This window comes from Rhinolophus sinicus, chromosome 1 (assembly GCF_057876585.1).
Source record: "Rhinolophus sinicus isolate RSI-liver-muscle chromosome 1, RSI-T2T, whole genome shotgun sequence".
NCBI classification, from domain to species: domain Eukaryota; kingdom Metazoa; phylum Chordata; class Mammalia; order Chiroptera; family Rhinolophidae; genus Rhinolophus; species Rhinolophus sinicus.
This window is the reverse complement of record NC_142501.1, coordinates 11254437-11324907: the sequence shown is the minus strand read 5'-3', so window position 1 is coordinate 11324907 and position 70471 is coordinate 11254437. Positions and strand designations below refer to the sequence as shown.

At 56.1% G+C, this 70471-nt stretch overlaps 1 protein-coding gene and 1 long non-coding RNA gene across 10 annotated transcripts; one reads left to right on the top strand and one right to left on the bottom strand.

Annotated features, from left to right (window-relative positions):
* Positions 1–13524: 13524 nt before the first annotated feature.
* On the bottom strand, positions 13525–69286 carry ELFN2 (extracellular leucine rich repeat and fibronectin type III domain containing 2). 9 transcript variants are annotated; one of them, XM_088796588.1, is made up of 4 exons: positions 69153–69268; positions 68608–68666; positions 59762–59929; positions 13525–21429 (listed from the first exon to the last, which is right to left on the bottom strand). In XM_088796588.1, the coding sequence occupies exon 4, from the start codon at positions 21007–21009 to the stop codon at positions 18550–18552; it is 2460 nt and encodes an 819-aa protein (XP_088652714.1). In that variant the 5' UTR covers positions 21010–21429; positions 59762–59929; positions 68608–68666; positions 69153–69268; the 3' UTR covers positions 13525–18549. The 9 variants fall into 9 exon arrangements, with proteins under 9 accessions (XP_088652714.1, XP_088652720.1, XP_074182466.1 ...); XM_088796594.1 differs by having other exon boundaries at positions 59762–59926; XM_074326365.2 differs by lacking the exon at positions 69153–69268 and adding an exon at positions 43549–43695 and having other exon boundaries at positions 68608–69010.
* On the top strand, positions 58790–63148 carry LOC141570172 (uncharacterized). Its single transcript, XR_012494124.2, has 2 exons — positions 58790–59249; positions 62045–63148. It is a non-coding gene; the product is annotated as an uncharacterized LOC141570172 (long non-coding RNA).
* Positions 69287–70471: the final 1185 nt, after the last annotated feature.

The following is a 70471-nucleotide window of genomic DNA, read 5'->3' as shown; positions in this document are numbered from 1 at the left end:
GTGTGTTCACTTTGTGAAAAATCCACCCTTTTGTTCTGTGTATTTTGCGTATGTGTGTGTGTGTGTGTGTGTGTGTGTGTGTGTGTGTGTAGCTATATAGTAACTTAAAAATATAATAAAACATTGCAGAAGTATTTAGAGTAAGAAGGATATCCACTCCCCATCCCACGTGACTTTAGAGTGTGACTTTCTTCTATGCAATTGCACAGCTAATTGGATTTTCTTTTTAATACAAATAGGATTCTGCCATATCTTACCGGGTTGTTGTCTTTCATCTAATACAGAGATTCTCAACTTTGGCACTATTGACATTTTAGGCTGGATCAATCTTTGTGGGGGGACTGTCTTCTGCACTGCACGGTGTTTAGCAGCATCCCTGCCTCTACCTACTAGGGTCATTCCCCCCAGTAGTGACAACCGGAAATATTTCCAGACATTGCTAGATAAAATACAGGACATCTGGTTAATATGCACTATCTGGGGCATTTTTTACTTTAAAAATTGTCTGCTGTTTATCTGAAATTCATTTACCCAGGTGTCCTGCATTTTTATTTGCTTAATCTGGCAATCTACCTGGGTGACAAAATCATCCCGAGTTGAGAACCAACAGTATCTCTTGCAGCTGGTTCCCACTCAGGGCACAAGGCCACTCGCTCTTTATTCTGTGCAATGGCTCTGGGCAATTCCATAGTATGGCCGTGCTCTGACTTGTCACGACTTCCCTTCTGATGGCCATTTTGCTTGTTGTCCCCCTGGCGGTTTTATGCTGCAAGTGACTGAAACCCCTGCTCAGTCTGGAGTGGACCACAAGCACCTTCCCAGTTCTGCGCGGCAGGAGGCGTGGCACGAGCTTTGGGTTCCAGACTCTTCCCTCCTTCTGCTCAGCCCTCATCTCAGGTGTCAGCCCCGTGCCAGCTGTGTCCAAGGACTCCCAACAGAGCCCCCTCTCCCCGACTTTCCCTGATATTTCATTGGCCAGGACTGTCACATGCTTACTCCCGACCTATCACTGGCAGGGGCGTGGTTACCCTTAGACCAATCAGGAGCTCTCATTCCCTGGAGCACCTGTTATGTGGGGGCATGGATACCGTTGGGGCTGGCATGGGTGCTGGGTGGGCAGCAAACACCACTCCGCTGATTCTGAATTTTCCCTGTTGCCACTAATGCTCACATCCACTTCCTTATGGACAAGCAGATGGTGGAAACCACAGCCCCACTCCTTGAAGCTCATCAGTAAACCCCTCTGTCCTTAGAAACTAGAAACCCTTATTAACCTAGTCCTGGCTCCCATCTCCCTGCCAGACCTTGTGCCTCCCCCTGTGGCCTCCTCACCCCTCCTGAAACAGGTCAAACTTCACAACTTCACCCAGCCTGAGGGCCTTTGCATCTGCTGTTCCCTGTGCCTGGATCAGTGTCCTGGGATCCTTCTAGTTAGTCAGGTCCCTGCTCAGACATTGCTACCACAGATGGGCCACCCCCCAAGCACCCCATGGAATGCGGCCTTATCTCCCCCCACCCTGGGATCTCACCCCCCCCCCCAGTGTTGCCAGAGGCCAAATCACCTTATATACCTATGTTTATCAACTGTCTCTTCCCACTTGGATGTCAGCTCCTTGAAGGCAGGGCCTCAATGTCCTGGTCACTGCTGTGGCCTTGGGGACTTCCGGGAACAGTCTGTGGCAGCAGGATATTCTCCAGTCACACTGACTGAACCAAGCATGAGAAAGTGCACCTCTGTGCACCGGGTGAGTACAGGCCAGTCCCTTATCCACAGCCATGAAATCCAAATGCTCGGAACACCAAACCCCTTTTCTTTACCTGTTTGACAGCAAACCTGACCCAAACTGATGTGAGGCTATTTAGAGTCTCTGTTTATCTCACTTATTGTGAATATGTATGCTGCTTGCGAGAGAAACGTTAATGTGTTTCATTAGGATGTTGTCTTGGGCTGAGCTCCCCAAAAGCAGAGCCAGAGACAGGATTTGGGTGCTGGTGGTTTATTCGGAAGGTGATGGCAGGAAGGAGGAGGCGGGGACTGGCAAAAGCGAGACAGGAATAGTTTGGAAAAACCAAAACCAGAGTTACTGTCAAGGTCACAGCAAAGGATGATGGGGCAATGAGGGGGAACGTCAGCTCCTCTGGGACCGTGTGAGAAGCCTGTAGTGCTCTCCTGGAGGACTCGGGGCTGCTGAACATCTACCCAGCTGCCCCTGGGCCCTACAAGTTAAGGGTTACCCTGAGGGCAACTTGCCAGCTGCAGCTGACGTGGGACATTGTCTACATGAGGCTGAAATCAGAGGTGGGCTGAAGACCCCAAAGAGCCTGCAGCATGAGGTACCCCCAGGCTCTATGGGAGAAGAGCACAGAATGTGGCATATGTACCAAATTACCTTCGTAACGTCTGGAACACATCTGGCCTCAAGGGCTTCAGATTCCTTCTCTTGTTACTTTGAGGTGTGTGATCTCTGTGCCTAAGATCTCCTCATAGTGCAACATGGCTGCTGGAGCCCCAACAATCAAGTCTTGTATCCCGGTCACAGGAGGGAAGAAGGGATAAAGGAAAAGGAGACAAAGGACACCTACCAGCCATCTTTTCATGATGGTTCCTGGAATCTGCTACTTCTCATTGGCCAAAACTTGGGCACATAGCCTCACCTAGATGGGAGGCTGGGGAATGTTTTTCCTCTGGATTACCATGCGCCCAGCCAAAACTCAAGGGTTCTGCTCCTATGAAAAAAGGGAAGGTGGATATTGGAGACCGCTTATGATCTCTGCCACACTGAAGAAGTCCCTTTGCGTAGGTTTCTTGGCCATTTTTATTTCTTCCCCTAAGAATTGTCTTTCATATTCTCCTTTTTCCATTGCATTGATTATCCCTTTCTTTTTTTTAGTGATGCTTCTTATTGGGGAACTTCCCAAAACCATCTGTAACAACAATACTTGACGCTAAGGATTTGTGTCCAAATGGAATGTGAGACACGGAGGTGGGCCCAGCTCGGCACCCGGCCCATCTGAGGAGCCCCACGTTGACTTCCTTCCACGGTACCAGGGGTTGCCCAGTGCTGGCGTGCTTCCGAGTCCCCTGGAGTGCTAAGAACTCAGAGATCCCAGCTCACGGAAAGAGAGGGCCTGGGCCCATGTGGTTTCCCCAAGTTACCCAGGTGAGAGCAATACCCACTAAAGTTAAAGTTTGCCCTAAATTGTTTTATTGTCACTCACTTCCTCTTCGTCGTCTGGAGCAGCACAAACATGGCTGGTCTCTCTTCCATTCATCAGCCCCACACGCATCTTGACGTAACTCATGCTACCTCCCCTGAGCTTTCTCTGTGCCAGGATACAAAGCCCCATTTTCTCACCTGTCCCTTATGTGACAGGCTTTCCAGACTCTTCCATATGGTGTTCTTCTCAGCAGGTGGACCCCAGTGGGTCAGCCAGCGTCCAGGAATGATCACCCTGAATTGACCATAGCCTCTCCAGGTGGGTCTGGGCAGCACAGAAGAACCCACCTCACCTCCCCCAGCCTGGATCCCGATGCTCTATCAGTGTGGCCCATGCTGCCATCAGCTCCAGAAGCAGCTTTGTCACTCTGTGAACCGACAGCGAGCCCACATCTACCACAATTTCCCGGAGTCACATGTTGATGGAGTCTATCTGCATACGATTGTAAGTAACACAAAACTCCTACTCAAGTTCAAGCAAAAGAGACATCATCTCACAGGGGAAGGCAGAGGCAGCCAGGTCCATGCCCAGTGCAATCCACAGCTCCACTGGTCCTTCAGATACAGGCTTTGTTTTCTTCCACTTGGTCTTCCCAGTGTGTCAACTTTGCTCAGCGAGGGCCCTCATGGCCACAAGGCTGCAGGTATCTGTATCTCGATTAAACACAACGAGGGCATCCAGAGGAAAACTGAGACCGTTTCCCGAAGCCCACTAACAAGTTTCCCCTCCTTGGTTGGAACTGGGTCACATGTCCATTCCTAAACCAATCACTGGCAAGGGAGGGAGAACCACCATGATTTGTTCAACCCAATCCAGATTTGCCCCGGGGCCTTGGGGTGGGGGCAACATCCAGTTCTGCGTGTTGCTGGGAAGGGCTCTCCTAAACAAAATGAGGGTTCTTTTAGGGAAGGTAAAGGGGAGAAACGGAAACCCCCAGCAGAGAGAACATCAGGTGCAAAGGCCCAGAGACATAACTGGGTGACGGGCCGGCTCAGCCTGGCTGAAGAAGGCAGTGAAATTATTTCAACAGATGAGAGCACAACCAGCTGCATGCCCACCAAGGTCCCTCTGGCTGCTGCAGGGAGAGTGACGGGCTCACAACAGAGGCAGGGAGGCCAGTTAGGAGGCTGCTGCAGTGGGGGGGCGGGTGACGCAGCTTAGACCACAGGGGGAGTGGTATACATGGAGAGGATCAGTCAGATTCGAGCAGGGTTTCAAGGTGAAGTCAGTAGGACAAACGTGATGCAGCATCAAATGTGGGAGTGAGGCGAGCTCAGGAAAGACGACCTGAGGTGTTGGCTGGAGCAGCTGAGCATGCCACTCACATAGGAAGCAGGAGGCTTGGGGGGAGCAGGGGGTGTCTGGGCTGGATATGTAGCTGAGAGTCATCAACATATGGATGGTATTTGGAGCCCAGGGACTTTGGAGAGTGCCTCCAACAGAGAAGCAATGAATGGACATTTCTGTGCAACCGCGCCTATCGCTAGCTATTGCAGGAACCGTAGAGAGGTGAGGCCTCGATGAAAGCTGCACAGGAGAGGATCAACTTCAGAACCACTGAAGATGAAATCTGGACGACATCACGACCTCAGACATTGCAGCTGGGAGGGAGAGGAAGGAGTTGAGGGAACTCCCAGATTTGGGCCTCAGAGAGGACTGGACAATGCACATCTGACACTGACCTTCAGCACACCAGGCTCTGCCCTGCCTGGGCCTGAGCCTTCCTGGGTGCTCACACTTGGCCTCCTTGGCCAGCAGCTGCCAGCTCCCACCTTACCTTGCCCCTGCTACCCTCCCCTTTCCTTTTATGCCCACTCCAAGTTTCTTTGCCTCCCCTGCCCCATTCGTAGCTGCCCCAACACACCCTCTCTGGGAGTCTGTTTCTTTTGGACAAAGTATATGCTTCCATTGCTGAGTTCGCAACTGTCATACCCTCCTTTATTCAGCAAACATTCTTGGGCAGCCTCCTTAGGCCAGGCCCTGGTAGGAGTGCCCCTCAACTCTCAGGTATTCAATGCCTCCCTCCAGCTAATTAAGGTAAGTGTAGCTCCATTTCACAGAGGTGGAAACTGAGGCTCAAGTTCAGATGAGCACTCCAAGGCCCAGCACCTGGCCTTCCCTTTGCAGTCAGCCCTGAAAGTCAGGCCAGCCCTTGGCACATAGCCTGGCCTGGGACATACCATCTATTGATGGGTATTAGGGGGATCCAGGCATGGGGCAAGGGCATGAGCTGTGGGAGTCTGGCCTTGTCTATGTTAATCAACAGTTGTTGAGCCTCAGTTCCCTGGTCTGCACACTGGGGATCAAAATATCTGAAATTATCTCACTGGCACACTGCAAAGACCTAATGGCCTAATGCCTACCTCATTGCGTTGTCGTGAGGTTTAAATGTCTAGCACGGGATGCGCCTACAGCGCTGACATACAGTAGGTGACTTGTCCCTAAGTGAGGTTCTCCAGGGCAGGAGCCATGGACCTCTCACCTCCTCCCCCTACCCCCACTCCCAGAGCAGCCCTCATCAGGCCTGTCACAGTGACACCTCAGGGATTGACTGTGGGAAGATGATTGGCCATGGTCAAAGGGGCACTGGTAGGGAGACTTCTACCCTCAGGTCCTCAAGCCAGGATGGTCCTTAGGCCAGAAGGAGTTAAGCAAGGGGGATACCGTGGACCAAAAATGGGAGATGTGGGGCCCAGCCCGGTGGCTCAGGTGGTTAGAGCTCCATGCTCCTAACGCCGAAGGCTGCCGGTTCGATTCCCACATGGGCCAGTGGGCTCTCAACCACAAGGTTGCCAGTTCAATTCCTCGAGTCCCACAAGGGATGGTGGGCAGCGCCCCCTGCAACTAAGATTGAACATGGTACCTTGAGCTGAGCTGCCGCTGAGCCCCCAGATGGCTCAGTTGGTTGGAATACGTCCTCTCAACTACAAGGTTGCCGGTTCGACTCCCACAAGGGATGGTGGGCTGCGCCCCCTGCAACTAGCAATGGCAACTGGACCTGGAGCTGAGCTGTGCCCTCCACAACTAAGACTGAAAGGACAACAACTTGAAGCTGAATGGCACCCTCCACAACTAAGATTGAAAGGACAACAACTTGACTTGGAAAAAAGACACTGTTCCCCAATAAAGTCCTGTACCCCTTCCCCAATAAAAAATCTTTAAAAAAAAAAAAAAGGAGATGCTGGGATCAGAGCTGCTGACCGCAGCAACACCAGAGAAGTGGAGGGCTGGGGATGCTTGAACAGGCTCTGGGCACGAGACAAATAAGCAGAATAAAGAAGGGGCTTATATAAGAGCAGGATTGTTGTGAATGCTAAATACAGTCAAGGTGTTCAAGGTGTTCCTCGGGAGAGCTAAGTAAAGGCGGCCTCCTCTTTCACGGCTCTTTGCTGGTTGGTCTGTGCTTCTGGAATTGCATCTACCGCAGAGACTGACCACACAAGGCCCCACTGTGCACTAGGTTACACTGCAGCATTGAATCCTCACCTGAGGAATGCAAAAGGAACTTTATAGTTAAGGGAGGGCTGGCCACATCTTGGCAGCAACCCACACCTGGCCCTCACCTGTGTGCAGCGCCCAAGGACCCCCGTTTTGCCTCAGCATCTCTTGGTTCCCAAGAGACAGAGACGGTGCTTCCTTTAGGCTTCTCTTCTGCAGATGCCAGCCAGCTCTGGTGTCCCAGGTGGCACACAGAGCAGGGCTCATGGGTTGACCCTCAGAATGAGAAACTAGGAAAAGCACCTGGGCTGTGGAATCCTGCTGAGCAGCAGAAGAGAAGAAAAACAGGCTTTTTATTTAGCTGGAAAAGGCAACGGGAAGGTACACCTCAAATGCAAACTGATTTGGGGACATCCCTCCCCTTCCTGCCCTTTCACCCTCTCTCAGAAGCCAGTTTCATCATCCCCTCCCTCCCCCAGGAGGCAAAAGTCCAGCCCGCACCCCTACCTCTATCTCCTGCTCCCATTTCTGCCCCTCTTTGCCGTGTCACGCCCTCCTCCGTGACCAGCTGCAAGCCCACCCTGCTCTTGCCCAGACATAAAAAAGCAAAACTATGTCCTCATCCAACACCATTTGTAGAGGCTTTTCCTCTCGCCAGCGGGCCCACCGCCCACCATCTGACTTGTTAATCCTGAGCCCCAGCCCACCCCTAGCACTTGCAGGGCCTGAGCAAGAGTACAAAAGGGAAACTCAGATACTGTAGGGCTAGAAAAAGTTCTAAATCGAGCTAATGAACCATGACAACATCCTCCTGCCCTGACAAATACACCTTCATAATGACCTACTACAGATCTGAATTTTAAATTCTTGGACTTTTGAATGTGGTGGCCCAGTGAAAGCAAGCCCCCGTTTCCTAGCCTGCAGCGTACCCCCTTCTCACCCTCTTCACTATCCCACAATTTAAGGGGTCTCACGTGCATGCATATAGCTCCCTAACCCACACATCCAAAGCTCTGTCCACACCTTCCCTCCACAGCTACTCCTTGGCCATTCTCTTGCTAGGAGTGCCCACACGGGGGGCACAGTCTGCCCTTTGGAGAATAGACCCTGAAAGCAGGCTTAGAGCCACCTGGGCAGACAGTACTGGGATCCCAGGGATTTCCAGCAGGGTCTAGAAGCGGGGGTGCCCCAGGCACACAGTGTCTGTGCTGTAGACTCATCATTCTGTGGGGAGGAGCTGGGGGGCTGGAGGGGCGAGAGCAGACCCTCTGATGTGCACGGCCCAGGGCAGCGCCCCTCTTGACCCTGGTCCCATCTGCCTCCTCCCCTCCTGTCTCTGGGGCCTAATCAAAATATTGCAAGACCTGACCTCCGTCCTCCCAGGTCGTCCATGCTCCCATAAGATCTGAGAAGGCTCCCCCCATCCCGTATTTTCTGGACTTCATCATTAAATGAAAACCCTGTAACAGATAGCTCAGAAGTGACCAGGATTTTAACAGCAGGAATTAGAATGCAGGGTCTGATGGGCTTGGGCCATCTTCACATATGTCAAAGGCTCAGGACGATCACAGGCCCTGGGCCTCTTTCAAAGCTGGTCTCTCTGCTAGCCTACACATGGGATGTCCTAAAGTGCCCTGCCTGGGCCCAGGCCTTTGGACCTTGGCCTGAGGGGATGTCTGAAAGAAGTTATCTAGGAGAACAAGCCAAGTTTGGGAGCCAAGTGGGCTGGGGTTCCATCCCAGCCTGCTGTTGATGAGCTGTGCGAGCTCACAAAAATTCCTATTTCTGATCCTGTTCCCCAAAACATAAAACAACTAAAGCACCTACTTCACAGTGTTGCTACGGGAATTCAATGCAACTCTGGGCGATAGATGGGAGGGATTAGCCCACCCTCCTGCATGGGGCCTGATGACACAATGGGGGCCAGAAAGCTATAAACCACCGGCCCAGGACCTCTTCAAGCTGAGGGTCAGTGGTTTTGGTTCCGCAGATCACTCTTTGGAGAGATGTGGAAAGAGGCAATGAGGCGGAGGATATGCTTCTGCTTCTGCGACAATTCTCCCTGTCCTAGTAAAGGGACACTCAGCCCGTCACCAACTTCCGTGGCATCCATTCAGCTGCTGTGGTCCTGGTACGAGCAGCCCGGGACCTCCTAGTGGACCAAGGGACAGTAGACTCCTAGGTGGCCCAGGTTTGCACTGTTACTTTGAAAGTCAGTCTGGAAAGAACGAGTTCGAATCTGGGTCTACCGCCCTCCCAATAATTCTGTATACCTCTGGATTTCCTCTCGTGAGTCCTTTCCCTGCTGAAATGATCTACAGAGAATTTTATTCTCTGCAACAGAGCCTAGGCCCAAGTTTATAAATTCACAGCTATTGTGCCTAGCAAATACAGGGCAGGACAGAAATATTGTTCGCAAGAGCAAGAAGAGGAAGAGGTAGATGGGTGAGTTTTCTCTCCTGGGCCATTACAGATTCTGGTGGCTTTCTAAACAGTGGGGGAGAGGAGGTTACTGGAGGATTAGGTCAGAAAAAGGACAGGCAAGAATACTGAGAACAAGGATGTTGAGAGGCCTCAATTTCCCATGTCTCCACCCCATCGCTGTAAGCTCCCTCACACATGATCTTGCTTCGTTTGGCAGGAACCAGGAGGACCCAAGACAGACTGTCAGAGATGAGGTAACGGCTATTTTAGCCCAAGAAAGGAGATTTAGGACAGGGCTTCCAGTTTAGAGGGGAGCTGGGCGGGAATGGGTGTGGCAGACTTGGCATTAAGGAGAGAGAAAAACAGACAGCAGGCTGGGGCCCCAGGCTAGGGAAGGAGAAGGGGGGCCTAGCCCCGGCCAGAGAGGCAGCCCCCGACCTCCCCTGGAGGTTCAACCCTGGAGATCAAGTCACAAAACCCTCCAGGCAGGAATAGAGGACACAGATGAGCCCTGAGCAAACCGCTGCTAAGGGCTCCAATGCCAGAGACCCTGTTGTCTGGGGGACACACATCAGAACATTCTGGAACCCAAAACAAGCATGAAGGGGAGGACGGTCCAAGAGCCAGGGGCCTAAGGAGATGACAGCTTAGTTCCCAGGATGGCAAGGCTAGAGAGCGGGCGGGGACAGAGACCAGGGGAGACCCACAGGAGGAGGGATGGCAACAAAATGAACGAGGGAGCCCAGAACCTTCACCTCTGACTCACATCTGGCACCCGGTCTTTCTTGCAGGTAAAGAGCCCTCTGAAGGGCGTTCATGAGGGCTGAGCCCTGAGCCATGTGGGAGACTGCAAACGGAAGGCCAAAAAGCTATAGATTGCGACCTGTAGTCCAGGGAAATGGGATACATTGGGGCGAAGAGGAAGTCCAGACCCAGAACTGAATTCTCCATCCCCACAGCCTAAAAAAATTGGAGGAAAGCCCCGCAGCTGCTGTGAAATCACCTTAAAGACCTTACGGCCAAGAAGCAGGATTTGAGGGCTTTCCCAGAAAAAAAGGGCTCCATCTCCACAACCACAGATGGGGAGGCCTCAAATAGGGCGAGAGGGAAGGCAGCTGGGCAGGGTGGCCCTGAGCCGGAGCCGGAGCCTGAGCCTGAGCCAGGCTGGGGGACCCTGAGACAACTCCAGCCATAGGCCTGAGATGACAGGGCTTGTGAGATTCTAGTACCTGCTTTTCTGTCCCCTCCCACAAACCTGTTGTGCTCAATGGGCCTTTCCAAAGGTTCCCCCCAGGCCACACAAACTCCCAGGAAGGTGAAAGAGATCAGAAAATACCTACAGGCCAAGAGCCACCGGGACACAGGGTCAGAGCTGCAGAATCCCTCCCTGGGACACCACTCATAGGGGACGCGCTCAGTGCCCCGGAGCCCACCCCAAGGACCCCTGTAGAGATCCAGGCTGAATCCAGGGGCTTCCCTGAGGAGGGGCTTGTGGCAGTTGGGGAGCAAGGGTCTGAGAAAAGGGTGGGGAGGGGCTCTGCCTGTTGTGGAGACAGGAGACTGGAGCTTGAGCAAAGGTTTGGCAATTCAGCCCGAGGTCACTGGATGGAGACCCAAGCTCCGTGCCTGACCAGAGAGATAAGTTGCATTGCTTGATTCCTAAGAAGGAGAAGGGGGGGTATTTATAGCTGTGGAGAAAAGGGCAGCAGACCGGTGTAAGGGGAGCACTGGGAAGAGGCAGGCATGGGGACCCAGGTCAGAGGTCAGGCCAGGCCTGGAGGCTGCCCTGGCCCTGGCTTAGAAGAGAAGGTGATTGGGTCCCACAGAAACCTTCACCCTCTGAGGAAGAGGCAGAAGGGGGCAGGCCTGGGGAAAGCAGGGCCAGGGGTCACAGCCCAGGGACTAGGTTGGCCATGACCATGCTTTCAGGGACTTGCCTCTGAGAACCAGCTGAGACCCAGTGAAGTCCGCAGTGCCCCTTCAGGCACAAGGGCTGGATTTTGAGGGCATCTCTGGAGGAAGCGATTTTGCTGTTGCTAAGGCAAGGTGAAAGCTTGGAGAGGAGAATTGAGCTAAGCCACAACTTAGAAGAAGACGTTCCCTGGCCAGCAGCTAGGAGGGTCACAGAATAACCTCGCAACTGTGAACACCTTCAAACCAAGCCCCTGCTGAGCCCAGGCAGGTGTCCTGGGAGCGCCCAGCAAAGTGGGACCCCCCTTACCCGGAGGGGTTTTCATGAATCTGAAGGAGAGGGGAGTGGGCTGCAGCTGGACAGTCTCAAGGCTGGGAGCACATGGGTGAGGCTGCAGACTTCCTGGAGAAAACAGAGGAAACAGGTCACCTGCCGTTTGGCCCCACGGGCACTGATTTGAAAGAGACCCCATTTAGAAGGTAAAACACAGGACGTATAAGAGCAGGGTCTCCCCTGTACTGGGCCCAGACCCCTGTCCCAGCCAAATCTCCGAGTCTATGGGAGCCACAGTCAGCAAGAAGGTCTTATCCCAAATTGCCCAGAAGGCAAACCTATTGGGTGATATTTGTTTCTTACCAATGAATATCTCCTCACCCCAGAGAGAATTAGGAGGAGGCACAAAACACACACACACACACACACACACACACACACACACGGAAGGTTTGTGTATTTAACATTTGTGTTAAGATATCTGGGCATATCTGTGTTTAGGTATGTTTGATGTTTGCTCTTTAAAGCACCAGGGTCCTTGAAATTCAAACTAATTATCTGTAAATACGGAATGAATTCAGAATTGTGATTTTCCTTGAGAAGTCACTCCTGTGATAAGGAGATTGGGGCATGACGAGAAGCCACAGTTACTCTAGACTCCTAGAAAGTTATCAGGACACAAGGCATCATTCTTCAAAGAAATGAAGCATTTACAAAGGAAATCAGATACATTAAACTTCGGGACAAAGTTTGGGATAGTTAAGAAGATTGAATTAATGACATTCGTAAATGGGACCTAAATTAACCATAAGTCCCCTTAAATGTGAATGTTAAAATTTACTTGATTTATAAATAATGGTTTTGCGTTGAAATGAAAAGATATGGGTCTCTGAATTTGTAATTTTAGTGAATAAAGTTCATTTTTGAAACCTGAGTAATAACAGAATAAGCCTTTCTGTACACGAAAGCAAAGCCTTTCCTTAAGGACACTTCCAAATTCCCAGTGACTTCTGGTTACCACCTGACCCAAGGGAAGGGGCAGTTGGGGGGTTGGGGGCAGCCACATGGGAAGAACCTGGGCTGGCCAAGACCACCCAGCTCATATCCACCTTTGGTCACATCTTTGTTTCCTCGGAAATACTGGGAACCGCCCGTGTAGAGGAAGAGCCACGGCCACCCTGAGCCTGAGCCAGGCTGGGGCCCCTGGGACAGCCCCAGACACAGGCCTGAGATGACAGGGCTTGTGCGATTCCAGTATCCGTTCCTCTGTCCCCTCCCACACACCTGCCCATCTCAGTGGGCCTTTCCAGAAGGTTCCCCCCAGTCCATGCAAACTCCCAGGAAAGTGAAAGGGATCAGAAAATACCCATGGGCCGAGAGCCACCGGGACACAGGGTCAGAGCTGCAGAATCCCTCCCTGGGACACCACTCATAGGGGACGTGCTCAGTGCCCCGGAGCCCACCCCAAGTACCCCTGTAGAGATCCAGGCTGAATCCAGGGGCTTCCCTGAGGAGGGGCTTGTGGCAGTTGGGGAGCAAGGGTGTGAGAAAAGGGTGGGAAGGGGCTCTGCCTGTTATGGAGACAAGGAAGCTGGAGCTGGAGCAAAGGTTTGGCAATTCAGCCCGAGGTCACTGGATGAAGACCCAAGCTCCATGCCTGACCAGAGAGTTGCATTGTTTGATCCATGAGAAGCAGAGGGCAGGAGTGTTCATAGCTGTGGAGAATGTGGAGAAAAGGGCAGTAGACTGGTGGTAGCCACCATGGGAAGAGACAGGCAGCCTGGAAGGAGACCCACTGGGTCGGCTGACAATGGCAGGAGACCCACTGGGTCCCACTTCACCCCAACCCTCCCAGGGCATAATTACTGGGATTCAGCTGAGACAGTAATGTCCTAATGCCCTTCCATCTCTAATGCCTGAATACAGTGATGAAGGAGGCCAGGCCGCCCAGAAGGGGAGCAAGGGCAGTTGGCAGAGGGGCTTTTCAGGACAAACCATTAGGAGCCCAGCCTGCCAGGCTTGGGGGTGGGAGCAAGTGACCCTCTGGTTTCCTGATGGCCTACCCTGTGTGGCAGACAGACTTCTTTTTTTCCTTGCCCATGGCGGGGGCTGCCCATTCAAATCGCCCCATTCCTTAACTCTGTGTGTGAGGCTCTGGTGAGAAAGAGAATTCAGGGCACCGAGCCCCAGAAACTGGACGCAATGGGACTCCCACTTCAAGGGGTGGGGGGCTTGACATTCAACACAGACCTTGTCCCTGTTGTTTTAAATAAGAAATTTATTGCAAATATAGAAATTGATTCTCTCCATACAGGAATCTTCGAGTTGAGGAAAACAATTTCGTGCCATTCAGTTTAAAACAGGAATTTGGAATGGGAGGGAGAGGCAGATATAGGGAAGAGAAAATAAATGAAATTACCCCCCAAAAAGAAGAAAAGGAGAAGGTTCAGGCCCCCCGAGGGAGGAAGGTCCACACACAGCTAGGTTTCACAGGTTCGGGGCCCAGGACCGGAGGCCCAACTCTGCAGGACCCAAACCAGGTGCCAAGCCGCAGGGTTAGGAGGGAGGGAGCGAGGGCATGAGAATGGACCCCTCACCCCTGGCCAGCCCTGTGCTTGTTTGGTGAGGGACGGGGGAAGTAAAAAGAGGCCCAGACCCTCGCACCCCACCCCATTCCACAACCCCCTTCTGCTCCCTTCTGCTCCGCAGGGATGAGCGAGGGACCTTTAACGGGGAACTTCTGAGGCAGGCATGAGAGGCAAGGAGTGTAAATACTGGTTTTGTCTTAAAGGTGGGAGGCTACAGGGGCAAGATAGATGAGGAGCATGGCAGCTTCTGGAACTGAGGTGGCTGTAGAGCAGAAGTCTCGGCAGAGAGGAGAACAGCGCTGGGGTCAGGCGAGCCCCAACCTTCACACTGGCCTCGTGGGCAATCTTCAGCCCCACCTCAGAAGCCCCCATGGGGGTCAGACAGCCCCAGGGCTTCCCCATGCTTTGCCCACCCATCCGCCACCCCAGAGAGGGCCCCGTTTTGCCAGGAATGGGGTATGATCTGCTACATGGTAAGTTCCCTCAGAGGGTGGGGGTTACCTGAGGAGGTACTTCCAGCCTCTCCTAACCCCACTCTCCCTCCAAATCTCATTTTCACATGGCCGGTGGCTATTCCTCTGGCTCATATCACCCAGGTCACTTCCTCCCTGAGGGGTGCCCCCAGCCCCTCCCTCCTCCATCACCCTAGTTTAATTCTCTGCACAGTGTCCATCACTAGGGAACATTTTGTGGCTGTCCCTTCAGTGCATGTAAGCCCCTTAATAAGCTGGGACTTGTCACTCTTGACCACCATGCTTGGTCCCCTTCCTGGCCTCAGCCTGCCCTTCACTGATTTCAAGACCCCAGAACATTTCCTTCCTTTCCTTTCCTCCACTTCGGTTTCCCTCTCTTAAATTTCCAGGAGGGGGAACAGGCAAGTGACTTCCAGTTGGGGACTGGGGACCCTTAGCCAGGCCCAGACTCTCGTCTGCCTCTTTAGGGCCATTCAGGTCTACTCTTCCTAACTGGCTTTTTCTACCCCCACCAACCCACAGACACCCTTTCTTCAGCCTGAACACAGTTCTTCTGCACTGTCCCTTAGCAGGGGAGCAGAAGCGAGGGGCCTTCTGTGGGCAGAGAAAGGCCCCTCCTACAGAGGGGAGAAGCAAGCCCAGGACCCCTGAGGAGGTATCTGCACCAGACTAAGCTTTCCTCTAATTTTTGCTTCTGGAAGGCCATTGGCTCCAACAGAGGGTTGGTGACACCCGCCATACCCTCCAGGAGAGAGTGGACCCATCGGTGCCACTTCCCAGGAACAGGCACCCAGGAATTTCCTCTGGAGATTCTCTGACAGGGACATCAAGCCCAGGCGTGAGCCAAAGCAGGGAGGCCTGTGACAGGAGGTCCAGGGTGCAGCACACATCTCCTCCAGTCAGCTCCTCCCCCAACTCCCCCCGGTTCCCCTTCCCTTCTCTCCTGGCTGCCTGCCCTTCCAGCTGGCCCAGGCCATGGCCCAGGTTCACTATGACCATCACCATTATAAATGTGGGGCCCCGGGCTGGCCAGACTCCTTGACATAAGTATCCATTTGTCTTTCATGAACATTTTGCTCTTCCCTGGAGGAAGAAAAGGACCCAGGACACAGATGCAGGAAAGCCTCCAAAGCGGGCTGCAATGCACCCTTCCCCAGAGTGAGGGGCCTGGCCTGGGCAGCTGAGGGATTTGGCCTGGCTGGGAATTCCAGAGGGCTGAGTTTTAGAAACTAGATATGCTGCCCCAAAGATTGGTGTGATCTGGGTCATGAAGGTTGATTCACTTTCTGGAGTGGTAAGACCCTCACTGTTAAGATGGGGACCTATCCTTAAAGACTTCCTGAAATGAGACAGTCTGAGGTTTTTATAGGTCATCTCCAACCAGGAATGATGAGGGAACGGCAAGGTGGGGTTCCCGCTCCTGCTGCCAGAACCCTCCCTGCGGGCAGCACTATCTCCTATGAGGCCAGGCCAACCTCGGGCCCCCATTCCTTTCATGGGTTCCTCCCTCAGAGCCCCAAGCCTCCCCATAAAGCTCTCCAGGAAGCCCCAAGCTCCTGGCTTCCTGTACTCAGCAATGCGACTGACCCTCTACCCCACCTGGCAGCCAAATCACCACGCCCCACCCTCTTTGGGGGCCCTGATTTCTTCATCAGCAAAATGGGAGCAAGTAGGACAGGGGCGAGGCCTTCCCATGTTCCCTTTCCCAGCGCTGCCCTTCCCTAGCAGGGAGGAAGGGAAGAGGCAAGGATGAGGACGGATGGGAGGGGACTGGGGACATGAGAGACAGAGGGAAGAGGAGAGGTGGCACGTGTGGGCCCAAAGTCCAGAAAGACAGGATGCAGGTGTGGGCAGAGGCTGTGTTTGGGTGGCACCTGTTTTGGGTCTTTTGCAGAGCTGGCCCTTCCCCGAGTGTCAAGAGCTGCTTGTCAGATCACAACAGAGGGAATGTAGGAAAAGGGGGGCGGTGGGGAGGGGGGGCAAGGGAGTCTGGACAAACCGGCACATACACGACAGATGTTTGCTCAGAAAAATACAGGAAAATTGTCATGCAAATATAACAGGGAGAGTCTGCTTTCTCACACCGCTGGCTTCTCCGCCTGCTTGCTTTCCTCAGTTTTGCCAGTCGGTGTGAGGAGGGCTGGGGGCAGGGTTGGGGGATGTTGGGAGAGGTCTGCTCTGCATATCCATGCTGGCCCCCTCCCCTCCGCTCCCCAGGAGAACAGTCCTTTCTTTGTAAATGTCACCCCCAAAGTTGAGCCCCAGGCTTGGTCCGTCCCCCACGTGGGTGTGAGAGAGGTGCTCAGTGGAGCCCTGAGGCCCCCTGGCCCTCGACTGTCTTCCCCCAGGCCCTCCCTCTGGCAGGAAGGTCACTGGAGCCCCCCACCAGGGGGTGGCAATGGCTTTCCTGGTCAGAGCCCCACACACAGTACAGGTCTTAGTCCTACCCCAGCGCCCATCCTTACCCCGCAGTCACACTCCCCAAATCTCAAGAAACCCAACTGGGTAACAGGCCAGAGGTTGGGGGTCTCTGGCAGAGGTGTGGGAAGAGCTGAGTAGGCTGCTGCCCATCCTGAGGTGTGTGCGGAGCCCAGGGGCATACTGGCAAGTGGGCAAAGCCAGAGTTGTCCCACCCCCACTGGCCCACCTCCCAACCAAAGGTGAAGGAATGACTGCCTCCAGCCCCAGCACTCGCACAGTGTTCAAGACCCCCAGTCTCAGGACTCCAAACCTGCCCCCAAGCTCTGCCCAGGAAGCCCCTAGCTCATGAGCAAGGCAGCCGCCATCTGGCCCTGACCTCCCTTACCACCCTCAGTCACCCACACTGGGAGAACCCCCAGGAGCCCAACGGTCCCAACTGCCAGGCTCTGGGTTGCCATGGTGACAGAGGCTGGCCAGGGACAGGGAGGGGCCAGAGGAACCCAGCCTGCTCCCCACCAGCGGGGGTGGGGGTGCTCACTGTTTGTGCTTTGTTCGATGTTGGGTGGAGGTCAGCAAGAGGGGACTGGACATCTCCGTATTTCCATGGAAATACGGGAGCCCCTCGGGCCTGGCGTGAATTAGGGATGGGCAGCAAAGAGGGGCTGGGTGGGAAAGCCCGGCACAGCCCTCCTTCCTCTGGGCAGGCTGAGATGCTGCCCTGAGATCCCATGATGGGGGTCAGGCAGCTGGGAGGCCAGGAAGTGGGGGCACAGGAAGGAAGGCCCCCATTACACCCCACCTCCCCGCTGCTCCCAGGCATCACAGTTCACTGCTGACCTTCTGGGATGAGTAGGGGTCCTGGAGGCCCAGATAGCTAGGGGGCCTGCATCTGAAAGGTGGCCCACCCTTGCTCCTCGGACCGCATAGGCAGCTCCCAGGCTACTTGGAAGACACTTGAAGGGGCTGGTGGAACGTCCCCATACCTCTGCTCCTTTCCTGTCAGCAAGACTTCCCATCTCTCCTGGGTGCTGGCATGGGGCATGAAGGACCCCCCTAGCATGATCAATCACAGCTCCACACTCTGGGGGCATGGCCATGGGGCTTTCGAGAAAGGAAAAGTACCCGCCTGATTCTCAAGTCCCTCAGCCTAAGGACACCACAGCTGGAAGGGGGTGGTGGGTGGACAGAGGATGGGGGCCCCAGGGGAGCCACTGGGGGTAGGGGACAGCACTGGGCTAGGAAGTTGGGAGACTGACTCTAACTTGCCGGCAGACCCTGGGGTTACCATTTCCTTTCCCTGGGCCCCAGTTTCCCCATCCATAAAGGAAGGAAACAATGCCCAGTGTCCACCTGGTGCTAAATCTCCAAGTGACCTGTCCCTCAAAGGGGAACCTCTCCATGCCCCAGAGTGGCTGCAGTCCATCTCTGCCCCAAGCTCCTTTGCTCCCAAACCTGTCCTAGGGCCCCAGGCCCCACCCTCCTTTGGCTCATTCTCTGCCTCCCGCCCCACCCAGCCCCGCGCACCCCAGCAGAGTCCCTGGGCAGCACAGTAATGACGCCTGGTTTCAGTATCAGTGTGTAAACTTTAAGGAGAACGTGTCTTTGTTTTCCTGTCCGTTATTGTCGGGTGGTGGTGGTTCACAGTCAGGTGGTGGTCAGGTGTGTGCGTGGGTGCGTGCGTGCGGGTGTGCGTGTGCGTCCACTCCTCAGCCTCGGCCCCCGCCGCGCGCCCCCGCCCGGCCCTGGGCCTTCCCCACGTGCCCCCTGCCCTCCCGCTCCGACCTCACCGGGGAGGAGAGGGTCACAGCTTCTGCTGGGCCGAGACCCCCTTCCAGTAATCGAGGATATCGTGCAGGTCCTCGTCCTTGGCGAACTGGACCTTCTTGCGCAGGGCGTGGCCGGCGGCCATGTACACCTCCTCCCGGTGGTGCTTCTTGTAGGGCCGGAAGCGCTCCCAGATCTTGTGCGTGCTCTCCGAGGAGTACTCAGGGCTGGACGAGTACCCTGAATAGTAGTGTCTGGGGGAGAGCTGCGAGTAGGTGGAGTCCCGCTTGGAGCGGGTCAGCGGCTTCAGGAAGGACACGCGCTGGCTCAGGCTGTCCGCGCCCTCCTCGTAGTACAGGGCCGGGAAGCTGTGCCGGTGCTCGCTGCAGTGGTAGGCGGGCTTCACCTCCAGGTGGTGGACCCCGCCCCCGCCACCCGCGCCGCTGCCTGCGGGCACCAGCGGGAGCCGGTCCAGCGGGCTGTTGAGAGGGCTGCTCTTCTCGATGTACTTGGAGTCGCCTTTGGCCAGCCCCGCCGACGCCGGGTGGTCAGGCACGTCCAGGCTGAAGACCTTGGCACTCTTGATGGAGCCGCTGGATGAGACGCTGCAGGTCTTGCGGGCCACCGCGGCATCGGCGCTCAGCTGGCGCTGTAGCGGGTGGTGGGAGCTCTCCTTGTAGGGGGGTGACAGGAAGCTGGGCCGCTCCAGTGCCCCAGAGGCGGTGGCTGAGGAGGCGGTGGTGACCGCAGGGAGGGACTGGCACTCGAAGGCCAGCTCTGTGTCCCCGCCTGCACCGCCACCCCCCAGGAAAGAGGCCGAGTCCAGCTTGAGGGCATCGATGCAGTTGTTAATGATCTGGTTCACCTTATCCACCTCCTTGGCGATGGTCGAGATCTCGGCGGCTGAGCCCTGACCGTTCTCCAGGTCCGGGAGGTCGTCCTCAGGCCGGGCCGTGCCATCCCCGCCCGAGCCCGTGCGCACCTCCATGTAGTTGCCCTTGGTGGTTACCTTGGGCGTGTCCAGCCCCGCCTCCAGCCCCTTGGAGGCGGGCAGCTTGTCCCCGATCATGGATGGGATGGAGGACATGCGGGACACAGGCAGCACGGGGGGCTCGCCCAGCTTCTGGGCAGCATGGACCACAGACCCTGCCTCCACGTCAGCTCCGTAACGCATCTCCAGGATGGTCTTCTTGACCTTGACGGACTTCTGCTTTTCCTCCTGCGTGCGTCGCTTGCGCAGGCAGTAGTACACGGCTCCCAGCACGATGACCATGCCGAACAGGCAGCCCAGGATGGTCATGATGTAGTGGGTGGTGGTGGAGGTGCTGGGCGCCAGGTCGCCCGGGACTGGGTCCCGCGTGGTGAAGGCGAGGCAGGTGTGGTTGAAACGGCGGCTATTGCGCAGGGAAGTGACACAGAAGGTATACTCAGTGTGCGCCCGCAGCTTGTCCAGCGTGACGATCTCTTTCTTGTTCTTGAGCGTCATGACATCGGAGAAGTAGCTGTTGTTGTACTGGACCAGGACGTACATCTTGCTGTAGGGGTGGGGGATGATGACCACCAGGGTGGCCGACGTGAAGGTGACGTGGTGCAGCTTGATGGCCGGCCCCGCGGACGCATCCGTGGTGGACGAGGCCGGGGGCTCAGCCGAAAGGATGTCGTCGGGGCTGAAGCCCGAGTTCTCATCAGGCTCCCGCTGGGCGTAGGTGGCGTAGGGCGTGGTAGGGTGGCTGGCAGGCCTGGCGGGCAGCGAGCCATTGCGGCACTTGGCCTGGAGCACGGTGATGGCATTGAGGCTGTGGTAGGGCCGGGGCACCAGCAGCGGGTAGCCGGCAAACTCCCGCGGGGACTCGCACTGCAGGCGGTCATAGTTCTTGGTGACATTGTTGAAGACCACGAGCCAGGCCAGGAAGCCAAAGAGGTCGCACTCACAGTTGAAGGGGTTGCCGGCCAGCTCGCATACCATGAGGCTGGCCAGGCCTGCAAAGGTGGCGCCGTCCAGGCGGCTGAGGCGGTTGGAGGACAGGTCGATGCTGATGAGGCTAGGGCACTCGGAGAAGGCGGCAGGCGTCACCAGCTCGATGAGGTTGTGCTGCAGGAAGAGGAACTGCAGGCGGCCCATGCCGCGGAGCATGCCCTCTGTCAGGTTGCTGAGTTTGTTGTAGCCCAGCTGCAGCACCTGCAGGCTCGCCTGGCCCAGGAAGGCGCCATCCTCGATGTAGGAGATCTCGTTCTTGGTGAGGTTGAGGTCGGTGAGGTTCCCGAAGCGGTTGAGGGAGGAGTAGAGCACGGCCCTGAGCTTGTTCTCGTTGAGCCGCAGGTCGTGCACGGTGCTGTTGATGTGCTGCGGGATGGTCTCGTAGGGCGGCTGGTTCTGGCTGCAGATGGCCAGCCACACGTACCCCTTGTCGCCCTCGATGAGCCAGCAGTCGGCACGCACAGCGCCCGGCCGGCACACACACAGCAGTGCGGCCGCACACAGCCCCAGGCGCAGCATGGCTGGGCTTGGGGTGAGGGGCACAGGGGGCCTAGAGGTGGGAGGCTGGGGCTGGCAGCACAGTCCTCCCTGGGGCCGCCACCATCTTGGGGGCGACCCCCAGCACAGAGGCCCCAGGTGAGGCAGGCACAACCAGGGGACCTTCCGGGGAGCTACCAGCAGGCGCTGGGCACTGGGGCCAGGCTGGGGCCAAGAGGATTTTGGGCCCCACAGCCTGCTTCCCACGTTGCTCTTCTGCTGGGAAGGTGCACGGGCTCTCAGGGCTTGACTTCCTCTCCCTCCTCCTCCTCCTCTCCTTCCTCCTTGGGTTCTGGGCTCAGAACTTCAGACGATTCCCACGGAAGGCTGGAGAGTGGGGCTCTGAGGGAGGAGCAAGTAAGACGGGGGCAGGAAGGAAGAGACCCATCTGTCACTTGGTTCCTGAAAGGCAGCACCGAGAGGGGGTGACATATCAATGTGAAGGCTCAGAGCAGCCCCTCGAAGTCCAGCATAGGCCCTCAGTCCCTTCTCCAACCCCTCCCATGGTGGGGGGCAGGTTCTCTGTGCCAGCAGCACTCTGGGGTCCCTCTTACATAAAAGAAGGGAGGGTGGTGGGTGGCAAGAGAGGGAGGAAGGAGCTGGGGGCCTGGAAGCGGGGAGGAGGGGCAGAGTCTGAGGACAGTGGGCACAGAAGGGACACTGGCCAGTTAACGGGTCATGTGCACATATACACTCACACGCATGCCCCAGCACACTCGTGTCCATGCTTGCCCAAGTGCCTGCACAAAGACCCACATACCCTATGTGATCCAGATTCCACAGCATGCACACACAGACAGGTACGTGTACACACACACACACACACACACACACACACACACACACACAGTCTTGTGTAGGACAAAGGGGCCATACACACATGGCCACGTACCGGGCAGGCACCTCCAATCCAGAGAAAGAATTAAGAAGCCCAGCAAAATGACTCTTCTCCTCCATGCCCAGAAATAAATAATTCATTTGTTGTGTAATCGCTCTTGTTCCAAAAATAATTCCCTTGTCTCGGCTTCCATGGGGGAGGGGTAGCAGAGCAGCATGGCTATGGGCCCCCCAAGAGGGGGATGCAGAGGCTGGGGTCTCTGGGAAGGGGAGGACATGGGACGAACTCATCCTACAGGTGGGAGCAGAGCCAAGGGAAAGAGGGAAGCCAGCCACACCTCCAATCCCACCTCCTCAAAGTACTTTCCAACAGAGGGCCGGGATCCTGGGGGTTGAGGGGAAAGGCTCAGGCAGGTGATAAAGCCAGAGGTCTCTGGAATAAGGTGATCAAAGGCCCACATCCCCTCTATGGCTGGAGAGTCAGAAGCCCTGAGACGGGCAGTGATTTGCCACGAGTCACACAGCACAGCCTGGGCCAGGATCAAGGCTCCCAAGGCAGCAGAAATCAAGGGGCCTGGAGCGCCATCCCCCGAGCCCAAGCAGGTGAATCAAGCACACCTCTGAGTCTGTCTCCACATGGATAAAGTGGGGACCAGGTCCCTGCCTGGTCATCTGAGGGGGGAAGAAGTAGGGTGAGCCAGGCTTCCCATGCCCAAGATGCAGAGGGACAGGGGAGCCAGCACAGGGCTGAGAGCCTACAGACCCTCATTTTCCAAGTGGGGAAACTGAGCCCCAGACCAGGGGAGACTTGTTCCGGTGGCCGGGAAAGCCAGACCAGGCCCCTCAACCCAATGGGGCTCCAGCTCCCACCCAGTGCTCTCTGTACTGCAGGAAGAGCCCGGTGCTCCCTCCTGCCCTGGGCAGTGGCCAGGGATGTGAAAATTAGGCAAGAGAAATTCATGTTTGGAGAAAGAAAGCCAAAGACTGTTCACAAGAGCCACCTCTGCTTCCTGCTCCCCCTCCTGGGAAACACCAGGAAGGAGAGAGCTTTGAGAAAAAAATGTTAAAACCTTGCCTTTAAAGCAAAACCAATTTACAGCCCTGAGCCCCAGAGGGCTGCTGGAACAGAGGAAAGGGAAGCGGGCGGGGAAAAGTGCCGGAAGACGTCCAGGCAGGCAGTTTTTGTTGAGGAGGTGACCAGGGCGTCCAGATGAACCCTCAGGTTAAAGGCTGACTAAAGGAGTCAGAGGCTGTGAGATCAGAACGTCCAGGAGAGGTGACCTCACACCTCCAGGTCCCCTGTGGGACCAGCTCGGGCTGAGGGGCCAGACAAGGGGTTGGGGGGGGGCACTTTGAGGCAGTCGGCATGAAGGGGTGCCCAGGCAGCAGACAGCATTTCTGTCCTTGGTTGTGCTACAAAAGTCTCAGGCTGGAGTCAGAGACCTGGGCCCCTCCCCAGCATGGCCACTGGCTCCCAGTGGACCCCAGCAGTCCCACCCCCTTTGAGGTCCCAGTTCCACGCCCCCCATGCACACACAGGCAAGGACGTTGCACTAGAGGAGGCTGAGTTGCCAAGCTTGCCCTCCATCTGCACCACCTCTGGCTAGAAACGTCTGGGGAGCGCATTTGTATGCAGGTGCATGCACAGGTGTGCTCTGGCTCAGAGCACCAGTGCAGGGGTGTGCTGACGTGTACAAGTAGATGGACGTGTGGGCAGGCGTGTGCGCACACATGTGTCTGTGTGCACAGGACGTGTGCACTTGTGGCCAGCTACAGTACTCGAGGGTGAACATGCTTGTGTGTGCAAGGGTGGGAAAGGGTGTGTGTCGGGCATCTCAGGGGAACATCGGCAACACCTGCCGACATGTCAACATGTTAAGCACATGTATTATGTATACACATGTGTGCACATGTGCAACTTGAGCCCCACAGAGCCCCCTGCCCCACTCCCTATCCTGAGATCTGAATTGCTCAAACCAGCACCCCCCGGCCCCCAGACCCAGGGGCTGTCCATCAAAGCTGAGCTGGCTGGAGCCCTGGGACAGCCCAAGCCATGCTGAGGGAATACGAAGAGGCCGAGAGGGAGGGGAGCGGAGTAGGAGAAGGGGCCCAGGCTTGGGGGTGGGGCTAGTCCTGTCCCATCTCTTTCCTTCTCAAACAGTCCAAGGTAGGCAGAGGCCCACCATACCCCCACCCCAGCCACTCTGAGCTCTGCTCACCTGAGCCCTCAAGGTAACCCTGCCCACGGCCCTCTCTTCCCATCCTCCTGGTCTCCAGGACTTGGGCCAGAGCCCAGCTTCCCCTCACTGCGACTCAGACAGGCTCCCCTTCACTCTGTCCCATGTGCGTCAGCCACCATGTCCCTGTCCCTGGGCTGCCTGCCCACCACCCGTTGAGGCCTGCCGCAGCCCAGGAGGGGGAAACACAAGGCTTTGAAGGCGCTGACAGCAGCACTTGGCCCCCAGCCGGCTGCACACCCACTCAAAGTGTGGGGGAGGGGTGCCAGCCGTGGTTCTCTTGGGCCTGGGGGTCTCGGGGGTCATGCCCTTCCCCTGCTCCCATGAGGGTGACCCCCAGCACACATGCTAGTGGAAGGAGCAGGGCCCTATCCCACACATACCTGTGGGTGGAGGGGAGAGGAAGGAAGGAAGTGAGGGAGCTGCAGACAGGAGGCGAGGACTGAGAAAGATGGAAGAGCAAAAATATGGAGACAGCCGAGCAGGGAGAGACGGAGGAATAGCCTCTGAGACAGAGGAATCAGTGATCAGCAGAGCCACGCAGTGAGATGATAGATGGGGGATGAGGGCAAAGGGGAGGACGCAGCTCCTGCTGCCCACCCACCCACCCAGGGACCCGGGAGACAGATGAGCAGTGGGCCCGGCCAGCCACTGAGATGCAGCCTGTGACCAGCTCAGGGGAGAGGGGGAGGGGAAGCAGCAGGAAGCAGCTGTAGGAAGCAGCAGCCTTTTCTGCCCCAGGCCTCCGTGGTGCTACACCTGGTGGGGGGTGTGGCCCATGGCGCAGTACAGGCCAGAGCAGTGTCTGGCAAAGCACAGAGTTCCTGGCTGAACTGGCCTGCAGGGACCCCCTTCCCAAACCCTCCGCCCCCACTATGCCTGCCCCAACACAGGTGTGGTGGCAATGAGTAACCTCTGGCCAGAGCAGGGGGCAGGCCCCAAGTGCCCCATCAGCACCTCTAACGTGGCAAAGTTGGGGGGCAGCGTGCTGTTGAGGGAACTTGAGGTGGGCCCCAGTCTGATGTCCCTTTTCCTGGGGACACCCTTGAACAGAGAGGGAAAGTGACTGGGACTGAGAGGCAGAACTGAGGTAGGGTCTCTGTTCAGAGCGTCTGAGTCACTCTGGGCAAGTGGCTCCCCCTCTCTGGGCCTCAGCCACCCCCCAAGTTAGTTGATTTCTGTGCCCTTCTCCTCCAGGTGCCACAAGGTTCAGAGCCCCTCTGTGGACTCAGAATCCTAGTGCTTCAGAGCTGGAAGGAGGAAGAGGCCTTGTTCAGCCCAGTCCCAGCCCTTCTCAGAGGGGAAACTGAGGCCAGCACCAGGTAAGGGACATGTTCGCTGGTGGCGGGTCAGGCTCAGGACCCGGGTGGAAGTGATAGATCCTGACCTGCCAACCTCAAATCCCCTCTGGGAGCTTCCTGCCCCGACACAGGCTCCCCCTCAGCTAACCCGAGAGAGGGGGCACGAGCCTGTTTGTTTGCCCGTGAAGTGGGACGAATAATTCCTACCTGCCAAGGCTGTGGTGCGCTGATGTGCATGGCTGGCACACGCGGCTCATCTCCGGGGCTCAGGGAACTCCACCTCCCCCTCCCTGGGCCGGGTGAGAGGACAGACAGGATGAGGTCTGCCTAAGTGACCCCTGGCTGAGGGGGTGGGGGTGGGGGAGGGGATGGGACAGCAGGGGTTCGCAGGTAGACAGGTAGCTCAGAGATCTCTGGCGAGTTGCAGGCCCTTTCCAAACCTCAACTTCTCTACCTGCGTGGCAAGGTGAGTGCCACCCATCTCCCAGGGCTCCCACAAAACCCCAGGACATGGTGGAGATAGATACGCTGTGTACAGGGCAGGGGGCCCAGCAAATGTGCCGCCTCGGGCTCCTGCTCACACGGACACACTCCCACGCGGACGCTGGAGGGGTCCAGGGATGAAGTGCAGGAGGCAGTCCATGTTCCAGCCTCTCAGGAGCAGAGACATGAGGCTTAGCCGGGGAAATCTCATTTGCAGAAGCTGATAAGCCCTGGCACGGGCTCCTCCCTGGGACAGGCTGGCTCAGACTCCCGGAGGTGCCATTGTCACTGTACATGTCAATGCTATTACCCGGGATTAAGAAGACCAAGGACTCCTGGGGTCCAGCCAGAACTCCTGAGCAGGTGGCCACCTCACTTCTTTCTGCTGGGAACACATTACCAGGCCAGGGGTCCCAGAGATGAGCTAGTAACACTCTACCCTCTGGGACAAAGCCTGCCACCCCCTGGGGCTGGACACTGGGTCTTGTCGCTGCCTCCACCTCATCAGGGCTCCTCAGACAGGCTGCTCTGGGCCTTGGTTCCTCATCTATAAAATGGGATAACTATTCCTTCGCCACTGAACTACTGTCTGGTAGGTGAACCATTTGGATTTCAGGTGCGATGAGCCCCAGCTGCAGGGCAGAGAGAAAAAAAGTATGGATGTTGCAGGCAAAGGGTCCTGGGATTGAATGCTGAGCTGTGTGACACATTCATTAACCTCTCTGGGCTTCAGTCCCCTCACCCATAAGAGTCATGGCTATCCTTTACCCAAAGGCTCATTTGTGTCTGACGTTTATGTTCCTTGAATCTTATATCACCCTGCATTGCTGGTGCTACTAGCCTCATTTTACAGATGAGAAGACTGAGGCTCTCTCCTTTCCCAGCTTCCTCCAAACAGCTGGGCCTGTGGCAAAGACTGCATATGTAGGGGCTGTCTGGTGGGTTTCCTGCCCCTTGTGACGGCACCTCCCTCCCGATCAGGAAAGCGTGCAAGCATGGATTACGCACAAGCTGACAGAGACTTCAATTTTTCCATCAGTCAGGAAGTACTTATTCCAGGCCAGCTATGTTCCTCAAACCCTCAGGCCCACTTGCACCTCAAGGCCTTTGCACGTGCTGTTCTCTCTGCCTGGAATGCTCTTCCCCTAATATCTGCACAACCCACTACGTCATTCAGGTCTCTGTTCAACTGCTCCCCCCAACTCCACGTAGCTGACACCAAATCTGAGGTAACCCACTGGTCACTCAACCCTGCATTTTGTCCCTTCAGGACACTCCACACTACCTGACATCATGTAGCTCTTTATTATCACACCCTCCTCGCCCGCATCATGAAATCAAAGCACGCTTTATCTTGCTCGTTGCTATCATCTGCATGCCCACAACGGGGTCAGGCATGTAGCAGGTGCTCAGGACATGACGTATAGAATGACAGCTCAGGGCTAGGGACAGGGTGTTAACTATCAGAGCGAGGGGCCCCGCTATTGATAGGGTGCTCGCAGTGTGCCAGACATGTGCTAAGCCTTCCTTTTAGCCTCATGACCCCAACTTTATGTTTCCCATTGTACAGGTGACGAAATAGGCTCAGAGTGGTGCAGTGATCTGCCCAAGACCACACAGCCAGGAACCTGGAGCAGCCTGAGCTCTTAGAACCACCAGACTTTCCAGAATCCCTGCAGAGATGATTTCCCCCCAACTCGCATGCCTCCGGTGACAGGGATCTCCGCACCCATCTGAGGCTACTTATCTGCTTCTTGAACAGCTCTGATTGTTAGAAATTGCTTCTTATATTACAAAGCCAAATCTGGCTCCTTGTACCTCTGTTTATTGGTCCCAGTGTTGTGTGGAGCCACTGAGAACACAGCCAATAGCCCCCCTCAAGGCCCCTTTTGATATTTGTTCATCTGTTATCTCGTGCCCCTGCTAGATGGCCTCAAATCCTCCCCTGCTCTTCCAACTCCGTGATGTCAAGTCTCCCACCCTTGGGCCCAGCTGCCCAAGGTCATGCTTGCTGTCAAGGTCCTTCCTAAAATGTGTCACCTGGTGCCAAGCATCAGTGCCAACGTGGTCTGAGCACTGATGGGCACCAGGGGCCCGCTGCCTCCCTTGATTCGGCACCATGCTTGTTAGAGCAATGAGTGTACACCTGCGTTGTGTCCTCACCTCGTCCTCCCGTAGATGTTGGCCCTTCACACATACTGTCAGGCAGCTCCAATGCCCTCAGAACGTCCTCTTTTTGGGTTTCACCCAAGGTGCTGGGTTTCCATCCACCCCCATTCAATCACGTCTTGTTAGTCTCAGCCCTTCGTGCTAGCTTCTCCACATCTCGGGGGAGCTGGCTTCTGCCCCTCAATGCCCAGCACCCCTCCCAGCTCTGTGCCAACCTGCACTGGGCAAGCAGGCCATGGCTGCACCGGCATCCGTGTCACGTGGAAACAGGGACCAGGCCCACAGCTCACCCCTGAGGCAGGTGGGGCACGCTGTCCAACCAGCTACTCTCTCACCCATATTCCTTACACATCCACATGTATTTACTGCACACCTACTATGTGCCCAGCACGTTAGCAGACCGATACGCCCTGCCTCCAACTTACCCAAAAGAGCTTAATAAGAACACCACCACCTCAACAGCAGCAACAGCTGACAGTTATGGGAGACGTAATTGGGTTTGCAAGGCCTCGATGTAGGCACTCAGCTCCAAGTCCAGTAACCTTGGCCTGGAAAGGGGATTGGGCTAGTTTGCAGTGTTATGGGCAGTTACGACACATTGATGGCTGGCTCACTGTGTGACCTTAGGTCAGTGCCTTACCCCTCTGGGCCTCAGTTTCCTCATCTGTTCAGGGAAGAATTGCTGTGCACACACGTGTCTCTGGTTTACAGGAGCCAACCCAAAGCCCTCTGTAAACTACCTACTGTGTCATTCCCCATGAGCTCAATGGGTCTCTGGGCCTCCCCTGCTCCCAGGGTTGTCACATCTGTCATTAGCACCTTCTCTGTGTCTAGGCCTTAGTGGAAGGAGGTAGGCAGGAGGATGGAAGGGTGTTTACCAAAAGGCCTGGCCTTGGGAAACGACCCAGCAGCCTGACACGAGTGGCCCCAACACTGGTTCTATGGGCAGCTCTTCATAGAAGGCCCAGCTAACACAGACCACTCCCTGGAACCCCACTCCCCAGCCCAAAGAAACCTAGCACCCACCCCACCCCCCTCCTGCCCACAGCCAAGGATGACCTGTATTAAAAGTCCATTTCCTAGTCCCACCCCAGGGGTCATCTCTGGCTTTCTCAGAATCCTCCAGGCTATTCAGATGACTGCCTCCCCCACTTGACCCCTGTCCCCTACCTGACTCCACTCTCCCACCTGGTCCCTGACCCCCCACCTGGCCATTGCCTTCTCCACCTGACTCCTCCCCCTCCCCCCCCACACTCCCCCGGAACCTGGTCCCTGCCTTCCCCACGTGTTCCCTGACCCCCTCCCCACCTGGCCCCTGCCTCCCCAACCTGACCCCTGACACTCCAGCTGGTCCCTGACATCCCAACTGGATCCTGCCTCCCCCAGCCTGGCCCCTGCCTCCCGCACCTGGTCCCTGCTGGCCTCTTGGCCTTGGCTCCAGTAAACCCCAGGCCCCGCTCAGCTGTAGCCCCGGGCACTACTCACCAGTCTCCACTGGACCCGCTCTTTCACCAGTGCCTGTGCACGCGCGGCTGCCTCTGCCTGCATGGTCTCCATTCATTCATTCAATAAACATTTATGGAGCACCTACTATGTACTAGGCGCCAGCTAGGCCCACCCTCCTGGCTCTGCATCTTCCACCTGCTCCTCTTCTAGGGACCCAAGGGGTGACTATTTCCCTGACTTCCAACGTCCTCAGGGCTGTCCCAAGGCAGAGTGGCATATTAGGGACCCACCAGGAGAAGCAGAGGCTCCGGGTGACAGAGAGTGAGGCCCACTCAGAGGCAGCCTTGTGGGAGAGGGATGCACAGCCTGGGGCAAGATGAAAACAGTCTTGGGCTTATATAGGCTGGGTCTAAGCACTTCTCGCATTAATTCATTTGATCCTTGGCACAACCTTATAAATTGGTACTATTATTATTCCCACTTTACAGAGGTGGAAACTGAGGTCTCATAACTGCTACACAGTGGCTTTGACCCTCTGTGGGATCAGGCTCTGGTCAAGAGATGCTGTGGAATCCTGTTTCATTTGGACAGCCATTTTTTAAAATTTTTTGAATTAGTTGCCAAAATTGAAAACTTGGGAAGATTTTATTTTTAAAATCCCCATTTCTGGAATCCACTGAAAACCCTGGGAGACATAGCTGCTCGGGGTCTGCATCTCATCAGGAACAGAGCAGGTGTCCCAAGCCCAGGTGGACCCACCCTCCTCCCTGGCTCTCTAGCTGAGGTTCTCACTGGACACTGGAGTTTTCGAGGCGAGCAACAGAGGGAACCCCAGAGTGGGGACAATTAGAATCCCAGCCTGTGTGGGAGACTCCATGAGCCTCCCAGTCTGGGACCCAAAGGTACCACCATCCCTGCCTGCCTGGTTTGGGGGCTCTGGGTCTCTGATTATGAGTCTGGGGCTCAAGAGTTCTACACTGTATCTACAATTCCTTGGTCCTACACACCTACTGAGTCTCGGCCTCTGTGGTCACCAGTTCTATTGAACTTCAAGGCGCCCTGACCTGTCCACAACCTCCACCCATTTGGCTCCAAGCAGGCCCACTGGGATGGGAACCCCAAGCCAGGGGTGCACCCAGATGGCCTCCACATTTGCCTGTCACTTTGTGGGGCCCTGGCTCTTCAACAATGCAACTTGTGTTGCTGGGTCAAGTTTGGGGCTCCTGTTGGAGCTAGGGGGTTACTCACTCCCAAATACAATTATCACCCCCATCAAACACTGCCAGCCAGCCTGGGCTGAGGTTCCCGTCAAGGCTGGCGTGGACCCCAGGGGGTCTAGGGCCTCTGCGACTGAAGCCACATCCCAGAGCTGGGCTTGCAGCAAAGGGCTCTGGGGGTTCTGGAATGGCCTCCCCACAGACTTCGGGTTCCCTTCTCTCTGCTCACCTGGGACTCCTGCCTGTCCTCCCCACTGCTTCTCCAGGCCCCAGCACCCAGGGCCCATAGACCACCAGGGTCAGGCTGAGAACCCCTCCCAGGGCCACAGCCCATCACAACCCCAAACAAGGCGGTCACACGGGGTCCCTCTCCTGGTGCTGAGACTAGTTTCTCTAGAGCAGGTGGGGGAGCCCGCGGAGGCCTGCAGCTGTGGCATCTGAGAACAAGGAAGCTCTGTCCCTGAAGAGGAGCCCCGGAAATGCCTGGGGGAGGACCACCCCATGACGGCTGGCTGCACAGAAACCATGGCTCGGGATGCGTGACCACCACGTCAGTGTGGACAACCCACAGAGACCAGCCCTCCCTAATGTTCTCCTGGAAGGGCTCCGGGATTCAGCTCAAATCCCAGCTCTGCCACTGAACCAACAGCGTGGCCCTGGCAAGCCACTTCTTACCTCTGAGTCTCAGTCTCCTTTTCTGTAAAATGGGACTAGAAGGGCACTGCCTCAGAGGGTGGTAGAGTGAATAGCTACAGAGCAGGGTCGGGCACATAGTAAGTGCTCAGTCAAGTTGACTGCTGCTGGTATGGTTATTGTGGCTTATCAGTCATATGTAGCAATGGCAGAGAAAAAAGGATGACGCTTGACCCCTGACAGTGTCTTCCTTTGTCTTGAGGGCAACACACTGCTCTTAGCCTGTCCCTGCCTCCAAGGCCTGCTGCCACCCCCTGCCTTCAACCTGGTCCCCAGCCTCGGTTTCTCTGCCATTGCCTGCGAAGCACAATGGCTGTTATAATTAACAGATTATCTCAGTGCGACAGCTGTGGTCCTTTGAAAATTGGGTTGAATAACAAGATCCTGGCGTATGGCGATTTCTTTTCATCTCCTGCTCCCTCTTTCTCTCTCTTTCATTCCAGCCTTGTTATGTATGCAAATGTTTTTTCCCCTTCCCCTCCTTCCCAACCAGTCTGGCTTCCAGTGAAGAGACGGTGGGAACTGACCCTCCTGGGCCCCTGCTGTGCACCTGGCACTAAGCAAAATGCCTGACACGAGTGACTTGGGTTATCTCCTGCAGACCTAAGTCCTGACACCTTCCTCCTGGGACCACTCCCACTCTTGAGCCGGAAGCTACACACCAGCTTTCCTCCTGCCTCCCAGGGTGCTTCCCCTCCAGCTCCTTTGCCTTCCTGAGGTCCTGGTCCCAGCCCTCTGCTCTCCTCTTCCAGCCGCCCCACCCAGCACCTCAGCCCCTCCCAAAGCTTCTCTTATCAACTTCTCTGTGCTGACCACGCCCAACCACCCAGCCGCCCCTCCCTGGCACCTGAAACTCAACTCTGCCACGCCCACGACTGGACTCACCTCTCACTGCCCGCCCAGTCCCCACCATTGCTTCTGTCCCTGTTCCCTGACCTGCACAGGCATCCACAGCTGCCCAGCTCCCCACACCTGAAGGTCTTTTGCACACCCTCCCACTACTCCTTCTCTGCTCCAATCTCCTTCCTCACCCCAGACAAATTTCTCAGTCAGCTTCCTCACTGGTCTCTATGCCTCCAATCTTACCACCCCTTCAATCCATCCTCCACCCAGCAGAGGATGAGCAAGTTCTAAAACCTAAAATCTGAGCATGACACGCTCCTATTCAAAAGCCTTCATTGGCTCCCTACTGATCTGGGAAAATTCCCACAGACATCTGAAGTCCAGCCCATGGGGTCCTGCATTGCTGGTCCCTGCTCTCCTCTCACGCCCTCCTGCCTCCCTCCACCAACTAAAATAGTCTGGTTGGGGCCCCTCCTGTTAGTTCCCACAGTCCCCCTGGGCTTCCTTCATCACAACTGGCATCATAAGTGCTGCTTTTATCCCTCGACTGAGTTCTCCATTAGAGCCCAGCATCAGGCACCCAGTAGGTGCTTATTACATATCTGTTAATGACTGTATGAAAGAAGCCTGCTCTCTCCATTTATAGATAAGGAAACCAAGCTCAGAGTAATTAATGACTTGCTCAAGATCACACCATTTGTACAAGACAAAATCAGGATTTGAACCCAGGTCTGTGATTCCAATGCCAGTCTTTTCCACTCCCTGGGGTGGGCTGTGGGGGTCAGCTTCTGCACAGATCTCAGGGGACTTAAATCTGAGATAAGAATTGATAAGGAGATGGGACTCCCTACCCAGGCTGTTATGCCTCAGCTTTGGACTAGCCACATGACTCCCAGGGCCTCAGTCTGCTCATCTGTAAAGTGGGAAGGAGCCCCATCTCAGGGGGTCACTGTGGGGGCAGAAACTCAGGTCTTGGAAGAAGTCCATCCTGCCAACACCTCCAAACCCAACTGCAGTGCCCTTGGCAGGCACTCCTCAGAGCTTGGGGGCTTCCTAGGATGGGAGATGTCACATAGGACAGAGAACCCTCTCAGCGCTAGTGGGAGAAGCATGGGGGACTTGGGGGTCAGATCATGACCTTGGGCTAAAAGCTTCCCCATCTCAGCCTTGGTGTCCTCATCTGTGAAGCGGGCCCAGTTACGCTCACTTATTAAGGTTGTAATGGGGACCAATATGTAAAGTGCCTAGTGCGGTGCAGCCACCATCACAGCCACAAGGTTCTACGGGAGTGTGACCCTGAAGTGTGTCCCAGGGAGAGGGGAGGAGAAGGGGGAAGCACCAAGCAGGGTCATCTGCTCCTGACTCTCCATCCTCAACAGAATAGAGCTCAAACCCCAAAGTGTAGCCCCTCCATACGGATCCCACCCACCCTCCTAAGCTCGTACCCCACAACATCCCTTCACAACCTACGGAGTTGCAGGGTTGCCCATCTGCATGTCCTCTGGGCCTTTGCTCATGCTGTTCCTGAGTCTGGGGTGCCATTCCCACCCTTCCGCCCCACCCTGCCTCCTCCCAGACCTCATGCCTCCGCCTCCAAGAAGGCTTTAGAGATTTCTTCTCTGCAGGGAGAGTGACAGACTCCCTGCTCTGCCCCCATCCCAATTCCATCCCCATGGAATCCTGGAAGGATCCTAGAGATTGTCTCACTCCACCTCTCCTCCCCCCGTTTTACAGATGGGTAAACTGAGGCACAGATGAGGGATAACAGCTCTCCAGGGATGCCCTTGAACCCAGGTATCTCTGTTGCTTCCAGCCCTACAGGTGGCTTCTTTCCTGGCTCTGAGCTTTGTTCAGCCCTTGCCTGTCTTCTCCATGCCCCCTGCCCAGAGCTACCTGAGGACAGAACCTCCATCTTCCTCTCTGCTCCCCCCACCCCAGTGCCTAGCCTAAGGCCTGGCGCATAGTAGGCACTCAGTAAATGTCTGTTGAATTGAATTGCGCTCAGGGCAGCCAGTCGTCTCTGCTCTGTAAGAGAAGCATAGAGTTAGTGGAGCTGTTCCCATGGCGACGGAGGTGGGAACCAAGCTGGTAGGTGAGGAGTCCAGCCTCCCAAGGACCCCTCGGGCCCTGGGAAGGAGATAGGGTCTGGGAAGCTGGAACATTCGGACTTAGATGAGTCCAAATTCTGTCCCAATGGGCAGCATGACCCTGGCAAGTCACACCGCCCCTAGGGCCTCAGTGGCCTCATGGGTCCAGTGATGACCCTCGAGTCCCTAGGGGCTCTGAGGACTGTCTGTGATGAGGACCAGAAGAGACATGAGGCGTATAAACAGTGACTCGAGCACCTAGTACTCAGAGCCTGACACACAGAGTCGGGTGGGAATTACGGCCAATTCTACAGATAAGGAAACTGAGGCTGGGGAGGGGGGCGGCTTGCCTGAGGCCACGCAGCCCGTGCGCTTGCTTGATGCCGTGCTGTATACACGGTCTCCCTGCAGAGCTGGAGGGAAGCGAGCCATGATAACAAACCCCAGACAAAGACTTCGAGCTCACCAAAGGGTGATCCAGCCCAGGCCCGGAGGGCGACAGTTCTCTAGGCAAAGCGCCCAGCGTGTGCTCCAGGGCTGTCAAGGGAAAGGAGAGAAGCCACATTCTCCCTTCCCCATGGGGGTGAGCTCTGACTCAACAGCCCCCAGAGGGTTCAAAGCCATCCTGAGATCTATGGGCTGCAAAGGCCTGGGCCAGCCCCAGTGTTAATATAGATCAGCAAAGACTATAAATACACAGCCAGGCCAGACACACCAGGGCTACGCCTGAGGGGCAGCCCAGCGGGGGCTGGAACCCCAGCCCTGACCCACGGCCTCTACCCTTGGGCCTCGGTTTCCTTCTCTATCAACAGCAACCTACACCATGACCGTGACGGTTCAAGTTCTTCACCCGACAATCTAGAGTTCCCTGTCCCAGCCAGGCTGACATGGGGGAGGCCCTGGGGGCCTTGGCCAAAGACCTGGGGAGGAAAAGAGAAAGACACAAGACAAGCTCGCCCTGGGTCCACCTGGGACAGCTAAGGGAGGAGCTTGGATGTGCTTCTACTCACTGGCCTGGAGCCTGGGAGAGTCAGGGAAAGAGGCCTAGCCGCCAGCTAGTCACTCATTCACTACCTCATTCATTCCAACAGCCATTCTTTGAGCCTCTCCTGCTGGGAGCTGAGGACTCCCAGCCAAAAGACAGTCTCGCCTGGGTGGGAGCTCTACTGGGGAAGACAGCAAGATAAACAAACACCTCTCGGCTGCCCCTGCCCACATCCGGGTCTGACTATCCTCTGGCTCCTGTGGCCCAGCCCAGCTTGCATCAGGAACCCTGGCTTCACACCTGCCTTCTGCCTGGACAGGGACCGTGAGGACAGTCTCACTCTCCCTGTAAACCCAGGGCCCAACACGACACCCAGGAGGCACTCCATAAATGTTCATGTGCTGAAAGGATGAATGAGGTACCATGGGGGCATAAAACAGGGTGCCTGTGAACAGAGCTGTGACATCGGCTGGGGGTGGGGGGCAGAAGGAGGGAAGATCTCACTTTACCCAGCACCAACTGTGTGCCAGACGTGCACACTCAATACACAATAGCCATGTTGTTACCCCCACTTGAAAGATGAGGAAACTGAGGCTGAGAGACGCTAAGGGATGTACGCAAGGACCCAAAGCTACAAAGTGGCCCAGCACGCACAGCTCCCCAGAAACGAGAAAGGGCTGGTGCATACAAACTCCCAGTACAGATACTCTAAGCATCACAGGGATGACATTTGCAGAGTCTGGGGACTCCCCAAAGGCTGGGCACAGGTGAGGGGTCAGCATCCCATTTTCTCATCAAAGCCTCGAAAGAGCCCTGAGTGGCAGACAGACCCTCACACGACAGGTAGAGAAACTGAGGCTCCGAGAGGTGACCTGGGCCCCAGGCCCAACAAATACTCTGAAGGCCCTTCCTGGTAAGTGCACGGAGGGACTCTCCTGCTCCCTAGCACTACCACCTCCAGTCCCTCTGAGATTCACAGCCAAAGGGTGTAGACTTGGGCCCAGGCCCAACTCTGCCCCTCCTGGCTGAGTAACTTGGCAGTGACCAGCCCCCTCTGAGCTCCAGCTTCCCCAGGACCCATCTCCTCTGCCCTACCCCACACAGCTGCTGCAAGGAGCAAAGGGATAGACTGATAAGAGATATCCCCCCCTTACAAACTGTAAGGTGTTGTCCATATTGAAGGCAATTTGTTACTGTTGTACTTTCCTTGGCCTTCCTCAACCTCTTCTCTGCCCTCCTTTCTAGAAAGGTTATGACAGTTATCAGATGCTTGCACTGTGCCTGCCCCTATGCTAAGGGCTTTTCACACATTTCATCCACAGGATACTAGGAACCGGGTACTATTTTTATGCCCATTCTGCAGATGGGGAAATTGAGGCTCAGAGAAGGTAAGTGACTTGTTCAAGGTCACACAGGAAGAAATGAGAGCACTAAGCCATAACACTGAATATGTGCCCCCGAGTGCCTGTGCCCTTTGTGGTGCTAGAGTCCTCTGGTTCATTAAGGCCCACCTGCTCCCCGGTTTATGCGACTTCCCAGATGTATGCAATATTCATATTTCCAGCAGCAGCAGCAGCTCACACACTCCTTTCCAAAGCCTTCAGGAGCCCCATTAATCATTCAGACACACCTGCATATTCATTAACTACCGAATTAATACAGAGCCCCTTATTACTTCAGGCCTGCTGCCTTCATTCATTATTAAACTCCCCTGATGAATGATCACATCCCTCTTTCACAGAGGGGGGCAGCTACCAGGCCCCCAAGCCAGTAGGTCTGCTCCCAGCGCCAACTGCTGTGTGACCTTGAGCCAGGCCCTCACCCTCTCTGGGCCTCCTGCATGTTTACCCGGTAAAATCAGGCAAAGCACAGTATCTAAGCACCACCCAGGCTCATCTAAGTCGGCCCTGTCCTGTCCTTCGGCAGACTCCTGGGTCCCTTCCCTACACTTATGTGTCTTTCTTAGATTCACATAACCTTCTGTTCTCCATGAAACAGGAGCCTGTCCTCTCTGTAGTTTTCCCAATCTTCCCCCACTGTAGCCTCCACTCACACCTGGGCCTGGGCTTTGCAGCCAGTGGGCCTTGGGCCCTGGCACAGACCCATCATCTTGAGGACATTGTCTATCCCCAATTGCTTGGCAGACCATGACATGTCCCAAATCAGAGACACGACTAACCCCACAGACAGCAAAGGTGGACTCCAGCTGCAATACAACAGCGACAACAATAATAATAATAGCACCCAGCATTTCCTGAGCAGGTACCATGTCCCAAGCCTGTGCTCAGTCCTGTACTTTCCTTCTTAGAACAACCTCCACTTTACAGATGGGAAAACCGAGGCCAGTGAGGTCCAGGCCATCTCCCCAGGAAATGCTAGTGCCAGCTATAAACTAGGCCTCTCTCACTTGGGGTCCTGAACTCTTCACCACCACATATGACACCTGGAGGCAAGACCCCCGGCTGCTGTCTTGCCCCGGCTCCATGCTTCCCTGATGGTTCCTCTATGTGCCCATCCCGGCCTACTGGAGCTGTAGCCAGGACAGAACAGATCCCCCATTCCCTGACAGATGACCTGATCAATCTTCATTATGCCTGGCGCTGAGCAGAGCCCACGAATGAAGCGAGAGGATGCCACCGCTGGCGTCTCCCTGCTGCCTCTGACCTGCCTTCCACCTCCACTCCACGGCGCCTGTGCGCAGGGCCGCTCACTGGGCTGCCAACGATAGCAGGCCAAGCCGCCGCTTCCTGCAACTACTGGGCCTGAGGCTTCCCTCCCAGACCCACTGGCTATGTGACTGTGGACTCATTACCAAACCTCTCTGTGCCTCGGTCCCATCATCTGAATCACACCTGACTCTGCCTTCTGCCTTGTCCCTCCCTCATCTTCAATCCACCCCAACACCTGTCCAGGGCTCACACCTGATGGCTCTTGTCTGTACAGAAACCACTGCCTCTCAGCACCTCCAGGCATCCTCCCCTCCCCTCTGCTCAGGTGTTGGACAGCCTCTCAAAATGCCATCTCTCTGAAGGACCCACTGAAGACCTTGCTCTTAAAGCCCTTCCAGAAGCTTCCATGGCTCCCAGACTGAAGCCAGAAATCCTCTTGAAGGTCAAGGCCCACAAGGCCTGACACAGCTGCCCACTCGAGACCCTCCCTCCTGCTTTGCCCTCAAGACAACTCCCCCTTCTCCACAGGGACTGTCCCCATTCTTGTCTGACCCTGTGGTAGGTGTCTGTCCTCCCACACCATCGGGGACACCCGGCCAGCACCATGTGCTCCCTGCTGCAGCTCCGGACCTGGCACAGTCAGCACAACAATCCTGTCAAGCCAAGGCAGCAAACCCACAGGGCTGTGGTCGATGCCAACAGGGAACCTGGTAGACCACAATGAAGATAATGAAGACCTTGCCAATCTCTTTCTGTGTGCAGACATAGCCCCCCACCTAACAGAATGACATGGTGAAGGTCATCAGACCCATTTCCCAAACGAAGAAACCGAGGCCCAGAAAGTGGCCTCCCTGTTGGTAAGTGGTGGGGCCGGGACTCAAGCCCTGCGATCAGCTCCCACACACTGAGCACTAACCGCCTGCCAGACCCCAATAAGCGCTTTACATTAATTAACTCATCCAAGGCTCTCCACAGCCCTGTGAGATGGACACTATTACACTCACTTGAGATGTGAGGAAACTGAGGCTTAGAGTGAAGCCACTTGCCCAAGGACACACAGCTGGGAAGTGGAAGAGCCTGAGACACACCGAGATGGAGCCATGAAGCTATTCCGCCCCTCCAGCTCACTCAAATCTCCTTCCCTCAGCAGCCTCAGAGCTCTGGGTGAGAGGCGTCACCTTTGCTGGCTCCCCCACCATCCTGGCTTCGTGGCTGCAAGGACTTGACAAGGTCCTTCCCTTTCTGGGCCCTGGCTTCCATCTGTAAGGGGGTGGATGAGACACCCGGGGATCCCTTCAGCAGTGGCACATTATCGACACGCCTGTGGGCCTACTACATATGCATCAGGCTCCGGGCTGGCAAAACTGGTCTCTGGCCTGCAGGGGACCAAAAGGGCTGGGAAACCCAGGGTGGGAAGGGGCAGGGAGCTCATTCAGGGTTTGGGTACAAACAGGATACAAGCCCCTGACTGCTGTCACCAAGAGCAGCACAAAGCCAACAGAGGCCAGAGGAGAGGCGGAGGGTGTGGCTAATCCCCAGGCACCAAAGCTGATGATTAACTGGGAGGACTTGGCACCTTGAGGTCCTGCTGTCACCCAGGGGGGCTGGAAATCCCCAGAGGGGCTGCACTCCCCATCTAATGAGCACCTGCTTCCTGCCTGGTCTAGTATTCCTGGCACATTGCAGAAGAAACAAAAATGAACGAGGAACTCGTAGACTAGTAGGGGACTCAGGAAAACAGAAACCCAACGCACACCCACTGGCGATTTTTGCTATTTAAGGAAACCCTCCTGCGAATTATTTTGTAAAATAAATAACCGGTCTCTAATTTCTCTTCTAAAATATCAAATTGTCATAGATTGGGGTTGCTCAGAGTGAGGTAGCACACGTGGCCTTCTGGGTGCTTCCCCATTGCACATCCAGTGTGAGGACCATGGCAGAGTGGCCCCTCTGTCCCAGCCCCCAACATGGACCAGCATACAGCAGGTGCCAAGTAAGTCTGGCCAAGCAGACTCCGTTAGCACACACATTTCCAAGCCCCAGTATCAAAGCTTCTGTATGTGGAGACCCCACCCCAGTACACTTTGCTTAGTCCAGCTTCGGACGCTCTGGGGTACTTTAGAGAAGATCAGAGATGGCACTTCCCTTAGCACATCCAGGCCCCTGTCATATAACATAAAGAAACTGAGGCAGGAGAAGGTAAGAGCCTTGCCCAAAGCCCCGCAGCCACACCCCATCTCCTTCCAGGGTGCCGCTTCCTGCCCCGGCCCCCTAAACACTGTTGCTCCTCTGGGCTCCGTCCTCAACCTACCTACGCCTGGGTGACCTCATGCCCCTGGTCGCCCAGATCCTGGCCTTTGCCTGCTGGATGCCTCCACAGGTGCTCTCAGATGGCCCAGGTCCAGGTCACCTGCTGGCCCAAGCCCACTCCTGCCCACATGTCTCCTCTTGGTCAAGGTTACCACCACTCCTGCCTGCTTACTCAGGCCACAGATCTCAGCTTCATACTCAACTCCTTCCCTTCCCACCAGAAGATGATGACTAAACCGGCCACCAAGTCTGCCACTTCTGTCCTCAAAAGCCTCCCACATTATCCTTTGCTCCCCCCCCCCCCCCCGCCACCAGGACAGGCTACCCTCATCACTCGTCAGTTGCCTACGGTGGCCTCCGTCTCCTCCAGCTCCTCCGTACAGCGGCCAGAAGGAGTTTTCCAGAGGGCAGCTCTGATGCTTCCTCTCCTGCTCAAGATCTTTCCAGGGCTCCCTGCAGCCCAGGGACAGAGGCCAAGTTCCTTGCCGGCATTTGAAATTTCTGTGAGGTGGGCCCACACCATCCCCACCTCCTGCCCCAGCCACGGCCCTCCTCACATTCCCTACCCACACCAGATTGCCCACCCCTGCACTGACATACATCCTTCCTTCTCCCTGACATTTGCCACCAACCCTGTGAACCTCTACTGGCTTCAGCTCAGGCATCACCTCCTCCAGGAAGCCCGCCCTGAACCCTAGTCTGGCTTCACTACTTCACAGCACCTTCACATTCACCAGCAAGAAGTGACATTCCACTGCCCGCCGAACAGTCACCATTTCCCTTCCTGAGGGCCAAGAGGGCACCATGTGCCCTTCTATGCTCCCAGTGCCAGCAGGAAGCCTGTGGGGAATTGGAAAAGGAAAAGTTCGCCACAGCCCCCCAGGCATGTAATTCCCAGAGGCCCTCTGCCCCCGCCCACCTACCTCCCCGCACTGAGCGGGGTCATTATTAATCTGGTGACAACAGGGCCTCCCAGTCCTTTATCACTATTATTGTTGTGACCATGCTGCGGCTCCTGCGCCTACGCTGGCCTCAGCCTGTCCCGGGCAGTGTGATCAGGCAGGTGCAGGGAAATCAGGGGACCATGAATGGAGGCCATCCCAGGAGCCTCACCTGGGCCAGCAGCCCTTATCTGGGCACCTGAAGACCCTTTTACAGATGAGGAGACTGAGGCTTGGAAGGCAAGCAGCTGAACTGGGGTCTCATGGTTGCTGGAGGCTGAGCTAGGGATCAGAACCGAACTCCTGCCCACTCTCCTTGCACCGGATCTGGGAGCCTTCAAAGCAGGAGGAGGGGGACGTTTATGGAGCATCTTGGGCTGGGCATTTTAGGTGTTCATGGAGGCCATGAGCACCGAGGAGAGAGCACCGCATTTGGGTCTCCAAACAACTAGGAGTCAGACCCTTGTTCTGTACCCCTCCCAGCTGTGTGGCCTCTGGCAGGCTGAACAGCTTCTCTGAGCAGATTCCTCATCTGTCCCTGAGAATGGGAGGCTGCCCTGCAGGCCTGCCCTGGGGGTTCAACGAGATTGCAATGACCTCGGCCCATAATTAGGGAGCATCACCCAGGCCCGGCTGTTGGTGGATTACCTCATCTAATCCTCACAGCAATACCCCAAGAGGCAAGTTCTAAGTATCCCCATTTTACAGACAACAAAATGAAGGACCCGGGGTCAGAGGACCTGCCCAAAGCCACGCAGATGTATGTGTGCAGCTGAGCACACAGCACTGGGTAGCAGGCATGGGGTGGGTCCTCACTAATGAGATTCTTTCTCAGCTCAGATCTTCCCTTTAATCCTTCAAAGGCATCCTGACTAGACTGGCCTCCCCCATCTCCATTTCAGCCCCTGCTGTGTCCTCCCTTCCACCTCCACAGAGCCGAACCCTCCTGGCCCTCTGCCACCCTGATCAAACGCCACCTCGTCCACAGGCTTCCCTGTGCTCTGCCACCCTCTCTCCTGTCCATCGCTTTGCCACCTCCCATTAACGCTGCCCCCACAGGTGCAGCGGTCTCCTAAAGGAGACAGGAGCCCAACCCCCCACCACCCTGCCTCCACCCATCATCCTCCACAGTGTTGCCAGAGAAAACTTCCCGAAGCGCAAGTAGGCTCGTGGGTCCCTGCCCTGCTCGGAGTCTCCCCAGTCCTTATCCCAGCATTCAAGATGTCTCATGATCCAACTGGGCCCTGTCTCTGCAAATCTGCCCTCCAACACCCTCCTGTAATGAGGACACTGTCAGAACAAACTACCCCCCGTGCACACATACGCATACATGCATGCACGCACGTGCACACACATGCCCCCCCACCCTGGCACTGGGCTTCCTTGACTCCTCCCTTACTTGGGCCCCTCCCTCAACCCCCATCTCTACCACCCCCAGCTCCCCATCCCTCCAGCCCAAGTCTAGAACAGCGCCTCCAAGAACTCCCTTCCCCAATTCATTCCTCCGTTCTTCCCACTCCATACCCTGTCCTGAAACACATCATCCACACCCATTTCTAAATGGCCGGCGTGCCCCCTGTTGCTGGAAGACACACAGTCCAGACTCCTCCTGGCCTGCCTCCTGAGCTGACTCCTCGTGGCCTGGTCATAAGCTCTCCCTCCTCCCGGACTCCTGGGCCCTAGCACGTGAACTTCTCACCTTTCTCTGAACTCATACCTTTCCGTTTGAAACTCCCAGGACCTGGTGTGCCCTCCTGCCCCATCCTCACCTCATGAATGACACTCCTCACCATAGACTCAAGGCCACCTCCTACAGGAAGCCCTCCAGCGCAACCAGGCATCAATCACCCTAGTCTACCTTCCCCCTTGGCTGTGGGATCCCTGACAGCAGGGACTGTTCTCATTCACCCCCAGGTCCCCAGCGCTTTGCACAATGCTTGGCCCACACCAGATGCTTTAGAACTGTCTGCAGAATAACCTACTTCCCTCCAGAGCCTTCCCTGAGCTCCTGGAGGCAGAGGAAAGAGCTCATTAGCCAACACCAGCAGGAATCTGGCCCCTTCTCCCCTCCTCCACCACTCACCTGAACTACCACAGTGACTGTCACCTTCCTCCCTGTCACCACCCTTCCCTGTCTGCTGATTCTCATTGGGTGGGAATAAAATCCCAGGCCTTTCCTGACTTCCTTTCTTCACTTTGCAGCTCCCGACCCTGACCCTCCTGAGCCTGCCTGTTGAGTGCAGCCTGTAAGCCCCTGGAGGGCAGGACCCCATTTTACACTCCCCAAGGTCTCCAATACCTACCACAGTGCAGGAGTTCAAAAGTCTCCTGGAACAAATGCGTGAGTGAATGAGACAGTGCTGGGTTCAAATCCCATGCTCTGCCTGGACCTGTTTCCCCATCTGTAACTGCAGACCACAGTCCTTGCCTTGCCTTCTTTGCAGGGCGATCTAAAAATAGAGATCAAATGACGGATGGCATCAGCCCAAAAGTGCTTTCAAAACCATAAGTCGCTACACACCTGGAAGAGACTTTTAATTCCAAAGGAGTACAAACCGAGGCTGAGGTTAAGTATTTCTCTCAGTCATTCATTTAATAATACTAATTCTCAAGCATGGGGCAGGTGCGGGCATCCACGGTGACCACGATAGACGTGGCTTTGCCTTGAGGAAGCTCACAGCTGGAAGGGAGTCGTGCAGGAGACCAGTAATTGCAGGAGGAACGTGGGGAGCTACAGGGCTGCCGGACCAGGTGGCCCAGGCTGGGGAGGGGTGTCCAGTAAGGCCTCCTAGAGGACGGATCATCCCGTTCTCAGGCCCATCGGAAACAAAGGGTCCCCAAAGAGCTAGGTCAACTAGCAAAGGGGGCATGCCACCCCCACAAGCCCATGTCATCTCAGATAAGCAACGTCATTTTACAGATGAGGAAACTGAAAAGTCCAGGGAAATTGAGGCCTGGAAGCAACATGTTTCAGACCCCACAGCTGTTGGGCAGCAAAGCAGGTGGTCTTTGGGCCTCCTGCACTTTCTGAGGCCCCTGGGGAAGCTTCTAGAAACAGTTTCTAGAACATTCAGACTCTGCACTAAAGACCCAACTGCTCTAATGGCTTCCAGGTCAGCTTCTCCCAGACACAGCAAGGGAGCCACAGCCGCAGGAGGCTAGCACCACGCACACAGTGGGCCATCAGGAAACACCTGCAGCTGGATCTGAAGAAATCACCAAAACAGCCCAAACAAACCCTCCATCGTAGGACCTACTTAATGTGAGCGAGGGGCGGCTGCCCTGGGAAATTTCCTGTGACTACACTGGGCCCAGGCAGCCTTCCCTTTAACGCATGCAAATGCAAATGAGGGGCATAAATTTCTGCTTACTTAACTTCACAAATGTTAACAAGCTCATAAAAAATAAGTTATTCTTCCTCAGCTCCACAACACCCTTCATTTGTTTAATTTTGTTTCTCCTCCCTCCACAGCTTCCTCTATGAGAGAAAAGGAAAAGCTGCAGATTTTCGTGTTTCCCTGCCAAATGGGTCTGCCCTTCCTCCCTCCACCCTGCCCCAATGAGGCTGGAGGGAAAACCCCCAGATAAGGAATCAGAAGGCCCAAGAGTAAACCCTGCTCTCTCCACCACAGCTGTGTGACCTTGGGCTCTAACTTAACCTCTCTGGTTTAATTGCCTTATCTACAAAACAGGAATTGCAGTTGCATCCTGCCTGCCTCGGGGGCTGGTGTGAGGATCAAACAAAATAATTCCCGTAAAGTTCTTAGCTCCCTCCTGGTACAGAGCAAGCCCTCTATAAATGTTAGCCCTTGTTATTATGTAAAGGAGAGTTAAATACCCCCCAGTTAACCCATTTGTAGAGTTTGCCTTCTGGGGCAAGCTGGCAGCTCCAAATGCAGCCTGCAGATCAGTTTTGTTGGCCAGCTCAGTATTGATACAAATCCTAGTTTGATGCCATTAGGCAGACCCTGAGCCCTGGAGTTTACCACAGGCCCCACTGCACCCTATTGCCTTACTGGGACCAGATGCACACCTTCCAGGGCCCTGGCTCTGTGGACATCTGAGTTTGCCATCCCTAGTTTATGCTTTTCAAAAGCTGATTTCACTGAATGCATCATTAGGCCCAGCTGACAGATAAGGAAACTGAGGCTCACGGAAGGGCAGCCCACAGGAAGAGTCCAGTCATCAATCCTAGCCCACTTTCTCTCCTCAGTCTCTGCCCCACCATGCCAGCTTAAGAGATGCCTCCTTGGCACATGGAAAAGCAAACGACCCATTAACCAAGTGGTGGGAGAGACAACGCTCGGCCTCCATGGGCTCAGGTGTTCTAAAAAAAAAGGTGTGTAGCTGAGTAGGAGTCAGGACCTGCCCTGGGCTTCATCCCACCCCAGCATGCCAAGGCCGCAGCAGAGCCCATCCAAAAGATGGGGGACGGGGTTAGAGCTGGCGCATTCCCCTCAGGTCCCTTCTGTATCCCCCACCTTGAGTGCACCTCCAGGACTGGCCTTGGCCAGAAACTGCACCTTGTTTGCCCACACTGGCCATCTTCTGTCAGCACAAAGCATGAAAAGCCAAGGCCCCAACCTGCTTCAGTCAGAGTTACCGTGGGGGTATACCTCATGGTCTCCCATCTGACAGAAGAGGAAACTGAGGCCCAGGAGGAACAGACTCCCTATGGTTACAGAGGAAGACTCGAAGCCTGGCCTTCAAAAAGCTGGTTTGTGCCACCCTCCAGCCAGCACCACCAGCAAGATCCAGAAAACAGTGCCCAGAACCATCCTGAGAGGTGAGCCCCACTACAGCTGCACCAGCTACCCCCTCCAGGCCTTGATTTCCCCAACTGGGATCAATATGGCTGACTCTGACACACTGAGCTGTTCTTCAAGAGGAGAAGAAGGTGGAGCTGGGAGCCTCAACAACCGCAACGTGACTGCATGTGCCTTAACTTTCTCGAGAGGAAGGTGAGACTTCCGTCCCTTCTCTTCCCCAAAGCCCCTCCCAAAGGGCACCCCCTGTCCTGCATCCAGCAGTGGCACAAGAAGCGACCGAGTGGTTACCATGGGGCTTTCCACGGCTCACCTGGTGGGTGCAGTTATGCCCATTTTCAGACAAGGAATTGGAAGCACAGAGAAGCTAAGTAATTTGCCCAGAGCCACACAGGAAGAAACAGAGTAGCATGGACTGGTAGACAGACCAATGGACAAGGATGGAGAGCATAGCCCTGCTTATTGGTGTCCAGAGGAGACCACAGAAGGATGAGAGGAACAAGGTCAGGATGGAGGAGGCAGAGGACCAAGTGCAGAACCTGGGGCCGAGGGAGGTAGCCCCACAGCTGCTGTCAGCTGTAGAGACTGGCCCCTCCAATAGCTCTCATCACTGCACACTTGCTTCTGTAGCCCTGCATGCCCATCGTTAGTCTCAGTAGTATCTCAAGTTCAGGCCACTTCAGTCTTCTCACCAATTTCAAATTGCCTCTCCGTGCTTCTCCACAGGCAGATCCAGCCATCAGTCCATTCCTCCTACTCAACAAAGCATGGCTCCCAGCTGTTCAGGGCCTTGCCCAAGCTCCCACTAAGCCAAGAGTGGCCGGCCGAGTGGGTGCTCCAACCCAGACACTTCCATGCTCTCCGTCCTGGGACCGCCAGCTGCTGCGAGAGAGGGTGGAGCCAGGGTCTGTGATGGGCGGGGCTATGAGAGGCAGGGGTGGAGCCTGGCAGGTGGGGGCGGGCCGAGAGAAAAGGCTGGATCTCCTCCCGGTCTCGTTGCCCTGGCAACAGGACTAATTAATTCCAAGTCGGGCTCCATCTGTGCCTTGGCTGGATGGTTGGTTTGGGCTCGCAGGTGTTTGTTTTGAAGGAAGGGAAGAGAAAGGGGAGGAGCTGGGCGGCTGCAGTCCCGGGGGCTGGCGAGGAGCTGACAGCCCCCTCCTTCACACGTAGCATCCCAACCCCAACACGAAGAGGCAGGCTCGGCTTCTAGAGACCATCACAGACCTCCTCTCCCGAGGAGGCAGCTCCTCCCAGTCTAAACAGCGCCTGGCACAGACAACAGACAACAGTGCCTGTGGTGTGTACACGTGCACACACACATGCACACACCAAGTAGAACACAGGCTCCACAGTGAGAGAGACTTGGGTTCGGAAGCCAGCTTAGCTGAGTCTCAGCTTCCCCATCTGCAAAATGGGCACCACTGCTCCCCTCAAAGGACTCTTAGGAGTATTAGAGGGACGTTTCCAGTGCAGGGGCACCTGTGGGGGGGTCTTGTCTATCCTGGGGTCAGAGAAGGCTTTGCTAAGGGTGACCCTGGCCATGGAACTGCCTACACGGCACCCAGAGGGTGGCACTTTTGAGGAACTGGAATGAGGCCACGTTGAATGGATCATGGGAGAGAAAGCAGCAGGAGCTCCGAGGTTCAGCCAAGTCCCAGGAGGTCTCAGAAGCCAGGGTGAGGATTCTGGATCTTAGCCCAAGGACAATGCAGAGCCAGTGACATGCTGGGGAGTTCATGTGTATGACAGAAGGGTGCAGAATGAATTGGAGGGGCGAGAGCAATGGCCCAAGCCTGTGAAGGTGACTTGATGCAGCAAGGACAGCGGGGTGGACAGGAGATGGGAGGATTTGAGAGCAGGGCTCAGTGACCTACAGAATGAGGATGGGAGGCCAAGGTCAGGGGTGACTCCAAGGGTCCAGGTGGATGTCTGAGCCATAATATTGACCACCCTGAAACAGGGAGCCTCAGAGCAGGAGCAAAGGGGCCAGGGTACAGGAGGAAGAAGAGTCCAGCATCAGACTTGATTTTTAGGGGTCAGAGGGGCACCCCAAAGATGTGTCCAGTTAGCAGGTGGCCATACCCGATGCCCAACAGCCAGAGACAGGGCATAGCAGAGGATGGAGCCTTGGGTATCCCCTACACACGACTGCTAAGAGGAGGCAGGGGAGTGGAGTCATTGCCCCCAGAGCAGGGGCTGAGGACCAGGCCGGGAGGGAGAATCACCCCCTCAAGGACAGATGTGGCTGGGAGTGGACACTGGTGCTCAGGAACCTGCCACACGGCAGCACTTGGAGCCAGACCACCTGGGTTCAAATCCTGGCTACACCTCACCCCGTGAGATCCTGAGCAAGTCATTTCCTCTCTGAGCCTCAACCTCTCCATCTGTAAAATGGAAATAAAAGCAGTATCTACCCCAGAGGTCATTATGAAGAGGTTGGTCCCCTTGAGGCCCCTAGGCTGAGCCCCAGAGATTCAGGATCTCCAGGGACCGACTTTTTCGGTGGGGGGGCGGAGGGGGCAGGCCACTAACCTTTGCTGAGCACATACTATGTGCCAGGTACCTCACATGTGTTACAGACCAAATGGAGTGGTGATGCAGGAGGCAGGGCCTGCACTCAGATGGCTCCGGGCTGAATCCTTGGTCCCCTACTTACTAACTGGTACTGGGAGAGGCCCCTCACATCTCTCAACCTTGGCTTCTGTGAATATGAAACGAGGATAATAAGGGTACCCACCCATGGCTCATGGGATTGTTGTGAGCATAAAATATGAAAACATGTGAAGCATTTGTCACTTGCCTGGCACACAGCAAGCACTAAATCAATCATCACTGCTGTCACTACCACCGCTATTGCTACTGCTCCTCCCAATAACCCAAGCAGGTAGATGTAGTGATAGCCATGTGACAAATGAGAAGGACAAAGGTCTCACCCACCCCAGTGTCCAGGACCCGGCTGGTCACCATCTGATCACAGGATTCTCCCCTCCCCCCAGGACAGGGCCATGTGAGACTGCCTGGGTCTGAATGCTGCCCTGGCCACTCCAAGCTGTGTGACCTTGGACAATTCACCTCATCTCTCTGAGCCTTAGGTTTCTCCCCTAAAAAATGAGGAGTCCCATCCTAAACCATCATCTGAGGACTGAACAAGGCAATACACAAAAGGAACTGCACACAGTAGGTGCTTACTAAATAATAGCAAGTATGACTTGTGATTGGATGTGAAGACCCAAAGGAATGAATGAATGCAGACAAGCACTCACAGTGGGATCTTGGGTGAGATGCCTTCCTGGAGCCACACAAACACCCCCCCCAGAGGGCTGCAGCCTTGAAATCCCCCCAAGTGCACCCTGTACCCCCCATTCCTCCACCAGGGCCCCCAATCCTGCCCCCCATGCACACCCATCGCCATCCTGCCAACCCCTGCAGTGAGTACATAGCCACGCATGCCACCACCCAGCCCAGTGACCAACCAGGCAGCCTCTGCCCCTCCCCTGCTCTGCATCTGCTCAATTAGGGAAACTGGGGAGCCAGGGAAACAAAGACTTAATTTCTGAGCTAATCAGCCAGGCTCATACTAATTACCATCCTCCCAGGCATTAGGGCAGACTTCCTGGGGGAGGCAAAGGGGAAGGCTGTTCCCTGGGAATGACACCACCTTCCCCCAAAGCCTGAGCTAGCCCAGGGATGGGTGGGGGGAGGACCAGTAGACTCAGGCAGGCGGGATTTCAGGGTGGACTGGATAGATGCGGCCAGAACCAGGGGACACAGAGGGTTAATTGTGCACACAGCAGGAACTGTGCCTGAGGGGGTATCCCCTGGGCTGGCCTCACCCTCCCAGGGCCCCCTTCCAGGACTCCTGCCCCATGGAGGGGGCAGCCTCAGGCTGCGGGGAGGCCCCAGAACAGGTGCCCCAGTAGGTATCCAGCCCAGGGCTTTGGCAGAGAGACAGACAGATGGACACTTTTAAGCTGGAAAATTGAGCAATGATCAAAGTGAAGCTTTTGGATCACAGCATAGCGTGTGTGTGTGCGTGTATATGTGTGTGTGTGTGAGTGTATGTGTGTGTTGCATGCGTAAACAAGTGCACAAAACAAGAAGGCTCAGGACTAGGAGCCAGGAGGCCTGGGTTCAATTCCCTGCACAGCCCTGGACAAGTCCCCACACCTCTGAAATTCAGACCTTACCACGAGCATCGGAAGGGACTATTCTTCTACAGATGTTTACTGAGCACCTACTCCGCACACACCAGGCTCTGTGCTGGGCACACATGCTCAGCTTTGAACAGATGGACAAAGTCCCTGTCCTCATGGCTTCCACTGTGGTGGATGAGCCAGGGAGTCAACCCGTAAACCAGTCACCAGAGCGTGGGCTGGGGAAAGGTGCTGGGCAGAGCATCCACCCTGTAGGACGCTGACCAGCGTGACTGAGACAGAGCTTCTGCAGGCAGGGCTTGTCGTTGCATTTTTTAGAAAACGTGTCCCCAGCCATGAAACTTCAGATCATCTGAATTCACTGTGGGCCCCAGTGCAAATCCCTTCCCCTCTCTGGCCTTCTGTTTCCCCATTTGCAACAAAGAAAAAGGATAAAATGGTCTCTGAGGTTCACCCCAGCCCTCATAAGCAAGGATTCTCAGTTATTTCTCCATTGAGGGGTGAGTGTGTGTGTGTGTGTGTGTGTGTGTGTGTGTGTGTGTGTGTGGCCAGGGGCTGTGGTGAGGCACATGTGTGCACACGTGCACGCGCGCGCGCACACACACAGCTGACCATGTCCCAGCCCTGGGCCCCGCTGCACGACAGATGCACCAGATGGACAGGTGGGTACCTGGCAATGACAAGTATTGACAGCGCATCCCCTCAGCCCATCTTTTCTTAATCGCAGGTTCCCAAGGGCACACGCTCACCTCTGCTGGCAGAGGGCACCCCTTAAATTGCTTCCCTCTCTTCTTGTCATGGAGCCATCATAACTACCCACCACATGGAATGCCAACTATGGGCCCAGTGCCCCGAATTCTCACAACAGCCCTGCCAGGTAGGTACTGTTGTCCTGTTGTACATATGGAGAAACTGAGGTTCAGCTAGGTCAAGTGACTTGCTCAGTAAATGATAAGCTAAGGACTTAAATCTGACCGAATCCCAAGCTGCCAGACCTACTGTGTGCCAGGACCACCTTCCTGGACCACGTTCAAGCCTGAGAACAGGGGACTAGGCTGGCCCAGGCCTTGCCTAAGCACCACTCTCCACAGATTAGCAAGGGTACACAACACAGCAAGGCGGTTAGGAGGGCAGCCTATGAACCCATGGCCCAGGTTCAAATCCTGGCCTCACCACTGACCCACTATGTGAACATGGGCAGGATCCTTAACCTCTCTGTGCCTCAGTTTCTCCATCTGTAAAGTAAGGATAATGCTATTTTGTTGGATTGTTCTGAGGATTTAATTTCTGTGAAGTTCTTAGAATAGTATAATACATGGTGTTACTTACGTGTTGTTAAATAAAAGGAAAAAATGACTCCCTTTGATTGTATGGGCAGTCTGAGAATTGGGGCCCACAGAGGGGAAGGGGTAGAGCTGAGACTCAAACCCTGGACCCAGGACTCCCTGCCCAGTGGTCTCTTCCTACAGCCCAGAGATATCTCCAGCTCAGCCAAGAGTTGAAGAAGTCCCAGGACTGACCCAGGCTCAGGCCCAGGCGGTAAAGAGAGACCCTATGGAGACTGAGGAAAGGGAGCAGGGGGACATGACATGGGTCAGAAGTACAAATACAGGTTGGGGTCCAGGCATCCCCTCCTTCTGTGGCTGGCACTCACCTACCTTGCCCCACCCCCATCTCCGCAAGGCCAGGCATTCCTATGGCCACTTAGACCCTGGGCAGCCAGGTGCTGAAGCAGCTCCCTTAGCACCGAGAGCCCAAGGCCCAGTGGTCCTGGGACACAGAAGACAGGGAACAGCAAGGGGCGGTGTGGCCTCCCAGCATCTGCTGCAGCTGACCCAGTCGTCAGCATTCTGTCCCAGGGACAGCCGGGGCTCCCTGGCTTGGGACCCCACAAACCCACCCTCCCAAAGTCCTAGGGAGCCCCAGAGGCAGAAATCCCATCCAAAATGGAGGTCCTGCCCAAAGACCTCAGCCAACAGCTGCAAGAGGAACACAGACATCCACACTCACCCTCAGAAGCAGACCCCCACAAAGGAGCCTACCAGGTCTGAGGTATAAGTACTTGAGATCGTGCACTGCTGGTGAAATGGAAACGTGCGACAAAGCCAGCCACCCACAACAGGGAACTGGCCCTGAGTGGGGACCCTGTACTGAGGTGGATCGGGACAGGCCCCTCTGTGCCTGAGGGGAGATGCCTAGGATGGGGGGACACAGATTCAGGGACCCTGTGAAGGGCTGAGGCAGCACGGCCAGTCCCACGTGGATGGGGTATTCATGTTTGCAGGGGCCTAGAAACATGGGGAAGGGCCCCGCCAGTGACGGGAGGGGACAGCAGCTTGTCCCTCGCTGTGTCACACAGAGAGCACATGTCAGCTCCCTATTTAGAAAAGGGGTACATACACTCCTTCGTTTTTCTACATATACACATGGCAACACACAACACACACAAATCACCCAGGACAGACACACGCACACCCAGCTTTAGTCCATACACTTCCACAGGGGGCCCCAGGGAGGCACATGAAGGCTTCCCAAAACAAACGGGGCAGGCCAGAAAGATGAAGGGAGACAGAGACAGAGAGAGAGAGAGAGACAAAGACAGAGTGAGAGGCAGAGGCAGGGTAAGAAAGCTCTGCTCAGGCCCCCAGGTGACCCTGCTCAGAAGCGGCCACTTCAGGGTGGCCATGCAATGTGCAAAGTGGAAGTGCCCAAGCCAAAAGCTGCTGGACCCACTTACTGCTGTGTGACCCTGGGCCAGAGCCACTCTGGGTGGCACCTGTGCATGAGTGCAGCTTGCCGGCTCTGACCCTCCCGTTCTCGGTGGTCCTGACTCCCCATCCAGGCCCGGCTCCCATCTCTTCCCACACCCCTCAGTGTCTGCAGCTGCCCTGCAGGCCCCAATGGTCCTTAAGGACCGTTCCCCCTATCCTCGATCTTCCCCTAAATCCAGGACAGAATGTCCAGGTCAGCTGCCATCTCTGCCAAGCCAGGCATCCCATCCCCAAGACCCCTCCCCTGCCATCAACCCCAGCACCGAAGCAGAGGGAAAAGTGCGGCAGTGACAGGAGACAGTAGGCACCCAACACATGCCTGTGAAGAAGCAGTGGATGGATGCTGCTTTCCTGCATCATCTCACTTAATCCTCGACCTCACTTTACAGATGAAGAAACGAAGGTTCAGAGAATAATCTTCCCAGAGCATGCAGCCATCGAGGGGATGAACGAGCTGGGATGGAACCCATGCTGCCTACTCCACAGCTCATCAGCTCTTTGTATATCTTGTCTGGCAGGCACAGGGGAGAGTGGGAGGAACCAGACAGGCAGACACCCCCACATCTCCTGACCCAGCATCCCAGGCCTGGGGACTCCACAGGGCCTGAGAGGTGGTGGCTGGAATGGCCATTGAAGCCCTACCTACCTGCTCCCACCACCAGGAAACCCAACAACAAGTGGAGTTAGCACTTACTGAGCACTCACTGTATGTATGAGTACAGCACAGTGCTAAGTGCTTTACAGTGTCAACCCTAGGAGGTGGGTATATTTTCATTCCCATTTTACAGATGAGGACACTGAGGCACACAGCGGTGAAACAACTTGTTATGGGTAGAATCGGGAATTGAGCCCAAGCCTGAGCCCATGTGCTTGACCACTGTGTCACCCCATCTTAAAGTCCCAGGAGTTTCTGGTCTCTGACCCAACGTCCTCCTAGCCAGCACCCCATAGTTTCTGGCAGACACAGGAAAGGCTTTGTTCCCAGAGGCTCTGCTTAGTTAGAGGGCCCCTAAGCCACCATCATCGGGGTCACCTGCTCTCCTCCACCGACCCCTCTCTGTGGCCCATCTCCTCCCAGGATGCTTAGGGTCCTTGGTGAGCCCCAACCTCTGTCCTTGAGGCCTAGCTCTGGGTGTTCTGGACTCAGTCTGCTTTCTGAATGTAAGAGGAGAGGACAGTCCCACTGAGTGGAGGCTCCCTGAGTTCTGGGAAGACTTTCTGGAAAAGGCAGTCCCTGGGAAGGGGTTAGATTCGGGGGAGGGGCTACAAGAGGGCCTGTTCTGTGGTTGGAAGCAAACCATGGTGGGTCAGACTACATCCTCTAGGAGAGGGGCTGGGTCTCAGACTGAGGCCAAGAGGGTGTGGGACTAGCTATGGTCACACAGCAAGTTGAGGGAGGAAGGAACCCTACAGCCCTTGCCTCCACCTCACGGCTCAACACAGATCCCACCCTCCCTCCTTTGCCTATAAAGATTGCAGCTGCATTGGTTGAGCTGTGACCCAATGTGCAGGAAGGAATGTGGGAAGGGGTTTTTGGAAGCTTCTAGAAGTCCTCATGCTTTTCCAACCATGCAGACCCTGGCAGTCCTGCGGACTGACTGTGTGCAGGCATTCCTCTCTCCAACCTTCCCTCTAGGAACCTGGCAGTGTCCAGGCAATGTCTCCATTTCGCAGATGAGCAAACTGAGACTCAGGTGCATATGATCATTCCAAATCTGGATCTAACCACCATGCCTTGCTTCCAACCACAGGCCCTCTTGTAGCCCCTGCCCCGAATCCAACCCCTTCCCAGGGACTGCCTCTTCCAGGAAGTCTTCTCAGAACTCAGGGAGCCTCCACTCAGTGGGACTGTCCTCTCCTCCTACAGTCAGAGAGCAGATTGAGCCCAGAACACCCACAGTGCTTCCACCCTCAGACTAGGCCTCCTGGGAGCTGAGGCTCTTTCCCCCCTCAGACGGGGAATCGCTGAAGTCAGGGCTATATCCCCTCAGACAAGGATCCTGATGGCATGGTTTCCCCCACCCTCGTAAGACTAGGGGCTCCCCGGGGACAGGACCACCATGCTCTCCTTCCTTCAGATTAGAAAGTCCTGAGGGCAGGACTCCAACGTCCCTCCTCTTGCACCTTCCCCCATAGCACCCGCCCCACCGGAGTACAAGACCCTGCCCCCAGGACACAGGCAGGATCCAGGGCCATGCCTCAGGGCCCCTCTCACCCTCTGCTGGCGCTCCTCCAGGCCTGCTCTGTACCAGGCAGGCCACCCCACCCCCTGGGCCTGTCCATGAATCCCACCTCTGTTGGGCACCACAGACCCCCCTTTCTCCTCCCCAAACAAATGGGGTCTTGAGCAAGACACTGGGACAACCGCACACAATGCCCGATCTATTCCCTGGGCTAGTGTGGCTGCCAGCAGTGACAGGGAGGGCATCCAGGCTGAGGGGAGCGTTCTGTCAATTCCACAGCCCCTCTAGATCCAGGCCCTGCAATCGGGGCCACTCTCAGCTCCATCCTGGTGGGGCTAGGACCAAGAGCCCATTCCCTGGGTAACCCCAGAACACACCCATCCCAGGTGCCTCCACTGTTCCCACCCCTCTCCTGACACAGTGCAGGCAGGAGCCTCTGAGCCTACGTCCAAGTCCCTGCTTTGTATTCTATAGAGAATTTCCCCAAACCTGAGTGTGGTCATTCGGGAAATGGGCATAACTCCTATTCTGCATGGGCTGCTGGATCCAAATAAGAATGTCCCTTGCACATAGTCATGCCCAGGTAAAACCAGTTTCCTTCTCTCTCTTCTCTCTTTGATTTTCTCTCTTTTTTATGGGGTAGTGTGTGTGTGTGTGTGGGGGGGGGGGTGGCAGGATAGCCCAGGCTGGCAGAGCAGAAAATGGTCTGTCCCAAGCACTTAAAATGTCCCCTATTGAGAAGTCAAAATCTCAAATCCCTCAGGGGTGGGCAGTAAGGCTATTTCTCCACGCTGGGGTGGGGGCCTTGGAGCCAAGCCTGCAAATCAAAGCTCAACGCCTACTGCCTCCCAGAAGCCAGCCGAGATTAAGCCAGCCAAAAAGACATTATCTCCATTTCAGAGACAAGTAAATTGAGACACAGAGTGGTTAAGTAATTTGCCTAAGGTCACACAGCTAGTGAGCAACTGAACTGGTTTCTCTTGTCAATTCAGGCTGCTTCCAAAAGCTCTTCCTCATGGCAGGAGCCTTCCCGACTTAAGAGCCTTTCTGTGGTTTTGCCTCTGCGTTCAGAGTGAAGTCCAAACTCTCTAGCCTGAAATGCCAGACTCCCCAGCAGGGAGGTGTAGTACAGCAGAAAAAGCACTTGTCCTGGAGTCAGCCCAATGGGGGATCAAATGCTAGGTCTGCCCCCTAGTTCCAGCTGTGTGTGCACAGGTAATTTACCACGCCTCCCCAGCCCCACATTCCTCATGTATAGAACGGGAAAGACAAGACTGACCTCCCAGGCGCTGACAGGATGACCCACCATGCATGCACCACATATTTATTGAACATCTACTATGTGCCGGGCCCCACTCAAGTCACTTGAGATAGAGCAGGGAACAAGACAGAAAAGCTCCTACCCTCATGGAGCTGATACTCTACAATGGTAGAAGGGTGAGTAACAAGCAAATAAACCAAATAGCATCCGGTTGTGTTGAGGACTATAAGGAAACAAAGAGGGAGAAGGCCCACAGCCACGAACAGAATAGTCAGGGAGGGCCTCCCTGAAGAGGTGACAATGAGCTGGAACAGGAGACAGTCATGCAACAAGCCCGGGAAGCAACTCCTGCAGAAGGAACAGCAAGTGCACAGACTGGGAAATTAAACAAGACCTGGAGCATGTGGGAAAATGCCTGGCACATAGCAGATGCTCAGTAAAGTGCAGCTGGTGGTATACTGCTAGAAACCCCTTAAGCTCCTTGCGCCTTGCTTTCTTCTTCTGGAAAATGGGATGCTGTACGGATTCAAGGGACTCCTAGGTCTCTTCCACAAACCTGAACTCATTTAAATATCCCTCGCTCCACTGTTATTCTTCCCATTTTGCAGGTAGGGAACCTGAGGCTCCCAAGATCCCACAGCCTATAAATGGCAACATCAAAATGTGAACCTAAGTCTTATAATCCCAAACCCTATGCTCCTGCCAGCTTTCTGTGATCCCACTGTACACAGAGCACTCACTACTTGTCCCCCACTCCAACCCAAGACAGCTCTGACTGTTAGAAAGCCTCTTCTTGGGATGAACTGAGGTCTGTGCCTGGTTGGTCCCACTTCTGCCCTTTTGCGGTCACCCAGGACAGCCCTGTCCCCTCTTCCCCAGCTCAATATGAAAACGTGAACAAGGCTGATGGGTTAGAAAGAACAGCCACCGCTCCAGGAAGCATGTCCCAGGCGCCAGACCCGGTGCTCTGACTTCATCCCCTGCTTCACGTGAGGGAAGTGAAGCAGGAATTCTTATCATCCCCATTACACCAATGAACAAACTGAGGCCCAGAAAGAAACGCGTCCAGGGCCACCCACCTAAAAAGTGACAGATCTTTTGTCACTCAAAAGACAGTCATCCTGTCCGCCAGCCCCCAAACCCCTCACACGTCCCTCTTTGGACAACCTTTTCAGTCCCTTGCCTGGCCTGTCCCCTGGTGGTATCAAGGAGGTTGACAGGACGGACTTCCCCTAATCTGTTACTCCCAAGGCACCATGAGCTACTCGCCTGACGCTCTGCGAGCTGTGAAGGAAGCCAAAAGGCATGGGGCTCAGGCAAAGGCTGGGGGAACACGGCCCACCTGTTAAAGTGCACACACAGGCCCCTGGAGCAAGCAGGGGGAAACATGGGACAGGACCCAGTCACACCTGGTTCCATCCTGGCTCAGCAACCAAGGCGCGATGTGACCACTGGAGGCCCTCCGCTCTGGGCCCCACTTCCTGCTACCACGAAGTCAGTTCAATACCTCCACCACTTAAGGGTCACGGGGGAAAGGGCACAATAAGGCAGATCTCTGGTGAGAAAGCACCGCTGTCCTCCCCAAGCATGTCAGAAAATCATTTTAAAATCAGTTTGAAAAGGAATCAGGATCGTGGTGGTGGTTACTACTTCCTGAGGGTCTATCACGTGCCAGGAACCACATCGGGGGCATCACATACATTATCCCAAGTGACAGCAACCTCAAGAGGCATGTGCATCATCTTTGTTTCACACATTGGGAAACTGAGGCACAGAGTCATACAGCTGTAAGTGCAGAGTCAGACGGCTCTGAATAAGGTGGTAGCAGAGACTCCTGGGGGAGAATTAGGCCTGGTGAGTTGGACATTTGGGGAGGCAGGTGTTAAATTCCAGCCCCAGCACATGCCCGCTGTGTGACCTTGGGCAAATCACTTCCCCTATCTGATACCTCAAAGGCAGGTATCAGTGCCATGCTTCTCAGAGTACAGCAAACATGAAGGATAGGGACAAAGTCATTTGGGGGCAAGGAGGGAACATGTGTCCAGATGGGGGACCTGTATGTTCAAAGGCCCAGAGGAGGGCGAGGGCTCAAGGAGGCAGCGGTAGGAGAGGCTGGCCACAGAAGTGGGAGGGAAAGCAGACAAGAGGGGACCTTGGGAGCAGGGACAGTGATGGTGCAGCAGGATCTCCAGTCCAGACACATGGATAGGCAGGATGAGCAATGGGAGTGGGGAGCACAGCTCAGACTACCCACTATGCCTCACTTCCCTCCAAAGGACCCCACTTCAGCCTGTGCCAGCAACATTAAGTCCACAGCAGCAGCCCCTCCCCCATCCATCACCCCCCCCACCATCCTCTTGCAGCACCCACCACGCCCACTCTGTTCCTGTACAGGCCCCCTCCAGAGCACCCATCACCAGCCCTTCCACGGGACCTCAACGCCTCAGCAGCCACAGCCCCTCCACGTGCAGACCATCACATCTTAGAGACGCATCTCCCTCTCCTTAGCAACCACCAACACTGGGCCCAGACAGCAAGCCTCCTCCCTTGTCTCCTCCTCTCTCCATAGAGACCACGATGCCACATAGGCGGATCCCTCTCCACGGCAACCACATCACTTAGCGCCTGCCCCAACAACAGTTCCCTCCACGTGGCCACCACCAACACAGCCTCAGTGACAGCAACAGCCTCAGTGACAGCGACAGCCTCAGTGACAGCGACAGCGTCAGCCTCTCCTCTCCAGGGCAGCCACCAGCCCCAGCCAGGACAGAACAGCTCCTGCAGGCCTCCCTGCCTGCCTTCAGCCTGCTAGTGTCAGACGGCTCTCCCTGCTGCCTCCAAAATTCAAGACACTGGATCAGGTCAGGTATAGATTCTGCCTTGCGTTTCCTGCTCCTAACCCACTCCCGGCCCGTCCGTCCGCCCCTCTCTACAATAGAAAGGCTCCCACCTGAGGTGAAAGAGGCCATGTTCTCCCAGGCCATCCCCTGGAAGCCAGTCCCCTGACCCCTAGCAGGTGCACAGATGCCCTCAGCCCTACTGGGGTGCAGGCAGGCCTGGCTCAGCCTCTCAGCTAGGCACAGGGGTAGAAGTGGGGTCTCTGAGCCAGCAGCATCTTCCTCCTTGCTCTCCTCAGTGACCAGTCCCAGCTCCCAAAAGGCCTATCACCCTGCCAGCTGCCTCACAGGCCCTATGGAAGGGAAGCTGGGGAGGGGCGGGGGGGTGCCCGCAGCTGGGGGCACGGCTGGGCAAGGTAGGAAGGGACAAACAGAAGACAGAAGGGGGGGCCACATCACGGGGTTCGCAAAGCCAGGTCATGTGAGCCCGGCTCACATACAGCCACACACTCACACACAGTCAGAAGGACCCTGTCCTTACCAGACGTCTACAGGCAAAGGGGCCCCTCCAGCCAGCAAGGCTCTGTCCCTGGCCTGGTCTCAGGGAGGTCCCCACGGCAGCAGCAGTGGTGGTGGCAGCGGTAGCAATGGGGTCTCAGGTCCTGACCCAGCTCAGGCAGCAGCAGCTCCTCATCCAAGTCCTCTCCTTCTGTGAGGAGGCGAAGGGGAGAAAGAGGAGGGAGGGAGAGGAGAGGAGGAGAGAAGGGAGGGAGGGGGACAGCAGGAGGGAGGGAGGGAGGAGGGAAAAACGCTGAAGTCTTGAAGGGTACACTCACTTCTTTCTTAGGTTTCCCATGGCAACCGAATATACCACAAATGAATATCAGTGTGAGAGAGGGAGGAGATAGAGGCAGGGAGATGGAGAGAGAACGAAGATGGGGCAAGAGAGATGGAGGGAAAGGGCCTCAAGACCCAGATGGAGGGCTAGGGGCTCCCCACCCTAAGCCATAGGATTCAAGGGGGAGGGGAGGGACCAGGGGCCACAGGACTTTTAATCTTCCATGGCCCCTGGGCAGGAGGAGCAAGCAACAGATGGGTAGATTTTCTGAGAGTTGGAGGACCCTCACTCCTGCCCCACCAGCCCCATCCCATGTCCTTCACTCCCTACTGGGCCCCCGTGGCCTGGAAGTTCGTCCCAGCCCCACACATTAGTCACAGTCATGGCCACACACACCCTCACACTGACCTGACGTCCAGTGCCCACACACAGACCTCCCCCTTCTCAGGCCCAATCACACCATCCTTCTGTTGGTCACCCCAACACCAACACTACCCAATCCCCTCTACTGCTAGGCCCCATCCCCTCTGCTGCAGGGAACAAGCACCCCACCCTAGCCCACATCTCTTATTCAGAACTCTGCAAGGACCCACACATCCCCTCCCCTAGCCTGTGCCCCATTTCCCATCATATGTGCTCACACACCCTAAGAGCAAGTACCTGCCTGACTTCCACCTGCAGACACACATTCTCCCAGACAGACGAGCTCGGCCCAACCTTCCCTCCATCTGTGCGCACACATACACTCATCCCCTTCCCGTGAAGGCCCCTCTCCCTGTCTGGCCCTGCACCCCCCCAACAGCCCAGATGGTACCCCCCCTCCCCAGCAGGCAGCCCCCTAGACATCGTCATTCACAAACATATGTAGACCCACCAGAGTTGGCAGCCAGCAGCAGCTACAGAACAGAAACACACACACTCAGCCCCCTGCGCTGCCTCAACTCCATTACCCCCACCCAGAGGCAGAAAACAAGGGAGCAGCAGGCTTGCTCCTGGAAAGGGCTCCCAGGCCTGGGGAGGGAGAAGACAGGCCCCCAGCTACCGGGCTCATACGTGCATCCTGAGGCCAGACACCAGCAGGGACAGGACAGGACAGCACCCCAGGTTGCACACTGTACCCTCACACACACACCTGCACCCACAAGACACCAGGACAGCAACCTACACTCCAGAAGAATTTCACACTCCCTCAGACAGACATGCGTACACAGCCCCACATGCACTGTACACAGCTGCCCACAGAACCCAGACACAAGGGGGCCAGCCCCAACACGCAAACACACACAGGTGCCAACATGCCTGGAGACACTGCACAGACACATGTCAACACACCCACAGAAACACACTGACCCCCATTCACTGTGAACTGCCCAACACACACACACACACACCTTTCACTATACACATCCAGACAAACCTGCCAGCGAGCGCTGGGGCCCCTACACAGGCTCACACGCCAAAACACACGTCCCAAACATGTTCCCACAAGTGGACATCCACTCCCAGACGACACTCCAGTACACACATGACCATGCCTGCACACCCTCGGAGCACTCCCAGGGCAGCCACCGGTGGCGCCCCCCATCCGGTCCACACCCCTTACACACACACCCTTGCCAACAACTCAGCAGACCCTCGCCCCAACTCCCCCTCCGCCCCTTCCCCGGGTGCCTCCAGGGAGCCCAAGCCCGCCCCCGCCCTGCGCCGGCGGGTTTACGATCCCGCGCACCGCGCGGAGCCCAGAGGCCGTGAAATTGGCTGCGAGCGTCAGGGGATGCGGCTGCAAATTCTAAGCACAGGGAAGTAAGGCGGAAACTCGGCCGGCTGGCTGGCCGGCACGTGGGGCGGGGCACCGCAAAACTGCGGGTAGCTGGGCCTAGGACCCCGCGGGGCCGCGGGCTGCAGCGCGGACCGGGGGCAGGCGGCCCCGGGCGGAGTCTCTGTGAGCGCGCTCACGCCTCCGCCGCGCCCCCTCCCGCCCCGCAGCTCCCGCCCACCCCGCTCGTCCCTTCTCCGCCACCGCGCACAGGCCCGGCCCGGTACTGCGCACGGGTGCACCGCGTGGGCCAGCCCGGGACTCGCACCGGGAGACAAACACACCCCGCCGTCCTCCAGACCTGGACCTGCCTCGGCCAGAGCGCCCACCGAATGAACGGCTTCGGGCCACAGCTACAGTGACTCTGCGTCGCCTCCTCCCGGACGCCTTCCGGGCTCTCCGCCCTCCTCCCGGCTTCTCTGCTCCCACCTCCACCCCCGCCTCTGGCCTCTGCTCACACGCACAGCCCCAAGCTCAGCTCCACCCGCGCTCTTGTACCAAAGAAGGGGAGAGGGCATAGCTCTGTCCAAGACACTGGCACAGGCCCTCTCCAGACGCCCTCATCCCCACCGCATTACAAGCCTTTACCAGCTGTGCGGCCTTGAACCCATAACTGCAGACTCTGCTTCTGTCTCCTCATTTGTGCAACAGGAATGATGCGAGGGTCGTTCTGAGGATTGAATGAGGGACTCCTTGAATAGGCTTAGAACAGCAGCCAATAAACCCGGAAAATTATTAGTATTAGTCAGTATCAGTCGCGGTCTCGCTGCTGTGTCACCCAAGGCAAGACGCCTCACTCTGTGAGCTCAGGCTTCTCTGGAAAAAGGGTGGCTTTGCTGCCTCCTGAGGTGTGTGGGAGGTGTCCATAAGATCGCTGGGAATTAGTACTAGCCTCCTCAGCTGCCATCCAACCCAAAACACAGGTGAATTAATCTGGAAATGCATTAAAAAATGCAGGTTCCTGGGCCCCACATCCACCCTACTGAATCAAAATCTCAGCAGGCAGGGCCCAAGAACCGACATTTAACAAACACCCAGAGACTCTGGCGCGCCCTGACAAAAAGGAGAATGCTCCGTTTCTTAGTATAATTTACGGTCTTGCGTGGTTGATGTCCAAACTATGTTCCCAACTCTCTTCCCAAAATCCACTCCAGGCTTTCCGACGTTGACTCACGTGTTCTCCCCACCTGGGCTGCCCCTTCCCAAAGGCCAGCTGGATCTCTTTCACAATCCTCCGGCCAAAATCAAACAAGATAATAGAGTGTTTCACCCTGTGCCTGGCTCATAGCAGGTGTGCAATCATGGGAGTCCTGCGATGCCCTGAGCAGAAGTGGTTCCAACCTCTGTGCCCGCTTACAAGGCTGGCTCAGCACATGGCCTCCAGCCTGCCGCACTAGCCCCCAACCCCCTCAGTAGGGTCACAGACTAAGGAGAAGCACTATCAAGCAAGCCCTACTATGTGCAGGGGCACTTGGCAGATGTCCCACGTGTCTCATGTCTCCTCCAGGACAGGAGCTCATCTCTGTGGTTCCCGCTTGAGCCCCAGCCCAGCAGTTACCCCTGTGTGAGACATGCTTATATAAGGATATATATGTAAGTGTATATGTGGACTGAATGGAAAATACGTCAGTCCATCCTCAATAGCATGTAGCTACAAGGAAGTTGTTTAACAAATATTGTTTGAGTCTCCACCTGCAGTGGAGCTGAGAGACAGAAAATGGCTAAACAAGCACAGCCATGACCCCTCCACCCCCTGCCCCGGTAATGAGAAGGGTGAGGGAGGGAGGGAGGAGGGCATGCCAACCCCACAGCCTCTCTCTCTCCAAGATCCAGGGAGAATTGTGTGGGGAGAGAGATGACAGAGACAGGCCAAGGAGGGAAACGGAGTCAGGCCTGAGACGTGGGACTGGGCCCAGAGCAGACTGGTCAAGTTGCCATTGGGAATTGCTCCCCACTTCCCCTCTGAGAGAGGAAGTGGCGCACACAGAGTCTCACACACACACACACACACACACACACACACACACACACACACGTGTGCCCTGCCCCCTCCCAGCCCCTCTGCACACTCCAGCTGGGGGGTAGGCAGCGTCCAGGCCCTTCTCATTCTCCTTCAGGCCCCCCAGCCGAGCTCCAGAAAACAGGTTCCATGCATCTCAGGAGGTGAAAGTGGAGATTGACAGAGAGGGAAGGAAACACACACATTCACACTCACACAGTCCAAGAACCACCCAGGGAACCAGGAATGAATCAAGGAGACAGATGGGAAGGGGGAGGGAACTCATCTAATTGACACCTACTATGTGCTAGACACAATGCTACACACTTGACATTTTCATACATAACGACCTAGGCAGTTAAGAATTTGGTACAATGATCCCCACTTTACACTGAGGAAACAGGGCCTTGAGGAAAGTGAAAGTGAACTTACTTGCCCAAGACACACATTGAGGAGGAAAAGAGGCAGAATTTGGATTTTGAGTCCCTGCCCTTTCCACAAGTGAGACTGGGAGAGTGTGGCAGAGTGGCCCAGGGTGCCACAGCTGAGGCCACAACAGACTGGGGCCTGGGGAAGATAGTGATGGGGGGCAGCGTCCCCTCTGTCCCCCAGGGAGCCCCACAGAGAGCCTGCTATGCTCCCCACCCCACCCCTGTGCAAGCGCTGTGGGAGAAAAGGGAGCAGGTTGCTAGAATGGCACTAGTCACTGAGGGGAGGGGCGCAGGAGGAATGGGGAGAGGGCCTGAGACCCTAAAGCATTTCTGCCCCTCTGTCCTTGCAGCCACCACCACACCCACTTCTTCCATACCGCAGGGTCACTGCCACCATTGACAGATGAGCAAAGCAAGGCCCAGAGAGGTCCCCAGCGAGGGATATCCCAAGATGGAAAGGTCCCCATGCAAACCGGTCTTGATGCGAGAGTCCTCCATGGGGCTTCCAGTCCTGGCTCCACCACTGTGTGGCCCTGAGCTGGTCTGTAACTGCTTTGTTTCTTTTCTATGAAATAAGGAATAAGAGCAACTCCACTGCAAAAGCCCTCGTGGGATTCAATGAGTGCTGCTTACAAAGGGTTTCAGACGGGGCCTAGCTCTCAGACTCAATGGATATTACCTCATATCATTATTATTATCTCTATAATTATTGCTGTCAGCAGCATCATGCAACCAGCGCCCCTCCGCTCTGGACCCCAGATGTAAGCTTGCCCAGGTGACTCTCTGCGGCCTCCCTGGGGACTGTCTGCAGAGCTGAGGGGGAGATCTATTATTCCAACCCCCAAGACATGTCCCCAGTAACAATGGCAGTGCCTCTGCCCCAGGTGTTAATTGAGCCAGAAGAAGGTTAATTTAATAGGGGATTGGTCTGGGACAGCAGGAGGCAGAGGATTGAGTTAACCTTTTGGACCATTAATGCTGTCCCTGTTAAGGAGACTTCAGCTTGGAGGCAATCCTGCTTCCTGGCCGGCTGCTCTGCACAGCATACCATCACAGTAGAGTGGGGGTAGGGTGCTGGCAGGAGGGAGGGTCTGGGCCCGGAGGCACTGTAGCTGGAAGGGGTGAGGGCAACTGTGATGGGTATCATCCTGGTTCTACACGTGGATGCCACATTCTCACACTCGCTCGCTCGTCAAGCCTGCAAGGCCAGCAGCCACAGCGTTGCAGACAGTCGGAGAGACTGACCCCCATGTCACACACAGGATGAAGCAGAGGTGTCACTGGAACTAGTTCTGCAGACCTCAGGGGACAAGGGAGCCCACATAGGGCATGGGGCCCTCAATGACCAGGCTGACCCCACTAAAGAAGTGTTGACAGCTGGATGTACCCATTTCTGTCACCCTGACTAGCTCTGAAGTGGAAGAACAAGTAAGCCCTGGACTGGGAGTCAAGGACAGCCTCTCCTATAGCCAATGACCTCTCCACCTTGGGCCCCTCACTCTGGCACCTCCTACTCCGACCCCCACTTCACATAGCACCCTGTCCCTCCATAAAATGAAAGTGCCCTCCGGGAAGTGACCTGCCAATCAAATATCTCTGTACCCACGGAGCAGAATGGAGGTGGGGGTGGAATTGTCAAAAAGAAATAAATATACAACAGCTTACTTTACCCTCCAGACCTCAGTTTGCTCATCTGTCAAATGTCCACATAATAGCAGCCAGCCTGCCAGCCTCACAGGACTGCTGTGAGGATCCAAGGAGAGAAAAGAAAGTTCTTTACAAAGTCTGACTTAAACCAAAATGGCAGGGGGGTGGGTACAGGGCGAGGTACAGGTGGAGAGCAGCTGCTCTGGGCTGGGGGACAGGAGGCCAGGGGATAGAGCCCACCCGAACTAAGCCCCCATATGTGCCAGGTGCCCAGCCTGGTGGCCCACCATCTCCTGTAAACCCCCCTCACCTCTCTAACCCCCCCCCAAGTAACATGAGAAACTGAGGCTCAGAGAGGTGATGGGAATCCCTAAATCACAAAATACAAAAAGTAACGACATGGCATTAGAGCCAAAAGTCTCTGGCTCCCTGGCTGTGGCCCCTTTCTGCTGTCACGTGCACTTATACATACACACACACTCACTCACCAGTACACATGTGCCCAAAGGTCTGTGCAACCCGGCTGGGACGGGGCCCAGAACAGGCACTAGTGGAGGCGCAGATGGGGAGGAGAGAGGGGATACCATATAGGGGGCAGAGGAGATGAGCTATTAGGGAGGCAGGCCTTCAGGAAAGGGGTCCCACGCCACTCAGGAAATGGGGCCTCTTGGAAGGGACCCCTCACTCTAAAGCTCAATCCCTCTCCCCTTCTCACCCCTCACCACACAGGGGACGTGACCACACTCAGCCACACAGACAGTGACACCTCCCACACTCCCAATGACATCACATACTCCGACTGGTGGGGGTGACCCTTCTTCACATTGCTGTCCTAGTGACGTCACCGGCAACCTGGAGCTGATGTCACAACCAGAGGTTCTCACCAACATCACACATGCACACTTCTCCCTGATGCCCCCCTTCAATAACTCCTCTTTATTCCTTCCCAGGGGGCCATGGCCCAGAGGTCCCCACCCACGTACACAGCTCCAGGACCCACAGCTCCTTAGGACAGGCATTTACCGACACCACCTCTGTGCGCCTGTGCATATGTGTGTGTGTATGCGTGCACTGCTTTCATAGGGCACACAGTTACACATATGTGCAGGCCCACATACCCTGCTGATGGCCTAGACACAAGTCCCACAGGTGCCCACAGCCCAGGGGAACAGGTGTGTGGGCCAGGCACACACATCTACACATGCAAATACTCCAGCCTCCATGATGCACCTCCCAGATAAAAAGTCCCTCAGTCACTAAAGCAGGCAGGCTGGGGCCTGCAGCCTCGGCCACATTCCTCCAGGTGCTGCCAGCACCCTGCTCCTCCCCCAGCTTCTCTCTTACAGCCTGGCCTGCTGACAGCGACTGCCGAGACTGCCGACAGCCAGCCGACAGGACAGCCGCAGCCGGGACACACACACACACACACACACACACTCCCGCCCAACACCTGTGTCTCTCAGCCAGGGGACCAAGGCAGTGTCCTCCACAGGCAGTCACTGGGGTGGGGGTGGGGTGGTGGGACACAGCAGGGAGCCCGGAGCTGCAGAAAGTGCCCTCAAGTACCATGTCCTCCCAAGCTGAGAAGGGTCAGTGCCACCATCCCTTTCTCATCTCCCTCCTTGGACACTCCTGACACAGGGCACCCTGGCTGCCTCTGTCCTGGACACAAGCTCCACGAGCACCCATACACATATACACACCAGCTCTCTTTCCCCCAAACATTCCTGCTGGACCACAGACGCTGTGTGTGTGTGTGTGTGTGTGTGTGTGTGTGTGTGTACAGAGAGAGCAGGGTCCACCCCTGCATACAGCCTGGTGTGCACACACATCCCTCCCCACGTGCACACAGCACCCTGCCGGCCAACACACCCACCCCTCCTGCCCCCTCCTCTGCCAGTTGCTGGAGCCCACACATGCACACACACACACACACACACACACACACACACACACACAAGCACAGACACACACACACACACAGCCCGGCAGTGGCCCTGGCCCTGCCAGAACTGCAGTCTGACGATTTCTGCTGCTTCCCAGGGCTGCCTCTCTGTTTGTCCCACACCAGCGCAATGGAGAAAGCTTTTGCTAGGGTCCCCACCCTCCCGGTCTCCCCCACTCCTCAATTCTGATTCTCTTACCAAACCTACTGCCCTCCTGCGGGGAGGGGTGTAAAGCCCCACCCCGGCCCCTCTCCCCCGGAGCTAGCATCCAGCACCAATCAAAAACCCCTTACCAACTACGAAGATGAATGCCTTGCACCCGGCAGCACTCCGTGAAAGAGAGGGGCGAGGGCCCCCGATTCGCAAAGATGGGGGCAGAAGAGATTCGGTGTGGCACTGGCTGGCACCACCACCCCAAAAATACTCACCTCACCGACCGTCCTCTGCGTCCTCCCGCCTCCGCCCACCACTACCACCACACCGACCCCACCCCCACCCCCGCACAGGGTGGTCCCCGGAGGTTTCACTGGGATCCCCAGGCACAGGAGGCAATGGGGGTGGCTTTCCCCGTCTCATTCTCCCCCTGCTGCGTCCCCTTCCAAGCCCCACCCCCACTGGCGGAGGAGGTACCCTCCGGTTTTTGCCCCTACTCCCACCCTCTCCCCGTCCCCCCTAGCTGTGGGTTCTCAGATCCGGAGGAATTCACTTACCTCCAGCCCCAGCCGGGATCCAGGCCGAGCGCCGCCTCCGGTAGCGGCTGCTGCGGGGCCTGCGGGTGAGTGTGAGTGTGAGCGCGGGTGCGGGTGTGCGCGGCGCCCGGCGGGCTCGGCGCGTGTCGTGTGTCTGTGGCGTGGCCCGTGTGTGTGTCTGCGAGCGAGCGTGTGCGCGCAGACACCGCCACCCCCGCCTCCCGCCGCCGCGCCTTTGCCTCAACCCGGCCGGCCGCCCAAAGGGGGCCGAGCGCCGCGGGCGTCAGAGCCAAGGGTGGCCGTCTGTCCGTCCGCCCTCGCCGCCCCGGCGCCCGCTCCCTTCGCAGGCCTTTCCGCAGCGATACCCCTCCGCCCCCTCTTCCAGCTGGATCCTTCCACGGACACACGCACACTCGCAGGCACACACCCGCGTGGCGGGGGCCGCGCCTGGCTCCGCTGCTGCAGCTGCAGCGCCCGGAGAGGCGGCTGCGGCCCCGCGGACCGCGGAGCCCCAAGCACCCGCTGGGTGCGTCCCCGGCCCCGCCTCGGCCCCCAGCCCCGCTCACCCCGCGGGGTCCCGGTCCTGCCGCTGATGTCGCTGTGGCGAGCGCATTCAACAGCTGGAGGCAAACTTGCCGAGGGGCTGGGCGCCCGAGGTGCGCAGCGCCCCCCAGCGCCCGCCGGAGGACGCCCGCGTCCCCGGGACTCCACCTCCACGCGTGGACCCCCACCCCCCTTCCTGACCCTATCTCCAACCTCCAGCGTCCTGGCTCCAGCCGGGGGCGACCCGAGAAGTGTGACTGATCATTCCCATTTTTACAGGCGAGAGAACTGAGGCTCGGTGAGAAGAGTGACTCCCCCAAGGTCAAACGGCGAGCTTGATAGCAGAGACAGTGTTACACTCCAGATCTCTCTACCCTTGTGCCGGGGCTCTTGGCTACTGCTCACTACCTTTCCCCACCTCTTCGAGGGTGCCCAAGGGTATACTGGGCTCTGCTGCAACCCAGAGATGCTTCCTAAGCCTTCACGCCCTAGAGCCTCCCTGGCCAACACCCCCACACATATGCGCTACCTGCAAAGGGATAAACGCTAGGGGCGGGGAAGGGGAAAGATAGGAGATGCAGAAAGAAATTCTGGCATCTGGGGCCTGTACCCCTGCACTTTGAGGCACACAAGCACCGGGTAGGGAGATTCGGCTCGTGTCACTGACACAGGAAGAAACAGGCGCTTTTTCTCCATTCCTGGGATCAGTAAACCCACATGCTGAAGCCCTGCCTGGGCAACCCCTGTGAATCTCAATCACTTTGATGGGGCCGCCTGCGCCAGTGCCTGTCCTCAGGTAGCTAAGCCAAGCCAGGGCTGCAGGAACTCCCAGCAGGTGCATCTCATTCAGGCCAGGAATACGGGAGATTCTGGAAGGAGCCACTGCCTGAGCTGAATCTTGACGGATGAGTAGGAGTTGGTCAGCTGAAGAAGGTGAAAAAGGATGTCCCAGGCTGCGGGAACAGCATGTGCAAAGGCACAGAGGCGTGAGACAGCTTGGCGTGTGTGTGCAGGGGACTCCACGAAGTGGGGTTTTTACTAGAGCAGAAAGAACGTCTGTTCATAAATTCCTCCCTCCTGTCAACTGAGAACAGGAAAGCTGGTCCAGGGTGGGGCTGGGAGGGCAGACAAGCCCTGGGACACAGGCCACCGTTATCTCCGAGTAGGAAACAGACTTGGGCGTTCCACCTCTGCCCTTCACAACTGCGCTTCAGGCTGCCTGGCACACTCCTACCCACCCTTCAAGGTCCCTCGCTGCAGAACCAAACAAGTCATTATGCTGTCTCCGCCCTCTAAACTGAGCCCTCCTAGAGATCAGGGGCCGTATGGAACACACTGTATG

Excerpts from the sequence above, each read along its gene's own strand:
- ELFN2 (XM_088796591.1), bottom strand. The coding sequence starts at position 21,009 with ATGCTGCGCCTGGGGCTGTGTGCGGCCGCACTGCTGTGTGTGTGCCGG.